Below are 69,216 nucleotides of genomic sequence, written 5' to 3' on the forward strand. Positions count from 1 at the left end.
AATCAGAAAAATAAATAAATAAATAAATAAGAGGGAGGAGGGAAGGAGGAGCCAAAGCTCCAACCCCTTCCTCTGGTCTAATTTTTTTTTTTTTTTTTGAATGGGGGGACTGCTGTGTAGAGAGAAAAGGGAGAGAGCGAAATGTTAATACTAGATATAATTATTAGTGTATAATCCTGCACTCCTTTTAAAAAGAAGTAAGATCAACCATTAAAAAAATCATTTATTTATGTAGATCTCAAATTTAACCACTTTTTTTTTTTTAAAAGAGTGCGAGACTTGTACTTTAAGACTGTATCTAAAATTACTTATTCATTATTTAATGAGAAATTATATTTTTAGTCGTGGATTGTGCAAGCAATGCACAATCTTTTTTTAAAAAAGTGAGTTAATATGAGACTCATATGAAAAAAAAATTAATTTTTTAATAGTGAACTCTATTTTTTTTTCAAAACGATTGCGCGACGTTTGTACACTATACATATAGCATTATTTAATATTTTTAGCATCTTATTGATTTCCAAATTAACCACATTTGATGGTTTTCACTAATTTTTGTTAAAATTGCCAAGGATACTAATCTATCATGATCATCTCACTATTTATTTGTTTTTTTATTTTTTATTTTCAAGGATAGTCGAAACATATATGTGAGTGATGAAAAACAAGCCCTTCTTCACCATCCACTTTTCTTATCTTCCTCCGTCTTCTTTCTTACTTCTCCGATCTCTTCACTACCACCATAAATTCTTTTTATATTCTTCTATTTCTTGTGGTGACAATTTATTTTCGTCTATTTTCTATCATCTTCTCGCTCTCTTCCTCATAACTATCGCATTCCTCCACCATAATTATCGTAATTATTTTTGCCATTGAGCTTTTACAAATGGCATAGATCGATATCTTATACAACCAAATTATTAGAAAATGGTTTGTCATCAACCAAATGAGAAAATATATTTACAACTGTAAATTATGCAACCGTCGCGTAATCGTTTTGAAAAAAAGTAAATAAAATATGAGACTTATATGAAAAAAAATTAATTTTATAATAGTAAATCTTACTCTTTTTCAAAACGATTACGCAACGTTTACGCAACGTTTACGCACTTCACGATTGTATGTAGAATTACTTCAACCAAATACTTAAAAAATATATATTTAAAATATATATTATATTAAAAATATCTTATTAATAATTTTAAGTGGAACCAAATAAAAGTCTTTAGCTAATAATTAAAGCAAATATTATCAAATCAAACCACTTTAATAAGAGGATAATGAGTAAGCCGGAGTCAAAAATGGTGTTGCACATGGCCATTATCACCTAATTAATTAACTCTGCCCTTAAATAAATAAATAAAAAAAAAAAACTAAGGTGAACTAGACTCACAAAAGCAAGGCCATGGCCCACTCGGCCCGACTGAGAGCGACCTCCTCCACAAATTAGATCCACCCATTGGGCCCACTTGAAATGAAACGCAAATGAACCGAATAAAATTTATTTTTTCCATTAAATTTCCGAAATGAAATTCAAATCCAGCTCCAGCGAATCACGTGCGAGCATAAGATCGTTCTCTCCTGGCCACAAGTACAGATACGCCCCGGACACGTGTAGCCCAACTCCACCAATCACAAACCCACGTGACATCACGTGCTCCCTAACTCCGGAAAACTCCGTTTCACTGTGTGGTATCTTGGCTTGCCGTCTGGACAACTACAGCAGGAGGAAGAAGAACAACAATAATAACACTACAAAAGACAACATCTTCGCTTGCTGTTTTTTGGTCTCGGAAGCTTTATGCTATCTCTGTTAGCATTTTTTCTGAGGATTTTGGCAAATGTGCGAGTCAATCTACTTGCGTGGCTATGATCTGCGTTTCTGCGTAGAGATTTGCTCTTGGCTTTTCAGAGATGTTTGATTGGAACGACGAAGAGGTTACTCAATTCCTCAATTCTTGCCAATTTTATTTAGTTTTGTGTTCTTTAATTTGTTTATTTATTCACATGTATGGCACGTCGCGGTTCCTCGTGTTTGATATGATTGAAGTTTGGTAGTTAATAGTTTGATGGTCTGAATGTGAAATGGTTGTATGTGTGCGAATTTGAGCTTATGATGTCAAGCTGCTTCTGGTTATGTTAGCTTGTCTTGTTCTGGCTGTGGATATGTTGCTTCTGGGTATGTTAGGTTGTCTTTCCTTAATTGTGAATTCGTGTGGATATGTTGAACAATCATAGATATGGTAATAGGATGCTGGACTATATTCGGATTTTTTTAGTGCAGAGAATTAAGAACAAGGCTATGAAGTATATATTGGTATTCAATCAGAAAGTTCACTGTTTTCTGAAAACAATTAGAAATTCAATAGAAAACATGTTCCCTATTTTTTTTTTAATACCTTCTTACTGCTACTGAAAACTTTGAATAGGAATGGTCAAGGGAGAACCCAACTAGCATTGCTCAAGTTTAAATGGTACTTTAGTGTGAAATTGAGACTTTCTTTCCGAGAGAGAGAACATTTCAATTTCAAGTCTGTCATGTGTTGGCAATATTTTCAAAATAATATATATTATATTTATTATTAATAATATTTTGGAGTTTATTTTTGGAAGTTTTATTTTCAAAAAGAAGAAATTAAGAAAAGTTCATAAGCTATTGCTTATGGTTCTAATATTTTGGGTCTGCATTATAAGTCAAATTAGATAATTGGCTTGGTGGTAAGAACCCTTGAATTGATCAAGTGGGTAGAGGTTCGAAACACAATGAGGCACCTTTTTTTAAGGTTTATTGTGGAAAATGGGCATGTGGCCCAGCGTGCAGCCCAGTCTGCACGGAATCTACCATGGTAGATTCTAGGCCTGTTATTGAACAATTCAATGAGATTATGCATATTCTTGATCAATTCTCTCAACATGAGATGAAAATGGATGAATCCATATCAATTTCATCCATGATTGATAAAATTCCTCAATCATGGAAAAACAATAAAAAAAGAATAAGTTTGAAACATAAAAGGGAGGAAATGTCTCTAGACGAATTAGGCCAACATCTTCGTATAGAAGAAGAGATAAGGCTTAGAGACAATAATGAAGAGCATGAATCTTTGACTTCCAACATGCATATGGTAGAGGAAGATAAGACCCACAAACCCGAACAACCCAGTGAATCTGAATATGAAAACTGAAAGAGAGAATAGTTTTGGAAGAAAATAAAGTCACTTCCAAAATGATAATCAAAAGAATATGTGAGTAAGTTGCTTCCATTGTAGCAAATAAGACCACTACAAAAGAGAATGTAGTTGTCTTAAAAAGAAAGACAGGACTCTGGTTCTAGAGAGAATTCTAAGACCATGATCTCCGAGACTAACACTCTTGAAGGAGATAACTCCTGGCGGATTGATTCAAGAGCAACAAGACATGTCTGTAAAGACAGGAGCCTATTCAAGAGGTACGAGCCAATGGAAGATGGTCATGTTCTTTATGTGGGGAACTCATCCACTGTTGTAGTTAAAGGCAAAGAGACAATAAAAATGGAGTTTAGTTCCGGAAAAATTCTTACTCTCAAAGATGTATATTATGTACTAGAAATGAGAAAGAATCTTGTATCTAGTAGTCTTCTGAATAAGTATGGGTTTAAATTGGTTTTTGAGTCAGATAAATTTGTACAGACCAAAAAGGATAATTTCGTGGCAAATGAATATTTGAGTGAAGTCATGTTCAAACTTGATATTAATAATTAAGTTAATGTTTTGCTTAATCTACGTTATTTAGAACATATTAATGCTAGAAGCCTAGAAATGATATGATTTAATTTATGAATATGCATGCAAACAAATAAAAAAATTGTGACTTCTATATATGATTTTTCTATATATTTCTATGTTTATATAACGCTTTCAAAGAATTAAGTTAAATGGATAGTTGTACAAAAAATTTTACGGTATTTGAGAAATATCATGGATTATGGTATTGAGTACAACAAATTTTCTTTGGTTATAGAATGAGGTTTCCTTCAGTTGTAAAAGGAATATAGATGCTAGTTGGGAGCTGAGCATGATGATCACAAATCAACCAGTGGTTGGATACTTACCCTTGGTGGAGGAGTAATCTCCTGGAATCAAAGAAGCAAGTATGCATAACTTACTCAACTATGATGACTGAGTTTATAGCATTGGTTTCTTGTAGCAAAGAGGTAGAGTGGCTAAGAAATTATTGATAGAGATCTCGGATTTGGCCAAAATCAATGCCACCAATATCTTTGCATTGTGACAATTAGGTTATATTGTCACAGACCTAACCCATATATATAAAGGCAAGTCAAGGCAAGTCAAGGCATATTAAGCCAATTACTCACAAATTGAGTAATTACAATTGATTTTATGAGATATTGTCAGAAATAACATATCCATTAACTAAAAAACTTGCAAGATAATTGATGTGGGACATCAAAGGAATGGGTTTAAAGCCAAAACAAAAATCACCAATAATGGAAACTCAACTCAACTCTTGAACATATCATGATTCTAGTTCAATGAGCAAAGTACATTATATGTCTGTGGTTTGTAAGCACTATGATATTAAAATTGGTCTTCAAGCTAATTTACCATCCCAAGGCTTAAGGTGCTTGGTACTGTAATGAAAATGAAAGGCTGAGTAATAAGCTTTTAATAGACTTATAACATGGTTATGTTAAAGCGTTTAGCTACAGGACACTTTCGATAAGTCTACCTATATGAGTGTCGAGGGTGGTGCCGCCTCCTATGCGAATTAGGTTTTGTCTCTAGAGCACTCATGAAACCAAGATATAGACACAAGGTCAATCCACGTGTCGGCTTTTATGAACTACACAAGGAGAAGAAAATTTATTACGTGAGATATATCCGGCTAATCGTATAGAATCGCTAGTTCAAAGCATGTTTACTATGCCATTCTGGTTAGTTTTGATGTATTTTCACTATGTGAAGGTTCAAGTCCAAAAGACACCTTCATTTATTTATAAGTTTTCCTATTCTAACTAGGATGTATTTTAAAAATGTTGAGGGATTGTTGGAAATATTTTCAAAATAATATATATTATATTTATTATTAATAATATTTTGGGGATTTCTTTTTAGAAGTTATGAATTATTTTGAAAAAGGATCAATTAAGAAAAGTTTATAAGCTATTACTTGTGGTTATAATATTTTGGGTCTGCATTACAAGTCAAATTAGATAATTGGCTTGGTGGTAAGAACAATTGAATTGATCAAGTGGGTAGAGGTTCAAAACACAATGAGGCACCTTTTTTAAGGTTTATTGTGGAAAATGGGCATGTGGCCCAGTGTGTAGCCTAGTCCGCACGGGCCTACAGGCGTGCGGCTCTCTCAGCCAGTGCAAGGCGCCTGGCGCACAAAGGCACAACTCTTGGCAAATAAAATTCCAAAAGTCCCACCTATTGGGTTTCAAACTCGTGCGAGAAGGATGGTGGGGAATCAGCATGACCGTTGGACCAAGTCCAACTTATGTGTTGGTTGGTAGCAGGTATAATACATATACCTATTCAAAACAAATTTCAACAAAATGAAAAGTTACAACTCTTTGTTCGCACCCTTTGATCATCTATAAATAGACCCATTGGCCTACAAATTGAATAGACTCAGAAGGAAATTTCGAAATTCTCTCTCCCAAAAGTTTTCATTTCTTCAAAACTTGTTATTGGGATCTGTTCATTCTGCAGAGAACATATTTCTAATCTCTTGGTTGAATAGTAGAATCTGAGGGCATTCGGGGTCTAATTTCATGTTTGCATAACGAAATTAGACAAACAGACTTGTTCTGAGCTTTATTATATCTTGGAGGCAAATTCGCTTGTAATTTGTGTGCATACCATTATTGATGGGGGAGAATATTGTCTTAAAGAAAACGGCATTGTAACGCGTCTTGAAGCAAACTTTTCTCTCACTATTTTTTGTTTTGCAGCCCCTTTTGCACCAACATCATGATTCTTAGTACCTTTGTGAAACATTTCCCATATTCAGTCTGCTTAACAATAAGTACCAATCCAGCTCAATATCACTCTAATGCAACAAATAGGAGCTGAAGATAGTTTGTGCGATGCAGAGAAGAGTTCTTTGGTGGAGTGAATGAAAGTGACATGAAGGAACAAGGATTGGGCTGGAATTTCTGAAAATTATATTCCAATAAAAAGGGAAAATTTTAATTTCCAATATGGAATATTGCTCAAGTGGAGACATATGCGAGATATTGAGTTTTGGTGTTCTATGATTTAACTGAAAATATTAGGTGTTTGTTAAACTTTAGACAGAAACATGGAAAGGATGAGACTGAAAGAAGAAGCTGGTAACACGTTAGTGAATCCTACAGCTTTTTAAAGTTGGGGCTTGGAATCAAGTCCCACCTTCATCAAAATGCAGGTTTCATGGGAGTGAAGCCCATTCTCCTGGAAAGAAAAAGATAAAATGAAGTGAACCCCGGTTATGGAGTCTTCATGAAAAAATGTGCCTTGTGGGTTAACTGGTCTCGTTTGGATTCAGAGATGAGTTGAGATAGTTTTAAATGAGTTGAATAAAATATTATTAGAATATTATTTTTTAATATTATTATTATTTTGGGATTTAAAAAAGTTAAATTGTTTATTTTATTTTGTGTGAGAATTTGCGAAAGTTGTAATGATGAGATGAGATGAGTTTCCAATCCAAACCGAGGCTTAATGCACTTTCAATTTCCATATTCCTTTGGTTAGCAATAAATGAGTAGTGATTGATTTATTACTTAAAGGGCGAGACTGGAGGTATATAGTCGACTTGTTTTAAAAGAATAATCAACGTAGGTGATTTCTAAACTGTCAAAGGATGGCATGAATACGGGGTTTTGCTTTGCTTTAGTTAGATTTTGGAAAATTTGAATCATCGCTGTTAAATCTATTGTCATTGTAATCGCAAGTCATGCTGGTGGATTTCTCAATTTGGAGTGAACTAATATTTGGTGAAGGTTGACTCTTTTGATAGACAGTGGTATTGGATAAGGTTTTGGCAGTGATAACAAAACCACCCACAAGAGATGTGTGATTTGCAGGAGGCAAGAAAAATTAGCTGATCACATATTTATTTTCACATGCTTTCATTCAGGTTTTTGGATTTATTAGGTTTTCCTGTCGTTTCTTAAGTCAGATTTCAATGACTGTTATCAAGAAAGGGATCGTCTAATAAAGAGATTTGGTGGAAACAATTCTACTGGCATTGTTATGATTGAATTGGAATATATAAACTTTTGTAGGAATGGAAGTGATTCTAGAAGAGTGGACTGTGCAACTGTTCTCCACCACTGCTTGTTGGTATCTCATAGATCTCGTACAACCATAGATCTTAGTTAAATACATTATTTTTTGATTGACTATCACTTGCATGGAATGAAATAAGGCCAGACACTTGAAACAATTGGAGAAAGAAGCCAAAATGTCTTTAAGTACTCAGAAAGGTCTTAGAAAAGCTTCGGATGTTCTGTAAACGAAATATATATAACATGAGCTTGAGGTCATCCTGTATGCTGGGAGTCTTTCCAGCCCTTTAATTTTTACAAGTGAAGTGGCATAGGTATGAGGATCAGTGATCTCTGCTCTGAACTTTCCTGCAAGGAACCCTTAGGTCACTGGACTCAATCAAGGGCTAGCTAGGAGAGAATTACTTTAGGAAAGATCAGATAATTTCATTTGCATGTATGTTTTATGGATGGAAAGATGTGGTCAAGACGCACCTGAGGCGTAACCGTATTTGCGGCTTCAGTTACCTATACCATCAATTTCACAATCAGTTTCGCTGTTTTGTTTTTAAACTTTTGAAAATTGTGCTAGATGTTTTCTTAAAATCTAAAGATATGTGTATTATACGCTTTTAGTGATCAGTTGAACTCTAATGATGGTAAACATTAAGAGCCTTTCCCTTCATACCTATCAAAGATGTTTTCCAGGGCTGCTTAAAATTTAATGAATTCTCCAACATTTATACTATCAATTCCTTAATGATGTTTTATCCGGTTAGATAACTTTGTTATTCTTATTTGTCGTAGTGATGCTTGAACCACTTAAAATTTCAGCTTGCAAACATAATATGGGGTGAGGGTGATGAGAGTGGTGACCACATTGTGCCTTATCCCGAGGCAAGTGAAGATTATCCCAACAAGAAGCAATGGAACCAAGAAACTGCTACCATCAAGTCTACTGAGCTGAGGACAGCTGGGGTGAAAACTGATTTGCATGGCAGAAAGCTGGAGAGCAGTTCCGACCTTGACACCGATGCAGATATTACTACTTCAGGATTTGGCGTGGATTTATGGACTGATTTGTCTTTATCCAATCCTGCCAAAACTGATCAGGATTCTATGGGTACTGGAGTATCTAACAGCTTAACTGAAATTAAACAATTTAAAGCATCAAGAGGTGGTAAAAATGTCAATTATTCAAATAAAGTGCATTTGTATAGGTGTATATTTCTTTTTGTGTGTGTGTGTGTGTGTGTGTGTGTGTAGCCCAAGCAATAGAAGGGGCAGTTATTTAATTTTCTCATTTATAATCTGATTATTTTTACGGCAGAGACAGCTCAACTTGATAAAGATGTTGAAAATTTTCAAAATACCCATGAAGATAAAGAACAAGATGATTTGGTTGATTATGAATGGGCAAATATTGGAAGCTTCGACGATCTTGATCGAATTTTCAGGTAATTTGAGCTAGCTGTATCTCACTCTCTATCTTTCTCTCTCTACCTTTAGCAGTAATTTAGCATCACTTTGACAACACTGATACATTTTCTTGGTAGGCATGTGGTGATATACTGATAAATAAAGATATTCTATTATGAAATTGAAAAATAAATGTGCTACATAAAACTTATGTTTAGCTTTATCTAAAAAATGAGTTCTTCAAATATCATTGCCCCGTTAATTTTGCCTTCAATTATCAAGTTCTCTAGCCTTGACAAGTAAAACAATAGAACTTGAAATCTGGAACTAATAGACAATTTTTCATGTTGGGCTTCTTTTTAACTTCAAAAGTATAACTAGTATTATAAGTTGATTCAATTTTGGTGAACTTTTCATTTCCCAATTTTACAAGTCTTGCATCATGTTTTAAGCTGGAAGTGCAACTGATTGATAAAAATATTTTAGATGAAAGATCAGGGCGAGCATGGTTAATTGTGAAAATATTCTCTCCGTCCCCTGTTTTACTTTTTTACTTCAATTATTTTCCTTTTTACTTTTTCCTTTCATTCTTTGCTCTTTTATATACTACAGTATCTATCTGACTCAATATCCTCACAAGTAATGATTTTGCAGCAATGATGACCCAGTCTTTGGCCATGCAAGTGTTGGTAATGCTGATGTGCAATGGTCTTCTTCCAAAGATGTTGCTAACAACCCAGTAAAAACCTTCCCAATATCTGTTAACTCACCAAGTTTGGCTTCTGGAGAACCACGGAAACAATCTAAACAATTTGAAATTAAAACAGAATATTTGCAACATGATGACCTGGCATTTACCTTCGGCCATGGGAAAACCAAAGATCCTGCACTGCATGATATGCAGAATGCACATGGGATCTCAGATAATGTGGAATATGTTGGAGATAAAAGGAAGCCTGTGGAAAAGGCGCAGGTATTAACTATTTTGCACTGCAAAATGCTTCTCACTTAAATAAGGGGACCACAGAAATCACATTAGTTTTGTTTGTCTCTTGCAGATAGATATGGACATGGTGGTGAAAACCTCTGCAGCAACCTCTCGCCCAGCTGCTGCAAATGTTGTGAACACTGAGGAGCTTGTTGATAAGGTGACTCTTTTAAAAAAGATCAATTCAACCTCATAATGGTATAATTCTTAATACCTAATCTTGTATTCAACCAGCATTCAAAGGGGGAACTCAGTGGAAATGTAATATCTTTCTTGCCGCAATTTTATATTTAATATCTCATCGAAGTGTTTGCTTAAAGTAATGGGAGATTGATTATAGATATTATAGTTATCAAACTATATTTAAAGGTTCATATAGTTGGAATCTCTGCATCTTCATGTAGCCTCAGCCAAATACGTGGTATAGAATGATGTTGGGCCTTCAGAAAGAAATGTTCCTGATGACTTTTCTACGAATACTTCATTATTGCTAAGTGCAGTGGCGGATTAACAACTGATTCTGAGTGTTAAAAATTTAGAGTTGGTAGCTTGTAATCTCTGGATCTTTCCATCTGTGGCAGTTGTATTCCTAACATATGAACATAGTTTTTGACACGTTTTTGTCCTTTTTTTTTTCTAATTGGTACATGCCTGAACATGCCATTGTATATCATGATGACTTTAAAGATCTGGACAGTAAAATCTTTTACCCCCAAGTGTCCTGCTTACTATTCTAGTTTGTTATTCATATGTATAGGCTTCTAGGCAAACAAAAAAGTTGAAATGTCAGAGAAAGTCATTGGAGAAGAATGAGGGGACAACATTACCTCATTTGCATTGTACCTGGTCTTCATCACGAAACCCATCCGGACAATTTGAGAGCCAATTGGCTCCCTCCATGCATCAGTCTCCTCCCTCTTCAATGCTCAGTCAACAGAGGCTGTTTCCAGGACCTGAGTCTTTACAATACCAGCATGTTGCCAATCTATATGTGGCTCCATCAGCATATGGGAATCTCACGAGTCCATATCCTGCCATGCCTGTGCTTGCTCACATTCAGTCTGCAGAGCATAAGCATCAGCCATTGCTTTCTGGTTGTGATGGTTCTCCATGCAGTCCAAATCCTCAAAGCAAGTCAGTGAACACCCCTGTGAAAACTCTGACCATGACACCTCAGGAAAAAATTGAAAAACTAAGGAGGCGGCAGCAAATGCAAGCACTGCTTGCCATTCAGAAACAACAGCAACAATTTAGTCAACAAGTCCCTTCTACCAATAATTTTATCACTCAAAGATGCCTCCAAGAAAGCCAAACTCAGCACTTTGAGGAAGCCGATCTTGAAGTTGGAGATATAAGCACTCTTCCTGCTCTGAAGCCAACCTCACTTATTGAGCAAGATGATTCCAATACAGTCTCTGTGGCAGTAAATAATTATTCAGTGGAGGGCATGGTACTTTACAGGCTTCAAGATATTATTTCAAAGGTATGCCAGACTTATGCAGGGTTACTTTCCTTATAGAGTAGATTGGACTAGCTTAAAATTTATGATAGCAAATGTTTTGATACAGTTGGACATGAAATTAAGACTTCGTATACGGGATAGCTTGTTCCGGTTGGCTCAAAGTGCAATGCAAAGGCATCATGCTAGTGATACAGGCAGTACCAACAAAAGTAGCAGGGATGAACATGAAGTCGTTGCAAAAGAAGAAATCAACAGTTGTAATAGGTTGGTACACTGAATACCGTCATCATTCTGTATCTTCAAATTGGAAGTGTGGACACCTCCATTTCTTTTACATACATGGAAACAGTTAAATTCGACCATCATGCACTTCTGATCTGTTGAAAGTTATTGTTGACACTAGATAAGTGATGGTTTACAGATTAAATATTATAAATCTCAGTTTTCTGTGCATTACTACCTAGGTTAAAAGGACAGGTATAGAACTCATGGAAAGTGGATAGTTACTTGACTTTGTTAAATCTTTTGATGCCAGTTGAATGAGATAAACTGTATAAACGTTTTTTCTCCCACTTTTGTTTGTCATTTGCATCTTCACTTGTGAGAAATATTATAATGATTACGTTATGTGATTATTTAAGTTCTTGAGAATGAGAAACTTTGATCATTTACAGCCATCGAGAACTCTTGATATCTTGCTTACGTCCCTACCCGTATCGTTTATTAAAAAGATTAGGAAAAGGGCTGAATTCACATTCATTCCATGTCTGATCCACATTTTAGGTGACTTTTGTGTGGCCAGTTTAGTAGTCTTTTTGCTTACCTTACAGGAAGGGAGAGAATTCATGTTTATTAGTTTTAGATATTTGAGCACAAACAAAGGTATTTATCTTTTATGTACATGTTGGATCTTCACCCTTGTTTGTGTACATGTTGGGTTTTCCCACCCATCATCTTAAGTTTTTTGGTTGAAATCTCCAAGAAATTCAGTTTGTTTGATCTTACACTCCATATGTTTGGGCTGTTTCCTTCATTTTTTGATATATTTCTTATGGTTCTATTTCTGTTCAGCCGGTTTGGCCCATTTATCTCTGTTGTATTTCTGCTAAATCTATTGCATTAGCACGTGGGCTAGAGTGTTAGAGGAAGTCATACACTGGCCAAGTTAGACCATGATGATAGGAGTTCATTTGCTAGTTGCACCTCTCCAACTTCAGCTTAATCATGGTGCAGCTACATCTTTTCCATGTTAGATGCTCAATTCATCATCACTTTCCTTAGTCGAACCATTATGGTATTGCAGGTATTCAACAATGCCTGACATGGAGACAGAGACTAATCCCATAGACCGAACAGTGGCCCATTTACTCTTTCATAGGCCTTCGGAGTTACCATCAAGACATCCTGATACACCTGAATCACCTATTTCTACAAAGCTTCCACGTGAACGCAAAGTCGCAGGCTCAGTGAACTTGTCAATGGGCTGCCTGCCAGAGGGTGCAAAAAGTAAACAGAACTCTCCGCACCAAGGATCTAAGAAGTATTGCCCGTTATCTGAAACCCACTATGTCAATCAGTTTAAAAGCGGCCCTTGCATAGACACTTCAGAGAACGCTTCAAACAATGAGACTGCAGATGGTGGAGCTGTGGAGGCTGATGCCTCTAAATGAATGGAGTTATCTTCTGGGATTCTGAGGGTAATTCCTTCCTTTATCTCTTCCATGCCTACTTATATGTTTTCCATATATAATTATATGGATTTACTGGTAACGCTATGGTTCTCTTCCATTGTCAGTCTAGTGGATCATTATCAAGAGTGGATCATGGAACCTCAAACCTCATTGTTATGGAAGACCCTAGAGAAATTGCATGAATGCATGTTTCAAGTAGTATGGTCAAAATGGTTTTGTACTTCTATCTGAGATTTTACTTTATCAAATTCATGGTGATGACTGTCGTGTGTGTGACTCAATATATGCCTAATGCGTGAAAGGGTGAACCTACTTTAATGTCTCAAGTCTCGGCAGATACATGCATGCCAATTGAGTTGGAAAGTTTGAATTATATACTTGAGGTACTTCATTATGAAATCGTTGGGCTATATCTGCTTATGTTAAAGATGGAATCTTCACTCTCATATAAGATTTTGATTTGTTTGAGGATTTTCAACACATGATTGCCCTTGTTTTGGAGATTATTTGAGTATTTGAATCTTAATGCTGCTGCTTATCTTCAGTTGTGGTTAGAACAAAAATGGCACTCACTGGCTGAGGTTGCACGTATGAAGAGTTACTTACGATCCAATCCACTCTATATATATAATTTTCAGTTTTCTAATAATCCCTTTTTACTTGTCCTCATATTTTCAATCATATCTTGTTTAATTTTCATTATGTCCAACAAATGTCACCCAAAAAAAAAAACCCTTTTTTCTTCAGCACTTTACTTTTTCTTTCTATGTAAATAAACAAGGACACCAAGAGTTTTATATTTGTACAAAAACGCTCAAAAAGTACTAAGAATATCCTCAAGGAGAAGGTGAATTTACCAAGGCATTTTTTATAGCAGGAAGCATACTATTTTGTCACAATATAAACTTCGAGTTTTCCTAAATATCTATATTTTTGTTATTTTATATTCTTAGTTCCGATGGAAATTTTAAAAAATGTTGATCCACTTTTTTTTTTTTTTTTTATCAGTAATACGTGATATTTCTTTCGCAAAAATGTCAATAACTTGTCAAGCAATGAAAACAATTTTGGAATGTTGACGGTATGAAGTAGGCTAGGGGTGTAAAATTTAATTGAAAAATTGAACCGGATTGGTCCGAACAGGCGGAACCGGTCTAGCTTTGGATCGATCCGGTCCGGGACCAGTTCCCTTAGTTTCAAAACCGGTTTGTACTAGTCCTGTATGGATCGGTACCGATTCTATACTATTTAGGACAGAATTGGTTCTCTATTTAATATATTTTAAATTAATGTTTTTAATATTATATATAATTATATAAATATTTATAATTATAATTATATATAAGATAATATTATTATAATTTATAATATAAAATTTAATCTTAAACATAAAAATTTATTTGATCATATGCTTTAAATATAATATATATATTAATAACATTTTATGGTCTAACAAATTTATATTTTATTAAAATCTTAAAATCGAACCTAACCTGATCAAAATCGGTAAAATTGAAAATACCGATTTAGAAGATTATATGATACGTAATCGATTTTTAAAAATATAAAATCAATTCATACCAATTTAATCTTAAATTTTTATCTAAAATTGGATCGGTTAAACCCAAGTATGAAGGAACTTGGTAAGTTGCGTCCATTGAAGTAACTTGTGGACACGTGTCATTATGCAGGGAAGCTGCTTCAAGAAAGTTGAACTGCGTTGGTAAGGGGAGTTTGGGCCAACTTGGGTTAGACTGGGCTTACTAGGCCCTGTCCGAATTACAAATATCCATTGGGTAGGAACCATAACATTACATGTCTGTTAACGGGCCCACGAGGAGAACTGCTTGTCGGTTACTCTTCGTCACAGTCGATACATCTTAACGAAATCTTCCAAAAAATCCAGAGAGAGGGTCGGGCAATGGACATGGAGGCGAAGACTAAAGAAGAAGGGGAAAATGGGAGAAAGTGGAAGCGAAGCCTAAGGAAAAAGAGCTTTAAATCAGCTTCGTTATGTTCAATAAACAATCTTGATGATGGCTGTCTCATGCACATCTTTAGTTTCCTTTCACCAATTCCAGGTACCCATTTTAGCTGCTCTCACACAATTTCTTTCTTGCTAGTCGATTCAATCCAAGGTTTATCTGTTTACCTTTTGGTGGGTATCAAGCTATTTTTGCTTTATATGGTAAAAACCAAACCTTAATTTCATCAAAGATCCTTTTTTTCTGGGTGATTTATTATCATTTGTTAGGTAAAGGCATTTTTTTGTCCAATCAAATTACCGCTAATTTTATGGTGTGAATGGATATCAGCCCGGTTTAGTTATAGTTTAGTTTAGCTGCACTCATAACTTCGTAAGTTACAAGCTTTAAAAGTCTGATTGGAGTCCATGTTGTTGATATCTCAGTGTAAATTGTGATGTTCATGAACCAAAAGAAATAGAAAACTATACTCGCATGCCATAATTGGCGGTCTCAATACTATATAATTAACCATCAAGGCTGCCGATTTATTTTAGTCATTACCGCAAGTCATGAAAATTTCGAAGAAAATATCTGAAATGGGTTTCTAAAAAATTATTGAGGAACGGCTATTTTTCTTATATACTAGGAAGAGGAACCTGGCTAGATTTTTGGTTCTTCTCAAGGACGATGAGGAACCAAGTCTATAACTCCAGGGAAGCCTGGGTGGAAGAAACTAGGTCAATCACCTCATATGTACAACTTCTGTTTATGTTTCTTTTTTCGTGGTTAGCATTCTTGAATAACATTGTTTTTCTCAAGTTCAGTGTGATTTTAATGATTTATGACGAGAAGATAGAAGTTTGAATGTTCTGATCATACAAATCGGCTTAGCCTAGTTGACTTCACCGCGATGCATGTGACGTAATTTTGTCCGGTCTCTGTCACAAAATTGCTATTGAGTTTGCAGATCGGTATAACACCGCCCTCGTTTGCCACAGATGGCAGTACTTGGCATGTCACCCTCGGTTGTGGCTGCGAGTAGACCGATCAGTCAAAGATTTATCTGATCCTGGAGTTTTTCCAAATATTGAGACAGCCGTTGCTGCAGCAAGGTTTGCAAAGTTACATCTGCCCATATGCCATTCATTGGCTAGGTAGAAAGCTTAAAACCTGATACCATTATTTTTTTTTTCCTTTTAGGCCTGGAGACACCATTTTAGTTGCAGCAGGAGGGAGTCATCTTGCCTCTAATATTCAAATAAAAAAACCACTTTGTTTGGTGTGTCCAAAGTTCTTTTTCTTACTAGAAAGGTTACTTAAGTATCACAGTGATTGTGTGTGCATTTTTAAATGAAGTTAGAAATTATATATGCATTTTAGTTTCTCCCTGAACTGGTATATATAAAGTTTACATCATTGGATTTCAATGCACTCAACATTCAATTGACTTTTGGAGAGAAGAAGATTTAAATTTTAATACTGATTCTTTTTTAGGCATGTTCTGGTTATTACCTTGAAACTAGATACAGTCATGGAATGTACAAGCGCCTCGAAATCATTTTGAAAAAGAGTGGGGTCCACTATTAAAAAATTAGTTTTTTTTCATGTGGGTCTCATATTTACTCATTTTTTCCAAAAGGATTGCGCGACACTTGTACAATCACGACTGCAAATATAATTTCTCTTTTTCTTTTTTTATTTTAGGGTCATCTTGTGTTATAGGAAACTTGTTCAACATTTTTTGGGTTGCAGCCTTATGTAGGTTGTATCTCTTTGTCTCACTTAATGAGCTAAACGTCTCACTAACTGGTAATAGCAATGCCTACTCATTGCTAACAATTCTCATGTAAATGTTTCGACTGCTGATTCTTAGAAAGTTGTGCATCAACATTTTAGATGTATTACAATTTACATCTGATTTTCAAACTCTAGCTTACACACTTAAAAGTGAATTTTATAGCTTCACTCATTGTAGGTTTACCGAAATTTTTTGGATGTATTCTAAAAATGTTGCTGTAAGCAATTCATTTCCATGAACTCCATCTTCATAGAACTCGGTTGCATTTGAACCAGCACTGAAGAAGCTAGGAAATTGTTTGCAGCTTTCTCATGGGAATGACAAATTCACTTGTTCTTTTTACACACTTATAATAAAAATGCCTATTTTGAGCAAAGGTTGTTCATTTCTTTTTACTGATTTTATTCCAGGAGAGAGAATATATACTTTTATTGTAGAATATCTTTCCATTTCTTGCTATTTCATGCTCATAAAAAAAACTGCTATTTTCAATTAAATCTTACTTTGTTCAGATTGGTGGAGGTGAGCTTCCCGATGAGACAACGCTACTTTGTTCTCGAGGTTCAGACAGGTTTGGAAATTTTACGTGTATTATCTTATGTTGTTATGTGTGGTTTTATACCAGTTTTCCCTCTGAAAATATTATGGGAAACCATCTCCATACTGCTGGATCTAATGGTCCAAATTAAAGAGAAATGTGTTTGAGCCTTTTGCCTTGAGCATAGATTCACGTGTAGTGCATGTCTGTCACAAGGGATGTGCTGCACTAGTATTACTGGTGTTGAAAGCTGCAGTTTTAATTTATCCAGCAGTTTGGAAAGTTGGAAATCACCACTCTGTAAACTCATCATGAGCAAGAAATTTTGGTATTTTCTGTTCATTTTGTTTGGGCAGCGCATTGGAGTTCCTGTCCACCTGCAAACTGGCAAACTTGACAGTGAAGGCAGAGCTTGGTTGCTGCTTACTTCATAGAAGGGGAAGGCTAACTATCGATGGATGTGTTCTTCAATGCGAGTCTAACCCCTTGGACTATTTGTCATGCCCGATTGTGAGTACAGCCAGTGTTACTCAGCAGCTCCCTTCCTCAATGAAGAGCCATAGCGATGGTGTCTTTGTATCTCAAACTCGCATTGAAGGTGGTGCCAGGGCCGTTTTGACAAGTGGGGACCTGGAATTGCAGCGAGTTCGAGTCATTTATGCCCGAACATCTCTCCTGTTCTGGTTTGATGTGGAGCATCAGTGATGATCATTATCATCCTCAATTGCCTGTGATATTGCTCAACTGACTGTTTATTCTTGTAAACTTTATTCATAACCTTCAATTGAACGTTATTTTGTGGTTTCCCAGGTTTCTTACCAACTCACACTTCACTAGGTAAATATTTTCACCAATAGGATGTTGAGATTATTTGACAAAACCCTCGTGGCCCTGGAAACCAACTGAAATCTATAGCCAAGACCATAATTAGTTCCAAGCAGCTGGAACTGGGTTTTTCTTTCTTTCTTTCCTCCCTCCTTTAGTCCCTAAGAGTAGTGGTCCCAGATTGTGCGTGCACTCTATTTTTGTCGAAATTAACGTCATCTCTGTAATCCGTTTGATCAATATACAAGGAAGCAGCTCTTGGTTTCTGAAGCCCAAAAAATGAAAAATTAACTGATATCTTATTCGCCGGAGTAACACCATAATCCGTTACTAGCAGCGAGTTTAATGGCATTTTGTATTAAATATATGTATGTATGTATATGTATATAAATCAATCGTTAAAATGTTGAGATGGGCATGAAACGTTGTCGCGGTGCAGATGCAAGTAGCAATCATGAATAACTGGAGATTAAGACGCGGGTGGTTTTGATGCGAAAGCAATCCTGAAAGGCTGGAAGCCTGAAACACACCTTAATAACAGTGATAATATTTTCACTAAGCTGTATACCACCCAAAAACTCTTTCCTTCCTCGGAGGAGGATGGAGTCAGAAAACTGTTCTTAATTAAGAAATACCAAAGCAACATGCCCATGGAGTAAAGGCGTAATAACCTGAATGCAAACTGCGACAAAAACTTTAGCCATGCGCAATACAACAATGGTGAAAGTCTAATTATGTGCCATAGCTTTGCTACAAAATACAGCACTGAGACTCTTGCCCTCTCACATTGACAATACGGCTATTCATAGTCAGGAAGTTGCTATTCTTATTGCGTATTCATTCTCATTTCACAACATCGCATGAGCAACTTTTCCTAGTCTCTTCCAGCATTAACATTTGCTCCCAAATTCATACAATGCAATCCAACTTTCATCTCACTGACGCGCTGCTTATCACACTAGTTTTCTGAATTACCTGAAAGTTGAACAGGGTATTAAACAACAACAAATCATGATAATTTTTTTTATTGGTAAATAAGAGTTTTATTGCAAATAGGTGAAGCCAAGTACACGGGACATATACAGGAGCTGCACCTAGGCATGCAAGAAAATCATGATAATAATGATAAAGAGAATAGTAGCTGCAAATGGTTAGTGAGGAACTCTTCAAAGCAAAAAAACCAAAACGTCTAGTTCATGTCTACTTTCCACAACGAATTATCCTCTCTAGACTGCAGGCTTGATAAATGAGCTAATCCAAAAGCTATAAGAAGCCACCCAAACTTCAACAGGCTGAAGCAGCATAGAATAAAAAACTTTATTTCATACCCCAATTTAATGCCACATCAGATTTGGACATGATCATCCCATACCAAGGCCAGGAATAAGTTGGATTTCAAGAGGTTACAAGTAATCCCAAGTGTTTCTAATGGATTGTTTCTATATTCAATTGGGATAAGAGCCTCTTTGGAAGAATCTTATAGTCGTTTTATACTAGTTTCTTGTTCATGTCATTGTATCTGATCCTGCCAAGGTCCGTATCTAATACCTAAATGAGATAGCCACCTTGTGCACATGGGGTATAATTTCCAGATTTTATCGTAATTATGCCTCCAGTAATTTCATTATTGAATGAAATAAGATCCTGTCATTATGAAGATAGTTGCTCTTTTAAAGTACGCCAGCCACTTGACAGAATTGCCATGTGTATAAGTTCCAAATGGAACATACATAGATATTAACATTTTCGTTGTGCTGGAATTTTAAATTTCAAAAGTTCAAGCTTTTGCTTCATCAACAAAATGTGTTGTACTAAAAATTTCACACTAGAGTCCAGGCACAGCCATTTGACTCATGTAACATAGAAAACTAAAATACTTTTTTTTTTTTTTTTTATAAATATAAAAAACTAAAATACTTACCCAACATATGACAAGAAAAGAGGGAGCTAAACTCATCTCCCTGTAGGTGGTCTTCGTTGCACCACCAAATCATCAGCAGAGTAATAATCAGCAATGAGGCGATACATGTATGATGGGTTGTGCCCTCCTCTGTAAAGTTGAGTAATTTACAAGTTATCACGCTAATAGGAATAGAGTGAACATGAAATATCAAGACTAGTACAACAGAGTTCAAAATTCACAAAAAACCAACTAAAAGCATACAGAAGTGAGCTAAAAGTAACATCCATGAATTAGAACGAGGACATAAAAGAAAAGATCGCACAATAGAGTGAAGGAGATGTCTTTCAAAGAACTCCAGAATATGCAAAATTTTGAAAGTCCAGTAAATCCTTTCTTTTATGAAATTTACAAGAGATTCAAATTTCTTACTTTGTCTTCTAAGCTACATAAACTCATAAAGCAGACATTAAAGGCTTTTTTCTCTCCCCTTCTTTTCTGGTTTTCACTGGGGGACAAGGAGGGGGATTAATATCTTTAATAAGTACTCGAGATTTTATTAAAGACCAGGAGGGGGATTACTATCATATAAAACATTGAGTATGATGCATAGCAAGCTCATTAGAGTAAAATTTTTTAAGCATTCTAGTCTGTTACTTACGTGTCAGTAATAAAAAGACTAACGAGTTTTGGTGGCACATAATCAAATGTTGGATTAATCACATGAAGAAGGGGGGAAGCAGTGCCACTCCCAAAATCCATGCAGTCGGAGAACTCTCCAAAATCCAGCAGCTCGGATGGGGATCTCAGCTCATTCAACAAGACCTCGGGATGGTGGGGATACAGAGGACACAACTGTCAAGTAGACAAAACAGCAATCCACAAGAGTACCATGAGTAATCACTAGATGATGACGATAACAACAATTTTAAGAAATGAGATTCAAAAGTAAGGCACTTCCATTTGCTAATAATTAGCATGTCAGAAACTTTAGACAAAACAAGCACTTGAGCATTCATTGACTCTATTGAGATACACATTGGCCAAAGCAATCACAAAATTTTCTCTGCTTCTTTTGCAATACATGTCAAATGTTTAGGCCATATAGATTTCAGTATTTACTAACTTTGTTTGCTCACGACCCACACAACCTAATCCCTGCTTTGATCCAAACATGCAAAACAAAGATGGACAGCTCATAGTATGCTCTATGGTCTATGGATATTGGCATAAACCTGATTAGATAAACAAATAAGCAACTAAAAATGAGTTTATTTTCGAAGAATATATGCTTTGTCTTGCAACTATTAGTATCCGTGTCGAAGGATCTTGATTATCTCGTAAATTCAATGCAGACAATTCTCTTTTGGAAGTGCACTAAATTCAACAGTTCTGAAGCATTTTTGTTTTTAGAAGTTTTTTTTATAAAGGTACATTTTTGTTTTCAACACAAAATCGAAATAAGCAGTAAAAATCTTAAATACTCAAGTTACATGACCAAAGGACATAAGCCTTGTTTTACACTTTAGAACTAGTATATTTCACAAAACACAATTCCATTATATCAAATCCAAAGGGCATGATCAGTAAACACGAGTGTTTTAACTTCAAGCATAATAAAAGAGCAAGAAATCTAAGAATCGTTCATAAGGAGATCTGATTCATCTTTCATTAAAACCTCTAGGGCAAGTGGAGCTGTCATTGTGCCAAATTACCTTGTGACTGCCAGCAAGTACAACAAACGGAACTGCATGCCTTTTGGCAGCAAGTGCAACCATATTCAATCCAACAGGTGCTATGACCCCACCATTGGCCATGACAGCATGTGCTCCAACTATAACCTTAAGGGATTCCCACATGAAGCCAAGAATCAGTCCAACAAATCCATTTCTAAAGGAGGAAGAAAACTTAGGAAAAAATAAAAGCTCAAGCTCGTCACTATACCATGTTCACCCGGGAAATCATGGCAAAGACTGCAGAATCAGTAATTAGCGTGGTTTGTAAACCTCTTGTGACCAATTCTTTTGCAAGAAGATGTCCTTGATACCTAATTGCAAAAAAAGCAAAGGACATTGAAAGAGAACATCGAAACTATCACCGCTAAACATGCTTCCAAAAGAAGTAGCCATTTGCACAAACCTTGGAGCACCCTCCGCAACAAACACCCGAAATGACCTCTGTTTTTCCTTCGCCGCACAAAGAAATTCCAAAACTGTTCTTGAACTTCCTAAAGTTAAAATTACCTCACTGGGAAAAAATTGCAATTAGAAATGTTATACAATGACAAGAACATCAAGAAGTTAAGACCATAGAAAAAGAATTTTCACACAAGCTGATGTTCGTATGATTGTAGTTTCAGACTAATGGGACAACACAAAAAGACGTAACTTTACTGACATGTGAGTGCTCTACAAGTATGCAAGGAATACAGAGTAGAAGAACATAGATTATGCTAACAATCAGACTGCAACATCAATCCATGAAAAGCTGCAGCAGTCATTGCATGTATTATTCACTCAAACATGAACTATGAATCAAACACACCAATTCACAATCCTCGTCAACATATCATACTCATCAAGATATCTATAAAAATCTCGCTACTGTAAGGGATCGCATTGTAATGATTTGAGAAAGGGTAAGCAGTTCTGAGTCATGCAATAAAGTCACAGCACTAAAGAGGAGCTCGTTCATTCTGAGAAATGAATGAGTCGATTAGTTCAGCATGCCAGATGCATCCAACTCAAACATAAGCCAAAATCAGTTCCCCAAAGTTGACCATTATTCTCGTGATTTTAGTCAACGCTAGAATCATGTCACTTAATTTTCAACATTAGAGCTTTTACTGCGGGTTTGGGTTTAAGGAAAAGTATGGATTCATGATCGACTCCACCGTTTTGAAGAGTCAAACTGCATATCAAAATGATTATGTGTAACGCCCCAATAGAAGGCTCAAGCCACATGGCCTATACTCCAAAAGGACTAGTCAATGATACAATTTTTTTAAGTAATAAGAGAAGTCAATGATACAATTGGAGCCCCATTGGAATATTATAAAGAGCAAGAACTACTCATTCCCAAGCAATGTAGGATCTCATATACCACCTACCCTGATCACTTATCAGAATGGGGTATCACATTCTGTTTCTGGCAATTTGCCACCATTATGTATCCACATCCATGCCAAATTCCATTATCCATTTAAGTATTTTCCCTTTAACCATATAAACACAAAAACAGCAGAAGGTTTTAGGCAAACAAATTAACCAGTTCATGCACAACTATTTCGTCTATAGCTCTTAAAAGAGGAAAACCAAAAACAAAAACAAAAGATACAGTTATTCTTGAAGAAATTTGATCATGAAAATCATATTTCTTTGTTAAAGTCCCATCTCCGGCTCCAAGTTTAAATTAAATCCCTCTCTAAATTTTCATGTCTTTCACCTCAGCTAAAAACCCATAAACTTCACCAATATGAACACTAATGAACAAACCACCACAGGAAAATGACAATAAAAATCAGTTGTTGATGAAATTTGAGGATGCATAAATCCCACAAGCATGAAAATTTATGCTTGCAGATATTTATTTCATTTGTATAAAAAATAATTTTTAAGTGCATTGTCAACTCAATTGTATAAACCATTTCAAACAAATTTAAGACCATCTTGTAATTTTGAGCTTATGTATGAACACATAATGCTAATACAGAAGAGTTCGAGAGCAAAAGGGGAATCCTTATATGGGTAAGCTACACAGTTACACCTCACCCTCCACCCAGCTCATAAGGGGGGAGTAGGTGCCATTTGAGCTACAGCTTGTTGGTGAAGAAAAAGGAAAAATTAAATCTAGAGGCAAAACAAATTCAATTTAATGAATGGTGATGATGTTGGATGAAATCCAAAACAAATCCAAAGAATGAACATTGGATGAAATTAGGGAATTTTTCTTGAAAACTCTATGTCTTTGGGCTAAGGCTAATGTAATGAATGGTGATGATGTGTTGGAGTTTTCTAGTTTTTTCTATTTTTTTAGTCGCTTTATGTAGGCATTTCCTATAGTATACTTCCTCTGTACTTGGGCTATGCCTATTTATGGTAATAAAACTCTTATTAATTATAATAAATAAATAAAAACAAATTCAATATTGCTAGTTTGAGGAAAAATTACTTTTGATGAATATGCTCTACTGCTTGCTCGGCAATCTGTTCATGGCAAGTGGCAATATCTTGAATAAGTTCATTAACAGCTTCAATGACATCATGCTTTAACCTCCGAGTTCTTGAACTTTTGTCAGCAGCTGCCAAGGAAAAGCATTTATGAACAACCAAAGCTCATCATTTTGAAATTTATTACGCAAATGGTTCTCCCACATTCAGCACTACCACTTCCATTGAAACAAAACACCACTGCAAGGAACAAATTTCTTTCACCCACCAATGTCCAACCACAATTAGCCACATTTATCTTCTGAGAATATAGACGCATAATTTTCAAATCATCATGCACATTGTAGATTGACTAAATAGAAATATAGATTGACTAAATAGAAATATAGAATGAACTGATAAAAGCTTTGATGAACAAGCATATTAATTATAAAAAACAGCAATAGTAAAAATAATTAATGAAATGAATAAAATTGCAGAGCTCACATTTGCTTTTTCCTTCAGAATCACCCCCAGATGAAGAAGTGTGAGGAACAGCTGCTGAGTCAGGCACATCCTCGAGAAGGGTCTGCAAGGAAGGTGGACGCAATGTACTTCTTGCAGCAGCAGCAACAGCAGCAGCTGATAGAACTGGATGATTATCCTGATCAGCATCGTCTTCATCATCACTAGCAGCTGATAAGCCCAGACCAGCCATAGCAGCTGTTGTGAGAGATAGATCCTCCTCCCTAATAATATGCAAAACACGCCTCACGATATTACCAACAGCAAGCTCTGCAATGATATACATATCATATTGTTATAGGCAAACAGCAAATAAGTCTTTATACTCCATATAAGTAAAACCTTAAAAATGGAAGCCATCCTCCACAATTTTCATTTTTCATGTGATTATACAATATTTTTTTGATAAGCCATCAGCAATGCGGAAAAATGAATCAAAGATATGCAGCCCGAGTGAATAAGCATTCTTAGACTGCAAAACCATATAAACAAATGTTATGAAAATGTGCACGCATAAAATTTAAGAATAAGGGTGCTGTACTTCATAAATATTAAAGTTGATTGGCTCTGAGTAAAGCAGAACATAACAAAACAACACTTAAATTCAAAGGAATAATGTTAATGACTTTTATGCCTTGACATAAAAGTTAACGTTCCCCGGATGGTTTTAGGGCCTTTTTCTATCACACATTGTTGCTTTGGGCTTCATCCATAGTATGGAATGGAGCGAGCTTTAATGACTTTTATGCTACTTTTCGTAGCAGGTAGTTTGTAATTAGGCTTTTTTCTTGTATACTTCCAATGTACTTGGGCATTGCCTATTTACGTGGATCAATAAAACTTCTTACTTATAAAAAAAAAATGCCTTGACATATTTTTTGTATGCTAAATCTATTGACAAGAAGTAGCCATAGCTTGAAAGCCTAAAATAGAAGTTCAAAATGACCATGGTTGATTCAAAGAAATACTTGGCCTCCTGCATGAGCAATGAGAAAAACCAGTGTTGTTTTGTACGTTACTACATTTCTGTTCTTGGGAACCATTGTGACATGTGGCTCATTGAAATTGCAAACATCCACGACTGTTTGTAACTAAGAGACATTTGGCACTGACAATTTTACCAGGCCTTTTTTATTAATGAGTTGATATAGTTAATGAGCAAAAATCCCGCCGGAGTATACAGTATATAAACCAAGTTAGAAAGAGTGAATGGAGCTTAAAAATCCTGAAAACTAAAACTGTAAAAACTGACTAGGCATTTTCTACACCTCCCTATGTGCAGATTTAAAGCATCCTTACAAAGAAAACCTGACTGTTGTGCTCACAATAAGAAATTACAAGAAAACAAAGCCCATATCAACAGCACTGCTAGAATGCTGTCTACCACAGCATTGGGAGTTCAATTTACCAATCTTCACTTCCTTAAAAAATTGCTTCATGAGAAAAAGAACAATAAAAAATAATAATAATAGGAAGAATAGTCTGAATATTGAAAAGAATATCAATACTAAAGAATTCTCATAAGGTAATAGTAAAAAGCCAATTTCAAGTTTACCGAATTAAAAACCTGTGGTTGATTCAAAATTTTAAAAGTGACTGCAACGATATAAAGATTTTTATCCTACATGGTGTGACCTTCATTAACAGATGAAGTTCTCTCAAGAACCTATACTACTGCATAATTTCTAGTCATGATTTGCGAAATTAATCCATACACATACCGACAGGATTTGCAGCAATCAGCTGCTCCCCAACAGCTCTTACAGCATCAATCAAAGCTCTAGCCTGGTTTCTGTAAGGTACACGCTGCTGTGAAATCACTGACCGAAGCAATTCAGCCGTCTGCCTTGCTGTGGCAAGCGAGCCCTCAATTTTACTGCAACCACAAAAAAAGAAAAAGAAAACACATGAATGAGCATATGGTCTTGGAGTTTGGACAGAGCCTCCAGATACAGCCAGTGCGGGGGGATAAAAAAAAACTGCTGAAGATTTTACCGTTTTTTAAGCTTGTTAAGGAAATCATTCACAAGGACCTGTACGTCAGGCATGATTATCACCAAAGTTCACTACTTCGCCTAGAAAAGTTGCATAATCTTAGTCAATTTTCGATTCTAGAAAAATGTAAGATAAAAGCGAAGGAAACTTAGATTTAAAATCTATGCGAAAGGAAACTTTTATGGCTTAGCTGATCCGAGCAGGACTTATCCAAGTAAGATCAGAAAGTTTTATTTTCTTTCTAATCAGCTGTGTCTGCTCAGCAACCAAACAAAATAAAAGAACCCAAAAAAATTTCCACTTCAATAAACTTCAAAATAAATGCTAGAATTGCCACTGCCAAATATTCAGCAAATTTATACCATTTTGCCACCACTCCTCTGTTTGGCTAAGCAGAAAATGTTACAAAAGTATAAAACCAACCTAAATGAAAATTGCCTAACACTTGAATACGTGGGAATACAAGTCCTCCTGATCAAACTTATTACAGCTCTATTTCCATGAAATCGAAAATTAAACGTATAAACAGCAGGACCCAATAACCTGCACCTTCTTTCCGTTTCCATCATTTCACAGCAACAAAAGAGAACAGATCATTACAAAAATAAATATAGACGATACGATCAACCAGATTAAAAATGTGAACAGTAGAACGACTAACATGGAGTAGCTAAGAAAGATAATCTATGTGATTCGCTTACTTCCGGGATCGAAGAAGCATGCGAGTGCGAGAGGGTTTCGCTGACGCAAGCGAGAGGTGGGAGAGAGAGAGAGAGAGAGAGAGAGAGAGAGTGGGTGCGTAGGTGTCTGGGGTTTCAGAGCTTCGATGCACACATTCACCTGCGAACGCGAGCTCTCACGAGTTTGGGTTTTGTTCGCCCGTGTTTTTACGTGCAGGCCACGGGTTTCCTTTCGGATTTTCCTAATTGGTTCCTCGGCCCGGACGCGGAATTCACCCGGTCTAAATTGGTCATTTACTTGTATTTTTTTCTTGAATTTATTTTGGCACACAATATTTTTTAGAAGGATAATGTCAAAAAAATATTTTTTAGAAGAATAATATTATTATCTATAATAAATATTATTATTTTCAGTAAAATTTATTTTAAATGACAAAATCATTAATAAAAAATATCTTTTCCTTACAAATAATTCTTTTTTTTTTAAATCTGATATAACAAAAACAATTTATTGTTCAAGTTGAAAATACGACCTGGGTAAGAAGGAAAGCGAATCAAATTTTGCTCGGAATTTTCATAATTGAAGAAAAAATTGTGCTAGGGACAACCGGCTTGCGGAATCGGGAGGTAATCGGCTAATTAAAAAAAATAAAAAAGTTGAAAAGTTAAAAGTAAAAGCAAAGCATCATGTCAGTTCCTCTTTTTCTCTTGCTCTCTTTCATCTTGCATAGTTCTCTCGTCTTTTTCCAGCAGCACATCTCTACTTCTAGCATGCCTGAATTTAGTTTCAGCTCTATCAATAGCCTTTTTCATGACAGCGGCAGCAGCAGAGTTCATCCTCGAATCACTTATTCGTTCTTCTTCTTCTTCTTAGTTTTTTTTTCCCAGCGGCTACATTCCGTACCGATTTATGCACAATAGTTCAAACTTGAGTAAAATACTTAAGTGCTTAGGACTGCTGCAATTTTTTTTTTTTTTTTTATCAGCTCAATGAACCATCCACACTACCACCAATTTTATTTAACTGTGAAAAGAGTGATGAAAACAAACATAATACAAAATGTACCAACTAACATGCATTTGCAAGTATTAAACCACAGTTCATAATGCAAAAGAATAACAGCTACTATCAACATCTATAATCCAATAAAATCTGACAGAACGAGAGAAATGTGATAGAGAAATGAGTGGTTCTGGAAAATATCCCCTCGTTGAGCCATGAATGTTTAAGTGGTGGTACTTCCTCTCAAAAAATCCATCAGGACCCCATGGAAACTCTTTGTTACGGATCTGCAAATATGGGTATATATGGAGGTGGCTTGTCGTATTGGGGATGGCCCTTCGATAGGTTATAAATTGGTAAAGCAGAGCATAAAACAATGCCTACATATGTTATCTTTTCTCATTTCCCCGCCTCTCAAGCGTCGTCGTGGTGAGCAGAGGATGCAAAGGTGCACTTGGAAGGGGCAGAGGGTCGGGAGGCACACGAATAGCATTTCGAAGAAGACTAGATCAGACCATAGCCATCGTCATTTCTTAACTTCCCTATCCCCTCGTTCTGCTGTAGCAAACTTGAAGTACTTGATTTTTTTTTCCATGCCGTCTCTCGATTTTCTATCACTTGAAACACAACATTTCATTAAGATGATGTGGCGGTTACCCACCGGTTGCATGGGCCGGTTGTATCCAGCATTTTTCACAGTTTTACTACAAACAACCGCCTCATGAAACCGTGGGGGAATTGGGAAACCACGTTAGCCGATATATTATTAAAAAAGATAAAAGATAAAAACAATACAGATAGAAACGAAAAGGAGGGAAAATTCAGAAGAAGAAGAGATCGCGTCTGGCTCTAGAAGAAAAGTATGCGACTTTGGGTCTGGAAGAAAGAAGAGATCGTCGTCTTCATCGTCTTTGGGTCTGGAAGAGCTCTGCGTGGTCATATTCTTGTGGGTGCCCCCGTGGGTGTCTCGTCCATCTCTTCTCCTCTTCGCGTGAACAAGTGTCGCGTGAATAAGTGGTAGATCTCGTCCATCTAGTGTTTGAAGCTCCGCTTGCAGTTCACTTGAGCACTTATGGTTATGGTTTCTTTTATAACTCCATAATCTGCAAGGTTTATAGTAGCTGTCGCCAAGAGTTGACCTTTGACCGCCTTCTCCTTTCAAGTATCATACACGTAAAACTCTAGTTCTTCTTCAAAAACCTTTCACGAGTTGTGCCTTTTCTAGATACTTCCCTACACAAAGTAACCAAAAGCCTAAAAGACTCGTCGATGCCCAATTCTTCCATCCCCAACACCACAAGTAAATGACCCAGAATTCTGATCACCATTTTCCCATTGAATCAACAGTGATCGAGAAGATTTCAAAGATTATGATGGTGGCCATGGCTTCACATCCTGAACGTGGATAAAGTAATCAACCTGAACTGAAACACGTTTCTGACTCTTTGATCTCAGCCCAAGCACCATTGTGATTGAAGATTGCCAGTGGGCACTTAGCGGGTACTATCAGTCACAATGCATCTATGTTTATTAAACCATAACACAATTAAACAAAATCAGAATCGCAAACTCTTCAAGAACCGTATAAAAAATAAAGATCTTCGATTATGAGAATAAGAAAGAGAACAAAACAAATCTAAAATATTCGAACAATCTTGCTTGTGTACGTATAACCCACTCCATTCATTCAACTATACTAAACATTATTTTATATGCCAGGAGAAGAGTCTCCAAATGATTAGTCAATGAAGAAGATAATAATAGAGTTTACCGAACCAAAACAAAATAATAGCAGAGTAAACAATCATTTGTCAATGCATACGCTTCATAGTCTCTTGGATAGAGCAAAATAGCAAAAACAATTTCAACTCCTGTAGAAGCAATTACATATATATGAAAATTGTAATAGTTGGGAAGATAAGAAAATGAAAATGAAAAATTATATTTAAAAAGTTCCAGTCGCAGTCAACATAATTACTTGAAAAAGAAGAGAAAAAGAGAAGATTAGCCTGACATTCAGAGCAATGAATCAATGACGAAAGAGGAAAAAGACGGAAACAGTAATGCATAGTAAGGTTGGAAAAAAGCAGCAGATATAGATAAAAGAATCAAACACTAGTGGAGAAGGTGGAAGATAAAGGACTGAAGATGGAAGGGAGCTCTAGAAATGGGGGAAAGGGGGTGTCAATTTCGAACCAAGGGAAGACGAAAGAGTGAAGATATAAGGGAATTCTGAAAAGGGGAAAACGGCACCGTTTATATTTTGCCACGTGAAATGCGATGTCACTACAATTTCCCTGGCCGATTGTCTATAGAATTTTTCATATGTAAAACTCTATACATCACATTATCATATCAGTTTCATCTCATTATATAAGATGTATACATGTATCATTATTAGATATTTTTTATTATATAATAATGATAAATATGTCACATATTATATAATAAAGTAAAAATAAAATAAGAATACGGTGTATAATATTACTATATATATACGACCATGAGATGAAAGAAGCGTCATATTTAGGTTAGGTTTGAGTGATGAGTTGAGATTAGATAAATTGAGATGAAAATTGAAAATTAAAAAAATATTATTATTATTTTAGAATTTGAAAAAGATGAATTATTTATTATATTTTATATAGAAATTTGTAAAAATTATAATAATAATATGAAATGAGAGTATAATACAAATTGAGTCTCATAAATAATAAAAATTTTATAAAAATATATTCATAAATTAATATAATATACCTTAATATAACTTAATACAATATATACTCTCTCTCAAAATGATATTTTTAAATTAAATTTATTTTCCCTCTCAAATTTGTCGAATCTGATTGGGCTAAGTACGAATTTAGAAACTGCGATTTCTGTGGACTGTGGAGCCCAGCCCTTTTCAACCTTTCCTTTTTGTATTTTCTCAAGAAATTTCTCTCTTCTAACACCCATTCTCCGCTCCTCTCTCTCGCTCTCTCACGGCTTTAATTTGAAATTCTTGGACGCCCACTTCGTGTATCGTTTGATTCCTTTTATTTTAGTAATTAAACTAAACCGTACAATCAATACTTCCAAGTCGGCCACCCACCAAATCCCTGTCTTTGTGCGTGTGCGCTATCTGCAATGGGTCTTGGTTTGATCTGAGCTTCTAGGTAATTTGTCTCTCTTTCTCGTTCTTGAACATTTCCTTTTGGCCTTTTCGGAAAATTGTTTGGTTCGATATCCTCTTACTTCCACTGCGTATCCCATTCTAGGATCCTCGTTTTAGAAATGTTTTAGATCTGTTATCGATTTGTTTTGACTTTGAATACGTGCGTGCGTGACTTTGAACCTTGAGTGTTCTCAATTTATTACTTGACATTGAGTAATACCTGGTCCCTATTTTATCGACCCCACGGATCAGTTTTCGTAGTCTATGTTTCTTTTATTCCAAGAATCATATAGTTTTGTAGTTTACGTTGAGAGAGTCGAAAAAATGGCCGATGGCGTTTGTGCTTCTTAGCTGACAGCATCTAATATTTTGATCGCCTTCGACTTTTGGTTTTAATGGCATCGACAATGATTTGTGTTCGACTTGGTGTTTATCTGTTTCTGTTATTGTGCGGTTGCTGGCAATTTGAATTATTGTGTAGACTGGGATTCTTAGCAATCCTAATAATTGCTACTCCGGTAATTATATAACATCCATTAATCGCGGCACGTTGAGAGCACATGGTTTGTAGTTTGAGTTGAATTGGAGTGGTTACTTTGAGAAATGCGTCTGAAAATAGAGCAATTATTATTGGATATGTGCTTTCTGTCTTTTTTTTTTTTTTTTTTTCCTTTCCTTCTGTTAAATGTATTTTTGAGTCATTTAAAGAAGGATGAATAGCATAGTTTATGAAACAACTCCCATATAGCACACAGCTGCAACATCATTTTCCATCATTTTTTAATAAATTGATGACGTTGTAAGAGTTATCACTTACATTCCATAGAAGAACAAGAGAGAGCGAGAGAGGGAATGAACAAAGAGAAGTTGTTAAGTAAAAAAGAATATGCAGAGGAGTTGGTAACGATGCCTAAGTTGAGGTGTATAACGTAACATATCAGTGGAACATCTAAATGGTTAATCTCATGGTCAATGGGATTCGACTGATTTGCTATAGGCTTCCTATCACGAAATGATTGAATCCGGGAGTTCCAATCTGTTCCGATGTTACTTGAAGTATTTTGACTGATCACTTCATTTATTATAATTTTTTAGCATCCTGTACCAGAACTCATTTCTTACACATTATGAATTTGATGTTATATATGTATTTGTCTACCCAGATTTATTCCTAGACTAAGCTGCCCTACTACTAGAATGGCATCTGGGAATCCATTTTTTGATGATATGCGGAGCAAACCTGAGGTTATCGATCCTCCTCAAAGCGAAGACATGATGGATGCCGGTGAGAATGTGAATGACCCTGCTTCAAATGCTCTAAAACCTAATGTGATTGTTTCTAGCAGTGTACGTGAGCTGTTGGAGTGCCCTGTGTGCTTAAATGCCATGTACCCTCCTATTCATCAAGTATGTTTATGTTCTTAACATAAATATGTTAAATTTCACTTATCAATCCATCCTAGAATAAGGTATCTGTCACAGAACCCTTTTAGTTGTTAACAGGTTTTGTTTTCAGTTTATTAATGTCCAGGTGTTAATTGAGGGAAATTAAAAATGCCAAGTTTTAATTTATTAGTTCTCTCCATTGTTGCAGTGTTCAAATGGTCATACATTGTGTTCTGGTTGCAAGCCCAGAGTGCACAACCGGTGCCCTACTTGTAGGCATGAACTTGGCAATATAAGATGTCTTGCATTGGAGAAGGTTGCTGCTTCTTTGGAACTTCCATGTAAATATCAGAGTTTTGGGTGCATGGGCATCTACCCATATTACAGCAAACTTAAACATGAATCTCAATGCACCTATAGACCCTACAATTGTCCCTATGCTGGATCAGAATGCACTGTCATTGGTGACATTTCTTCTTTGGTGGCCCACTTGAAAGATGATCACAAAGTTGACATGCACAGTGGCAGCACTTTCAACCATCGCTATGTCAAATCAAATCCACAAGAGGTTGAAAATGCCACATGGATGCTGACGGTATAGTGACGCTCTGTCCTTGTCTCATTGTCTTCTTTATTGTTCTTTGCTTGCTTACCCTTTGGTGGAGGATGTAATGTGTTCGTCCACCTTCGGTAGAAGAATTACATCAGATGCATCTACATTCACTAGTCAATGTAGACACAGAATTTGGTTTTCCCTTCAGTGAAGGGTTTTGTTTTGTTGTTTCAGCAAAAATTGGATGACATTTGTATCTCGGTTCTTTGAACATCTCCTATTTTTAAAAACAGGAAATCTTTTAAGTTATGAGCTTTGAGCCTGATGGATAAAATTGTACATATCCAAAAGACGGCCTTTTGGGGTTAATTTAAATGAATAACAATTTTCACTCCACCATAAAAATCAAATGTTTATGGTGGTGTGACTACACTTGCACTTTAGAACATATCATTTTATATTTACCTATAGCCTAGGATTACTACGAGACTCTTAATATGTTTACAACTGATCAATGGACTTCTTTGTTGATTTTCAGGTCTTCAGTTGCTATGGCCAGTACTTTTGTCTGCATTTTGAAGCTTTCCAGCTCGGGATGGCTCCAGTCTACATAGCATTCTTGCGATTTATGGGTGATGATAATGAGGCGAAGAACTACAGCTACAGCTTAGAGGTTGGTGGAAATGGAAGGAAGATGATTTGGCAGGGTGTACCTAGAAGCATTAGGGACAGCCATAGGAAGGTTCGCGACAGTTTTGATGGTCTCATAATCCAACGGAACATGGCTCTCTTCTTCTCTGGAGTTGACAGGAAGGAATTGAAGCTTAGGGTAACTGGTAGGATTTGGAAAGAGCAGTGATCATCTCCTTTCCCTTACATCATCTATCTTACCCCTTAGTAGTAAGTAGGTCAGTGCGTTACTCTAACGCCATGTGTCTCCTGGTCATGTATTTTTTTTCTCTCTGGAATTTAGGAGGCAAACTCTCTTTGCTTGTCCATTGCATTAAATACATGAGTGGGAAGGCACACCTATTATCTATAATCACGATACTTAATCTATTTGCAGATGAATAGTAGTCTGGTGATGCTAATCCTTTCTTCTGCGTTCGTGCATGGGTGAACATACATCACTATATGAACAGCTTTGGATGCCGGAGCAATTGAATTGAGGAAGGGGACAAAATCCAAGAGGAAAAAAATAAACCATGATAGAGACAATGAGATCAGTATCTTCTATTCACTAACTTTATCTTAACAATTCTAGATAGTCCTTGTGAGAGACCACGTCCACGAGGCACATAGTCCACTCCTCACCCCTTGTCGAAATGAAAGGCCACTTGTCCTTTTCGAAACAGAGTGACTGATCCAAACCCAATACCAAATACCTAGGACGCTTTGAGTTTGGTCTTTAACAGTCTCCTTTTCTATACTGTTACTCTCCATAATATGAACTATAATTGCCCCCCAAGAGAAAGGTGTAGGCGTGGTAGCCTTTCTTCTTTTTGGCTAAAGGTGGATGCCACTTTCACTAGGGCATTGTAATAAAATTCGGCGTTACTGCACAATCAATAGCTTTATGCTCTCTATCTATGATATATTCCCTCTCTCAATTGTTCCCCTCCTTTTGTCACATACACACTGTTTAAAACTACTAAAACATGATCCCCTATGATCATATAAAAATTTTGTTTTTGGTTTAACCCAATTAAAATTGTGTAAAAATTATAAATGGTTCATGGAATTTAGCCCTAAAAAACTATGGTCTCTAGATTTTTATAAAAAAATAGTAATTAATCCTTAAATCTTAGCTTCAGTCCATCTTAAAGAATAATTATTATATAAGATTTTGAGTGGTATTTACCGATAAAAAAAAAAAAGATATTGAGTGATAGCTGATAACAAAATTCTGATAATAAAAAAGGGAAAATAATTAAAAATCTAAAAAAATTAGAAAAAGTCACAAGTTAGATGAGACGAGATGTTTTATTAAAAATTAAATAAAATATTATTATAATATAATTTTTAATATAATTTTTATTTTAAAATTTTAAAAAATTAAATTATTTATTATATTTTGTATAAGAGTTTGAGAAAGTTAATGAATATATAAGATGTGATAGTTGGATTTTGTATAACTAAACCAATTCTTATTGTTTTTTAGTTTTTAATTTTAATTTTTTGTTTAGAGCAAAATTAAGGCTCTCAAATCATTTCATCGTATTGTTACAATTTTTCTAAACTTTTAAATAAAGAGTGGTGCTACGTCCACCGCTCCCAGCTACCATTGAGAGCCACCGTTAAGCATAATTCATTTTTTTTTGGTTATTTTTTTTTATATTTTTTAACACTTTTAAATATTTAAAAAAATAAAAAAATTATAATATTATTAAAAAATATTTTCTTAATTATTAAATCAAAAAAATAAAATAAAATAAATAATTTAATTTTTTTTAAATAAAATATAATAAATAATTTAATTTTTTAAATTTTAAAATAAAATTTATATTTTAATAAAATTTTATTAAAGGGAAATGATACTTGCAATCGTGAATGTAAGTACTATACAGTCGTTTTGAAAAAAATAAATAAATATAAAATTTACATAAAAAAAATTAATTTTTTAATAATAAATTTTACTCTTTTTCAAAACGATTATACGATATTTATATATTATAACTGTACGTAATATTACGATATTTATGTATTATAATTGTACGTAATATTACTCTTTATTAAATTATTAACTCGACCCAAATCAATTCAAAACACTGCAACCCCCCACACATGGTGACAGAGACTCAAAATCGAACGGTGCTTCAGTAGCGAGCAAATGTCATCGTCCCCGTACATGGAGTCCCTAGTACTTAAACTCCACGAGATCTCCGCTGTGAAGTTCGGCAACTTCAAGCTCAAGTCCGGCATTTCCTCCCCCGTCTACATCGACCTCCGCCTCATCGTCTCCTACCCAGTCCTCCTCTCCCAAATCTCCCAAACCCTCATCTCCTCCCTCCCTCCCTCCACCAGCTACGATGTCGTCTGCGGCGTCCCCTACACCGCCCTCCCCATCGCCACCTGCGTCTCAGTCTCCCGCCGTGTCCCCATGCTCATGCGCCGCAAGGAGGTCAAGGACTACGGCACTGCCAAGTCCATCGAGGGCGTCTTCGCCAAGGACCAGACCTGCCTCATCATCGAGGACCTTGTCACCAGCGGCACCTCCGTGCTCCAGACCGCCGAGCCCTTACGCGCTGCCGGGCTGAAAGTCCAGGACGCCGTCGTTTTGATCGATCGGGAGCAGGGTGGGAGGGAGAATCTGGAGGATAAGGGGATTAAGCTCCACGCAATGATTAAGCTGACGGAGATGGTGAGGATCCTGAGGGAGAAGGGGAAGGTGGGGGAGGAGATGGAGAGAGTGGTCGTGAAGTTCTTGGAGGAGAATAAGATGGTGGCGATGCAGAAGTCGGTTACCACTAGGGATTTGGGGTTTGGAGAGAGGGCCAAGCTAGCCAAGAATCCCACGGGGAAGAGGCTGTTTGAATTGATGGTGGTGAAGGAGAGCAATCTTTGTCTGGCTGCTGATGTTGGGACCGCCAAGGAGTTGCTGGACTTGGCCGAGAAGGTATGGAAAAAATGGAATTATGAAAGCCCTTGTATTAGTTTGTCTGCAAAATCTTAAACAATTTCTAAGAAAAAGAGAAAATCTCTAGTTTCAGCACAAACAAAAGTGGTTCAGTAGAAGGTAAAGATAATCCGAGGAATGGAATCTTTTTGTGGTACTGTAGAGATGATGTATATTCTTCTGCACATGTGGGTTGCTGGGCAGTCTCGGTTACAATCCTTAGGAAGGTGGGTTGGGCCTGAAATTGGCCCTATGTCATTATTGGTAGCCCGGGCAAGAGGCGAAGTCAAAATATTGTTAGGTATATGCAGTAGATGAGATATCCTTGTTCTGCACTGATCTTTCTTATTTATTTGTTTAATTATGTTGGCTTTTTAAAATGTGCTACTCTTTTGAATTTTGAATTTATTTCGATCTTTTAGACTGGGGTTAAGCCTCAAACTTGACTGCAGGGTTGCACATGACTCATGAGGTATTTGGAGTAAGCTCAGCTTTAAACTTAATGCAGGTTGGCCCAGAGATATGCATGTTGAAAACCCATGTGGATATTTTGCCGGACTTCACCCCTGAATTTGGTTCTAAACTTCGTTGGGTATGACTTGCCTATTTCTTTTTGTTTGCCACCACAACAAAATTCTTGTTTATTACAGACACACACACACACACACACACACACATCAGCTTTTACAATATGTACTTTCAAGATTGAGTTTAATTGGTTTGGACATTTAGAATTTGATTGAGTTTGCGAGTCCGAGAAAGGTTTGACTGGATTTAAGGAACGAATCTGCTCTTTCTCAGTTCTTTGCCTTGTATATATGTATATTCATTCCTGCATTTTCTGGTCGCATTGAAATCATTTGAGGATGTTACTCTCATTAGTCGTTTTTCTTTTCTTCTACTTGTTAATTGAACAAATTTAGCAAAATTTTTCGTTACAGATTGAGAAACTTAGCAATAGTTTTCATCATCAGTATCTAAAGCTTGGTAATAGATGGTGGCCAGGTTAACATTTTGAAGCTATTTTCCCTTTTCTGAATACAATGCGGCTCTTAGAGCACTGTCATTGGATTTATCCAAATGCCAGTGTTTGCAAATATTTGCATAATTTATCTTAAAAATATCTGCATTGAATTAGCTAAATGCATAATATTATGACTTTGAGCTACAGTAATCTCCTCCCACCGGTCATATTTGGATTAGCACTGTAGATATATCAAATGAATATTTTATTAAAAAAATAAGGTTCAGACTCCAACTCCCCTCTCTCCCCTTTACCTCGTATTCCCAAGCCTCCCTCTTTCTCTCCCTCTTCTCTCCGTTTCTCTCCAATTTCTGCACATCCATCTCTCAAAGAAGAAATCGCACATCTTGAACAGAGAATATGATAAAAATTCTTCCGATGTTTATAGTTTTTTCTTTGAGTCCCTCTTCGGACAGGATGTGGTGGCTACAAGAGAAGACTTCAGGCCTTTACCTAGATTTCCTCTCTGTCTTTCTCCGATGGCTTTCGCTTCGTTTCTTGGGAGAGTTCTCTTCGCCTCTGTTTTCATACTTTCTGCTTATCGAGAGTTAGTGCATGCAATCACTACTTTTGTTTAACCTCCTATATGCTTTCAGTATTCATGGTCTTTTTTTTTTTTTTTTTGTTCTGCTATCGTAATCTCATTAGTTCTTCAGCCTATTTTGTGGTTTTTAGGCAAATATGAATTCTGGGTTTTGAAGGAATTTCATTTCTGACATGAAAATTGCCGTTGGATCCGTTATGTTAGTTTGCAACTCGTTGTTTGACTATTTTTATATTGAAACTTGATGTAGATCTGCATTTTCTTTTTTAGTATATGGTTTTGGTTGAAAAAATAACTTAAGGGTTTTACTAATTGAAATTTACTTACCAGCCCATTTTAATTTACTTCATCAATCACTTTGAGTTTAGCTTGTTATGGGTTATTGGTTACATAAGGGTAACGTATTGATGGATTTTCTCTTTAAAACAAATATTCATTCATGCCAAGGGTTGGGCCAGATGTGTTGATGTCAGGTGTTTTGAAATTTCACATGTGAACATTAAGATGTAGTTGGTAGTTTTTGGGTATCATTTGGTGCAAATTATGGTTATAATCCTAGGAATGCAGCAAGTCTTCGCACAATGCGACATCAACAATGGGTGTCACTGTCTAATGGTTGGTTCTTGGATTTTGATTTCTGCATAAGTTGAAGTGATGAGATAAAAAAGTGGTGATTAGTGTTCCTAGTGATGAAAGGTTGGCTCACCAGTTTCCTTTAAAGTCAAGTAGCCATGAAGTCCTTACTATAGAGTTGACATATGGTGGTCACTGGTTTTACTAGTGGTGGATAGCCGTGCAGGGTGGAGCTTCACGGTGTGGGAGAGAAGGTTAGGGTGCTCTGTTTCGGATTCTTAAAACAGAGGTCGTATGTTTTGCTTGAATTGGTGCAATTAGATGAAATAATTTAATTATAATTTGATTATTAATTAACATATGAACTGTAGAATTGCAAAATATGATAAAAATAAATTAGGTAAAAAAAAATAAAAATATTAAATTAATAATATTTTATTATTATTTTGGCTAATAGATGGATAATCTAATGTGAGAATTAGTTTTGAGTGGAATAGCCAAATGCAAAATCATATCATATTATGCAAATTTTACATTTGCATTTGCATAATCCAATGCTAATACTCTTATGAGTCTTTGTTTAGTAGGATTCCCTTCCCCTTGATGGCTAATTCAACGCTTTATTTTGTTGAAGATTGCTGATAAATATAATTTCTTAATCTTTGAAGACCGTAAGTTTGCTGACATCGGTAACACGGTGACGATGCAGTATGAAGGGTGAATGAGCTAATTCCCTTTAGTTTTTCTGAAATGTATTTCTATTTTATCATTGGCCTTGGCCTTGGCCTGATCGCTTGTGTTTTTGTTGTTTGCAGTGGGATCTTTCATATATTGGATTGGGCTGATATAGTTAATGCTCACGTAATTTCTGGTCCTGGAATTGTTGATGGACTAAAGTTGAAGGTCTCAACTAATTTCTTCATGTTGACTTTAACCTGAAATGTGGCTTTATTATTACATAATTAGGAAGGTAGAGCACAGCAAGGCCTCACAAGAATCCTACTCTAATTTGAGCACTCTTTGGACTGTTTTCAGGGTTTGCCTCGTGGTAGGGGCCTGTTATTGCTCGCCGAAATGAGCTCAGCTGGTAATCTTGCCAAGGGAGACTATACAGCTGCAGCTTTAAAAATCGCACACGATCACTCTGATTTCGTGATTGGCTTGATCTCGGTTAATCCAGCATCATGGCCTGGGGAACCTATAAATCCAGCATTCATTCAGGCCACCCCCGGAGTTCAAATGGTCACTGGTGGTGATGCACTTGGCCAGCAATACAACACCCCATATTCCGTAAGTTACTATCAACGCTGACTTCTTTCTCCCCCCTTTGGTATACTTTTTCTTCTTTATTTATCTCTTCTTCTTTTTTCTCTTGTCAAAAGATGAGGGAAAGAGCAAATTAACAGGTGAACCCTAGTGTACAGAAAAACTTGATTTCTTATATAATTCTAGTTCAAAAGAGCTAAATTTTTGTTCGTGAATTATATATGATATTCCCTTGCTAATAGATCTATTAGACTTTCGAGTTGTGTTTCTTTCTCTCTTGTTATTACAAGTAGTCACAAGCTTTCATTAATGAGAGAAAATGATATTTCAGGTTATCTATGATAGAGGTAGTGACATAATAATCGTGGGCCGTGGAATTATAAAGGCGGCAAACCCCGCCGAGGCAGCTCGTGAATACCGTCTGCAAGGATGGGATGCATACTTGTTGAAATGCACCTAAGACTGTATGTAGGTCTGGTTCCCGGGTTTGCTTCCGCTTGTATGATTTTTGATTTAATGGATGAGTGAACACCTCGCGTGAATGGAAACCTTGGGTGCCATGTACTTTTAATGAGTACGTATTTTTGTCCACCCAAGCTTTAGTGTGATTGGATATTATATTAAATATAAGATAAAAAATAGTATTTCTCAAATTGAATATTTTTAAGGCCTTCAAATCAATGACCTTTGGTTTTGTACTGCATGACAAATTCCTCACATTCGGGTGAACAAATTTTTCTTCAAATTTTAGATAAAAATCATATTTTTCTATTTTTTTTTTTTAATTTTACTCATCTTTTCAAAGTCTCAATCACTCTCTTTCTTTTTTTATTTTATTAAAATAAATTTTCTTTATTCTTTCTTTATTATTTTTTATACTCATTTATTTATGCACCCTTAACTACTCATTTTTCTTTTCTTAGAAAAGTGCGGAATCTTTTAATTTTTTTTTTCACATTTTCATAATTATTTAATTATTTTTTGTACGCATATTTTCAATTTTTAACTTGCAACGAATTTTGTTTTTTAAATTACTTATCTCTCTAAATGATAATATTTTCAAAAATCAGGATCTTCGTAATAATAATATTTAAGTAAAAACATATGTTCACAAATGATCAATTTTTTTTTTTGTTTTTAAATTGAATCATCTCTATGGTGACATTTTTTCTCAAATTTCAGCTATAATAAATATGAACATGAGAGAAAGTATAGATGATTGGAAGAAGAATTTGTTTTTTAAATTAAATTAAAATATTTGTAAAAAATGATTTAGGGATGAACAATAATTCCCCATATTTAGAGAGCCAATGTTTAAATCCTAAACCCTTCTCCTAAAATAGGCAACCTGATGAAAATGGGTTTTTGTCAAAAAAGTTCTAATTTTCTACTAAAATTTAAAAAATTTGATGGTATAGGCATACAAATGTGAATGCTTAGCACTCATTTTCTTCTATTTTTCCTGAGTTCTGCTATACAACTTTCTCGTCTCCTGCAACCCTTACACACCGCTTACGTGGAATTTATTTTTATTATTATTTTTAATGAAACAAAAAGTTGCCCCCCCCCCCCCCCCCCAGCTTACCCCCACCATCGTCACCCCCCCAGCATTCTCTTCTGTAAGGCCTTGTCGCGCAGGCGTGTTGCTTCTCACGGCTCGTCTTTTGAACGGTGCCGTCTGGGACTGCTGACGTTGGTCTATTCCCACCGCAAGGGTTTGTGTTTTTCTCTCAATTTTATATTTTCCATCATCCCGTATATTGTATTGTTGTGTTTTTTGAATATACGGCTTTGTGTTTACTGGTTTACTTTTCTTTTTGTCTTTTAATAGTTGCTGATTTTGGGTGAGATTCATGCTTTCTTCAACAATGAGGAATGAAGAAAAAGAAGTTATTGAACAATTTGAACCGATGTTTATATTACAGTCATTCTACTTCGAGACGGTGCTTAAATTTTTAAGCTAGTAAGATTCAGGTATTCAAGTAAATAGTTGACCCAACAAAAAATATCAATGATTCACTTTTTGTACAGTGTAATCTCCCACATGCCTAGCTCATTTTCTCGTATATCTATCCATTTTGGTTCTCAAGTGTTTCATTACTTTAATTTTAGCCCATCACAGTATGTATGTAGGTGTGCCTCAACCATGTAAGCTAGAAACCCAAACCTACAAATTATCTTCAAAATTTGGTACTTGACGTGTTTGGCATGTATTATGCTTCTGTCTAGACTAGTGAAAGTTATATTATGCTTATGTATCATGGGTATCATGGGTGTACTTTTATATTTTGTGAAAGTGAGTAGATGAGAATGAATTTAAAAAAAAAAAAAATTTGTTAGATATGTTTGGTATTAGATTCTTGGAATGCTATTTTGGTTTTTTGTCACAAAATTACAGACCTACTTGCTCATATTTTTTTAAAGAACATGACCCACCATGACGTGTACCATAGAAAACTAATTAAACAAAAGTTCTAGTCCAGTATATTAATAATCCAACAACCATATATTCACAACAATTATTCAAATTAATAATCCAATAAAGTTGCCGACAATGTCGATATCATAAAGTTACTTTATCCTTGCTTTTTCTCTTTTGTTTCACACCGTAGAACGTGCGAGGAAGAGAGGCAATGGATTCCGTCCGTTGATCGAACGCAACCCACCTTCCCCGAAACAATTTCGGATTTATTGCAATAGCCAACAACCAATAAAGTCTTGTTGACTTGTGAGAGTGCTCTTATAGCTTTTCTCCAGACGGATCCAGTTACTTCTTTCCACTCTTTGGTTAATCTTTTGCATCGTTTCCTGATTCATTCCTTTCTCCAGAGAAACAATGGCGGTGGGGGAGCTCTTTCTTGCTGCGTTCCTTCAAGTGTTATTTGACCGATTGGCTTCACCCGAGTTGCTGGCCTTTGCACGCCGAGAGCGACTTGAAAAAAAGCTGGACAAGTGGCTCAAGACGTTGTCAACGATTCAAAAGGTGCTTGATGATGCAGAGGAGAAGGAATTACATGCTGAGGGTGCTGCAGTAAAAGAGTGGCTGGATGATCTCAAAGACTTGGCCTACGATGTGGAGGACATCCTTGATGAGTTTGCCACTGAAGTTTTGCGACGCAAATTGAAGGGTAAAAATAAGGCAAGTACTAGTAAGGTACGGAATCTCATCCCTGCTTTTAGTGGTTTGACTCCTAGTGCTATTATGTTAAGATCTAGGCTGGAGTCAAATATCAAGGACATCAGTACTCGATTTGAAGATCTAGCGGCACGAAAAGAGAAACTCAATTTGAGACAAAATGTTGACAGGAGGTCAAAAAAAAAAAGAGGGACAGTACTGGCCCCAACTTCTTTACCGAACGAAGTTGTTTACGGCAGGGACGGAGATAAAAAAGCTTTACTTGATTTATTGCTGAGTCAAGGATCAAGCGATAAAGTCTCTGTGATTCCTATAGTTGGTATGGTGGGTATTGGAAAGACAACCCTTGCCCAGTTTGTATACAATGATGAAGAAGTCAAAAGTTTGTTTCATCTTAGAGCTTGGACTTGCGTTTCTGAAGATTTCGATGCTATTAGGATCACGAAAGCAATCTTAAAATCTCTTAGCCACGGAAGCAATGATGATGATGATGATCTAAATTTTTTCCAATGCCAACTAAAGGAGGCGTTGAAAGGGAAGAAATTTCTAGTCATTCTGGATGATCTTTGGAATGTGGATTATCATGATTGGACAATCCTACTTGCTCCTTTCAAAGCAGGCGCTCCAGGAAGTGTAGTTATTATCACAACTCGCAATCGAGATGTTTCAAATAGTACAGGTACCACTGAAGCTTACCAGCTGGATTTGTTGTCAAATGACGCTTCTGTGTCCATATTTACCCAACATGCCTTGGGGGTGGAAGACTTTTCTTCGCATGCACACCTCAAAGACATTGGTCTGGAAATCGTTCGAAAATGTAAAGGCTTACCTTTAGCGGCAAAAATACATGGAGGCCTCTTGCGCTCAAAACAAGACCGTGATGACTGGGAGGAAGTATTGAATAGCGAGATATGGAATATTTTAGAGGAGAAAAGTGGAATTGTTCCAGCTCTTATGTTGAGTTACTACCATCTCCCATCGCATTTGAAGAGATGCTTTGCGTACTGTTCCATACTCCCTAAAGATTATGAATTTGAGGAGAAGCAGGTGGTTCTATTATGGATGGCACAAGGGTTGATTCAACCACGACACAAAGAAGAGGAAATGGAAGATTTGGGCGCAATTTATTTTCGCGATTTGTTATCAAGGTCATTTTTCCAACAATCCAGCAACAATAAATCTCGTTTTGTGATGCATGACCTCATCAACGATTTAGCTAAATCGGTTGCTGGAAAAACTTGCCTTAAAAAGACTCGCCATTTGTCTTACCCATGCAACCATTGGGATGGTTTTAAATTTCCTAGGGTGCATTATTTGCCCAGTAATGGTCCTCTTCATTTGTTGCTGAAATTAAGATGCTTAAGGGTGCTCTCTTTGAAGCGTTACTGCATAACTGAGATATCGAATTCAATTGGTGATCTGATACATCTACGGTATCTTGACCTTTCTCACACTTGGATCACCAGCTTGCCTGAGTCAACAACCAATCTTTACAATTTACAAACATTGTTGTTGGAAGGTTGCGCATATCTAGAGAAACTACCTTCATCATTTGGGAACCTGTTCAACTTACGCCACCTCAATATTTTACAAGCAAGATCACTAAAAGCAATGCCTTTGCATTTAGGCAAATTGACTTGTCTTCAAACGTTGTCTGATTTCATTGTGGGAAAAGATTGTTGCTCGGGGTTAAAAGAGCTAGGGTCTTTGTCGCATCTTCGAGGAACACTCTGCATTTCAAAATTGGAGAACGTGATTGAGCCAGAGGATGCAAGAGACATGAATTTAAGTGGTAAGCCCAAGCTTGATGGGTTGTCATTGGGATGGAGTAAAGATATTGATGACTCAGAAGACAGAACAAGTGAGAAAGAGTTTCTTAACATGCTACAGCCTCACAACGTTTTGAAAGAACTCACTATTAGGTGTTATGGGGGTACAGAATTTCCGACCTGGTTAAACCGTACTTCGCTTCCTAATCTGGTGTTCTTGACTATTGAAAATTGTAAAAAGTGCACTTCATTGCCACCATTGGGGAAACTTCCATCACTCAGAGTCCTTTCGATCAAGGGGATGCCTAGCGTGAAGAGTATTGGTCCTGAAATTTGTGGGGATGGTTCGTCACAACCTTTTAGATCCTTGGAGACTCTGAATTTCGAGAATATGGTGGAGTGGGAGAACTGGAGTCCTTGTGAAGCATTCTCAAACTTACGTGAGCTCTCTATTAAAAATTGTCCCAAGCTGTTTGGAAATTTACCAAACCACCTTCCTTCACTTGAAAATGTTGAGATTGATAGATGTTGGAATTTAGTGGTATCAGTTTCGAGCTTTCCAGATCGATGCAAAATAAAATTTGAGAGATCAGAAGGGGTGGTGTGCGGAAGAGAAATTGATTTTAGCTCGCTAAAATTTGAGGATATTTCAACAATTTCAGTATTTGAGTCTCGAATGAAAGCGTTAATTACAATGGGTGTGCTGGCAAATGTACAAGAATTAAAGGTTAATGGATGCACGGAACTGACGCATTTGTGGTCAACTGCGGTGGGATCATTTCCGCATCTCCCACGTCTTCGTGATCTGTGGGTTTCTGATTGTCCAAAACTAGTTTCGTTGGTAGCTAAAGGCCAGCTGCCTCCAAGTCTAAAGGAACTAAATATAGATGATTGCGAAAGTATTCAGATTTTGGTAGAGGAGGATGACACCAACAGTTATGGCAGTAGCGGTGACAATAGCGCATCTCTTCTTCAGGATTTGAACATTTCCCGGTGTCCCTCCCTCAAATCCCTAATATCAAGCGGTGAATTACCTGCAGCACTTCAATCATTACGGATTTCTTCATGTCCAGAGCTAGAGTCAATAGCTAAGGAATTACATCATAATTCATTGCTTAAATCCATTTGCATTTTTAGCTGTGGAAAACTCAAATCCTTACCCACTGGCATACACAGTCTCGGCCATCTTAGCAATATTATGATTGAAGATACTCCGAGTCTCGATTTCTTACCGGACGGTGAGTTGCTGCCTGCGAACCTAACAAGGCTTCAGCTTACCAATTGCGAGAAAATGCAAGCCGTGGTCAATCGCATACACACCTGCACCTCTCTTCAATATTTGAGAATGTTGAAATGTCCAAGCACATCCTTTCCAGTAGAAGGTTTTCCCACCAACCTAACTGGGCTTTCGATATATGATAGCAATATCGCTCAGGGCATGTTTGAGTGGGGGCTGGACAAGATTAGCTCTCTCAAAACTCTTCAAATTTGCGATGGATCTTCGCACCTGGTGTCCTTTCCAGAGATGAAGTTGCCTACTTCTCTAACCCACTTGGCCATCGATAACTTTCCGAATCTGGAATACTTGTCTCCCAAGGGCTTTCGAAACCTCACATCACTTGAATTCCTGTGTATCTTAAATTGCAAAAAACTCGCGTCCTTTCCAAAGAAGAGCCTACCTCCCTCACTCCGAGAACTTAACATTGTTAATTGTGAAAAGTTCACATCATTTTCAACGGACTGTCTGCCTCTCTCACTTCGGAATCTTAATATCTACGAATGTCCTCGGTTGGAAGAATGGTGCAAGAAAGATGGAGGACGGAAGGGGTCTACGATTGCCCACATCCCTCACATTTCATTTAGTGGTTTTACGTCGCTAGTATAACCATTTCATTTGTATTTCTAGCTACTTAATTAATACTTGATTGCTAATTAGAGTATCAGTTTCACATTTCTGCGTACATTTGAAAATTCCGGTGCGGATGGTGGATTAGTTATTACTGACAATTTTGTGTGAAGCGTTCGTTGAAATTCGTAAGGATTTTAGAAATGAAAAGTTCATTGATGGAAGAATATATATATTCACGTTAATTAGTCTTAATTGTAGGAAACATGGCCTTGTAAGAAAATTAATATTCAACCATATTGATCAGAAGATTAATTAAGGGTAATTTTTTAAGACTTAATAATCAGTCTAAAACAGCATGGGATTTTTATGCAATTTAAAAAATATACATCACAACCAAATTAGTCATAATATATCAGTAAAAAGTCGGATTTTATAAACTATATATCCTTCATATATACTTGACGACTTGTAAAACTAATTATATGACAAGTTTTTGATCCTCTAACCAGAAACAACATCCAGAACAATCATTTGCTTTTGCAAATCTTATTAGTTGTTTTTCATCACTTTTACATAGAATTAGGACCTTGTTTTTAAGAGAGACAAGTACAAAAACAAAAATACAAAACCAATCGAAACGTATATATAATTTATAAAACACTTTTTTTAACGTGAAAATTCATCCCTCAATCTTTGAATTTTCACAATATATATTCCTCTCGAGTTTTCAATATTTTTGTATATTATTCATTGCGTTTTCTCATAGTTATTTAATAAAAAATGATATTATTTAATTTTAACTTATATTTTATCGTGAAGGCTAGAGAAACAAATCACAGGTGTATTTAATTCATGACAGCACTACATTCACCGATAATTATCGAGGAAATCTTTCAAGAAGTGCAATCTTCTTCTTCTTCTTCCTTTTTTTTCATGTATTTTTTAATATTTTTTAAAATTTTTATGAAAAACAATTTACAATGTTATTAAAAAAACACTTCGTAAAATGAATCAAAACCAAATTTTTTAAATTTTTACACAAAATATAATAAATAATTCAATATTTTCTAATCTCAAAATAATAATAATATTAAAAAATAATATTATAACAATATGTTATTCAACTCATCTAAAATTATTTTATCTCATTTTATCTCACTATCTAAACGAGACCTAAATTAAATAATTAAGCATTATTTTTTAGCATTCTCTCTAAAACGAACACAGACGTATATGCATTCATACATACAAATTCTTAGCTTACTAGCTACGTCTGTTCAACAGCCTAGAAAAACAGCTCCTCACTAGGGATGTAAATTTTAAACAAAAAATAAGACTAGACAGGCCCAAACCGGTGGCACCGATCCAGTTTGGGACCGGTCTAGTTCAGAATCGATTTCTCTACTCTTTGGTGTACTCTTTCTTCTTTATTTTTGTCTGTCTTTTTTCCCTTCTCAAAAGATGAGCAAATCAAATGGTGAACCCGTGAAAAAAAAAAAACCTTGATTTCTTATTTAATTCTAGTTCAAGAAAACCAAATTTATATATCTATATATATATATATATTTGAATGCCATGTCATATTGGTATAAGCTCTTAGTGATATTGAAAACTCGTCAAGTAAAAGTCACAACTTCAACTTTATACACACGTTTCCTTCCCATAAAATTTTGGTGCCCATGGAGAAATACTGACAAACCATGAATGAAATTTCATTCATGGTTTTTGCAAACAAATGAAATTTGCCGTTACTCTTTTGGGGTTGCTCCGTCACAAAAGAAACCGAATGTTCCCGACTCTAATAGATGTGTGACTGTATATATGCCAGCATAAAAAGAGTTTACTCCTTCATTACAACAATGAGTTATGTCGCATATGCCGATCGCCTAGTTCTGCCTCTTTAAAATTGGGGCTCTTCTACGATCGTCTTTGATCGGATTAACCATGAAAATTCAATCTCTTTTTGGCAATGATATAATTCATTCACAGCAAGACAATAATTTGTTTTCATCTATAGTTTTTTTTAATTAGTTATTCATCTCCTTTGAAAGTTTACATGTTTTTATAAAACAAACAAGTCTTTCTCCAAAACTTTTATCACAAGGAAAATACCTGTTTTTTTTTTTTTTTCTAAATATGAGCTGAAATGTGAAAAATATGTATATAGATATATAGATTACACACGAAGATAAATAGATACATATATTTCAATTTTTCTTGATTGATCTTAGAATAATTGTAAAAAAAAAAAAAAAAAAAGCCACGGTAAAGACTCATTTCAAAGAACACCCACCATGATGTGTTCCAATGCAACAACCAACGACTATTCAACTTTAATAATCCAATAAATTAGTTGTCGGCAACGCCAGTATATTTATAATATTATCCGTGACTTTTCTCTTTTGTTTCATACCATAGAAAGTGCGAGACAATAACCAACAACCAATGAAGACTCCTCGTTGTTGACTTGTGCGAGCGCTCTATAGCTTTTTCCCAGACGGAACCAGTTACTTCTTTCGACTCTTTGGTTAGTCTTTCGCATCGTTTCCTGATTCATTCCTTGCTCCAGAGAAAACAATGCCGGTGGGAGAGCTCCTTCTTGATGCGTTCCTTCAAGTGTTGTTTTGACCGATTGGCTTCACCCGAGTTGCTGTCCTTAGCACGCCGAGAGGGACTTTGAAAAAAACTGGACAAGTGGCACAAGACGTTGTCATCGATTCAAAAGGTGCTTGATGATGCAGAGGAGAAGGAATTACATTTTGAGAGTACTGCAGTAAAAGAGTGGCTAGAGGATCTCAAAGACTTGGCCTACGATGTGGAGGACATACTCGATGAGTTTGCCACAGAAGCTTTGCGACGCAAATTAAAGGAAAAAAATCAGGCAAGTACTAGTAAGGTACGGAATCTCATCCCTGCTTATTTTAGTGGTTTGACTCCTAGTGCTATTATGTTAAGAACTAGGCTGGAGTCAAATATCAAGGACATCGGTACTCGATTTGAAGAGCTAGGGGCACGAAAAGAGAGACTCAATTTGAGACAAAATGTCGACAAGAGACCACATAGAATAAGAGGGACACTGGCCCCAACTTCTATAGTGAATGAAGTCGTTTACGGCAGGGACGGAGATAAAAAGGCTTTACTTGATTTATTGCTGAGTCAAGGATCAAGCGATAAAGTCTCTGTGATTCCTGTAGTTGGTATGGGTGGTATTGGAAAGACGACCCTTGCCCAGTTTGTATACAATGATGAAGAAGTCAAAAGTTCGTTTCATCTTAGAGCTTGGACTTGCGTTTCTGAAGATTTCGATGCTATTAGGGTCACGAAAACAATTTTAAAATCTCTTAGCCACGAAAGCAATGATGACAATGATCTAAATTTGTTATAAATCAAATTAAGCGAGGCCCTAAAAGAGAAGAAATTTCTAGTCATTCTGGATGATCTTTGGAATGAGAATTATCATGATTGGACAATCCTACTTGCTCCTTTCAAAGCAGGCGCTCTAGGAAGTGTAGTTATTATCACAACTCGCAATCGAGGAGTTTCAAGTATGACAGGTACCACTCAAGCTTACCAGCTGGATTTGTTGTCAAATGATGCTTCTGCGTCCATATTTACCCAACATGCCTTGGGGGTGGAAGATTTTTCCTCGCATGCACACCTCAAAGACATTGGTCTCGAAATCGTTCGAAAGTGTAAAGGCTTGCCTTTAGCAGCGAAAACCCTTGGAGGCCTCTTACGTTCAAAACAGGACCGTGATGAGTGGGAGGAAGTATTGAAAAGCGAGATATGGGATATTCCAGAGGAGAAAAGTGGAATCGTTCCAGCTCTTATGTTGAGCTACTACCATCTCCCATCGGATTTGAAGAGATGCTTTGCGTACTGTTCCATACTTCCCAAAGATTATGAATTTGATGAGAAGCAGATGGTTCTATTATGGATGGCAGAGGGTTTGATTCAATCACGAAGAAAGGAAAAAGAAATGGAAGATTTGGGTGCAAACTATTTTCGCAATTTGTTGTCAAGGTCATTTTTCCAACAATCCAATAACGATAAATCTCGATTTGCAATGCATGATCTCATCAACGATTTGGCTAAATCGGTTGCTGGAAATACATGCTTTAGAATGGAAGATAGAGTTGAGGGTAGTAAACAAGGGAGTATTTTTAAAAAGACTCGCCATTTGTCTTACCTAGGTGATCGATTTGATGGTTTTAAAAAATTTGAGGCCTTTTATGAACTCACATGTTTACGTACCTTCTTACCATTGCCAGTTCTTGGGTGGTGTTATTTGGCTAGAAATGTTCCTCTCCATTTGTTGCCGAAATTACAATGCTTACGGGTGCTCTCTTTGAACGGTTACTGCATAATCGAGATATCGAATTCAATTGGTGATCTGATACATCTACGATATCTTGACCTTTCTCACACTTGGATCACCAACTTGCCTGAGTCAACAACCAATCTTTACAATTTACAAACATTGTTGTTGGAACATTGCGAAGATCTAGAGAAACTACCTTCAACATTTGGGAACCTGGTCTACTTACGCCACCTCAATATTTTACAAGCAAGATCACTGAAAGCAATGCCTTTGCATATAGGCAAATTAACTTGTCTTCGAACCTTGTCTGATTTCATTGTGGGAAAAGATTGTTGCTCGGGGTTAAAGGAGCTAGGGTCTTTATCACATCTTCGAGGAACACTCTGCATTTCAAAATTGGAGAACGTGATTGAGCCAGAGGATGCAAGAGACATGAATTTAAGTGGAAAGCCCAAGCTTGATGGGTTGTCATTGGGATGGAGTAAAGACATTGATGACTCGGAAGATAGAACAAGTGAAAAAGAGTTTCTTAACATGCTACAACCTCACAACGCTTTGAAAGAACTCACTATTAGGTGTTATGGGGGTACAGAATTTCCGACCTGGTTAAACCGTACTTCGCTTCCTAATCTGGTGTTCTTGACTATTGAAAATTGTAAAAAGTGCACATCATTGCCACCATTGGGGAAACTTTCATCACTCAGAGTCCTTTCGATCGAGGGGATGGCTAGCGTGAAGAGTATTGGTCTTGAAATTTGTGAGGATGGTTCGTTACAACCGTTTAGATCCTTGGAGACTCTGAATTTCAAGAATATGGTGGAGTGGGAGAACTGGAGTCCTTGTGAAGCATTCTCAAACTTACGTGAGCTCTCTATTAAAAATTGTCCCAAGCTGTTGGGAAATTTACCGTACCACCTTCCTTCACTTGAAAAGGTTGAGATAGATAGGTGTTGGAATTTAATGGTCTCAGTTTCGAGCTTTCCGGATCGATGCAAAATAAATATTGAGGGATCGGAAGGCCGGGTGGTGTGCGGAAGAGAAGTTGATTTTAGATCTCTAAAATTTGAGCATATTTCAACAATTTCAGTATTTGAATCTCAAACGAAAGTGTTAATTATAATGGGTGGGCTGGCAAATGTACAAAAATTAGAGGTTAATGGATGCAAGGAACTGACGCATTTGTGGTCAATTGTAGTGGGATCATTTCCGCATCTCCCACTTCTTCGTTATCTGCGGGTTGCTGGTTGTCCAAAACTAGTTTCGTTGGTAGCTAAAGGCCAGCTGCCTCTAACTCTAAAGGAACTACATATACAGGATTGCGAAAATATTCAGATTTTGGTAGAAGAGGATAACACCAACAGTTATGGCAGTAGCGATGACAATAGCGCATCTCTTCTTCAGGATTTGAACATTTCCCGGTGTCCCTCCCTCAAATCCCTAATATCAAGCGGTGAATTACCTGCAGCACTTCAATCATTACGGATTTCTTCATGTCCAGAGCTAAAGTCAATAGCTAAGGAATTACATCATAATTCATTGCTTAAATCCATTGGCATTTTTAGCTGTGGAAAACTCAAATCCTTACCCACTGGCATACACAGTCTCGGCCATCTTAGCAATATTATGATTGAAGATACTCCGAGTCTCGATTTCTTACCGGACGGTGAGTTGCTGCCTGCGAACCTAACAAGGCTTCAGCTTACCAATTGCGAGAAAATGCAAGCCGTGGTCAATCGCATACACACCTGCACCTCTCTTCAAGATTTGAGAATGGGGAAATGTCCAAGTACCCTTGTATCCTTTCCAGAAGAAGGTTTTCCCACCAACCTAACACGACTTTCGATCCATGATAGCAGTATTGCGCAAGGCTTGTTTGAGTGGGGGCTGCACAGGATTACCTCTCTCAAAATTCTTCAAATTTGCGAAGGATCTTCGCACCTGGTGTCCTTTCCAGAGATGAAGCTGCCTACTTCTCTATTCGGCTTGGCCATCGACAACTTTCCGAATCTAGAATACTTGTCTCCCGAGGGCTTTCGAAAACTCACATCACTTGAAGAGTTGTGTATCTTCAATTGCAAAAAACTCGCATCCTTTCCGAAGAAGGGCCTACCTCCCTCACTCCGAATTCTTTCCATTGTTAATTGTAAAAAGTTCACGTCATTTTCAACGAACTGTCTGCCTCTCTCACTCCTGCAACTTTCTATCATTCGAAGTCCTCAGTTGGAAGAATGGTGCAAGAAAGAACGAAGACGAGAGGGGTCTACAATAGCCCACATCCCACACGTTTCATTTAATGGTTATATGACTTGATTGCTAATTAGAGTTACCAGTTTCACATTTATACGTACATTTGAAAACTCCGGTGCGGATGGTGGATTAATTAATACTGACAATTTTGTGTGAAGCGTTCGTTGAAATTCGTATGGGTTTTAGAAATGAAAAGTTCATTGATAGCAGAATAAATATATATATATATATATATATTCACGTTAATTAGTCCTAATTGTAGGAAACATGGCCTTCTAAGAAAATTAATATTCAACCATATCGATCAGAGGATTAATTAAGGGTAATTTTTTTAGACTTAATAATCAAATATCTATTTTCTCAAGCCTAAAACTGGGATTCATATATGCTAAAGTTTATGCAATTTAAAAAAATATACATCACAACTTAATTAGTCATAATCAGTAATTAAAAGTCGGATTCTATAAACCATATATCCTTCATATATACTATACTACTTGACTTGTTAAACCATATATCCTTCAAAACATACAACCTACTCTATACATGCAAATGACAATAATAATATTCCTTCCAAAAGAAATTTGGAAGACAAAAAAATATGTTTCAAACATCATCCAATTACTGAAACCAATTTGATATTTTTCATCAAAATTTGATAGACCGCAGCTCTGTCTCAAGAACAGGGCCAAAAAAATGCCAACTTGAATCATGGAAAGCACCAAAATAATCATCTGAAACTGTATTAATCCTGAATTCCCTTGTAAATGGACGAATAGACAAGATTCGCTTTGCCGAACCAACAATAGCCGAGTTCTTAAATTCTGAGATATGCTGCTCATATGTCTTGAAGCTATTTCCAAACAAGACTACACGATTCAACAACTCCACTCCCCAATTTGCATGCAATAAATTGTCATACAACTCTGCCTCACAATGTGGCATAAAAAACATTGTTGGCTTTATAGCACGTCGATGTCCTTGCTCATTTACTGAGAGAACAGAACAACCTAGAGCTTCCAATACCCGAGATTCAGTTGCAGAAAGAATAGGATCAAAAACCTCAATATCTCCAATCCAACTGAACTTCCTCTTCATCAAGACTGCAAGGCTAAGCTGCAATCGAGGGGGTTCATATGATTCGATGCTGCCTATACCATAAATCACCATTTGCATCTTTGACTCGGAGCCTAAGACCCTATGTAAACAATGCAAGATTTCTGGAGTTTGAATTTGATCCAGTAGAGTACGGTAGAATGAAGAGCTCTCAATTTTCTTCATGCAGATCTGCATCTTCTGTATTAATTTAGATGTTCTGATAGGATCAGTTTCAACATCAGTTGGAACCCACGGTTGTTGTTGTTCCTGAGATCTAATTGTTGGCAAATGTTTTTTGTGTCTGCCACGACGGGGTAAAACAACTGTCCAGTCTCCATTTAAACTACGGTTTGCAACAGTGAGGGTTTTTGCTGATGCTGCCATTGATGCCAAAGATCCTCTCTTCTCAACTTCTGTAATTATATACCATTTTCAGGAGTATGCTGGGACAAACTTACATGGAAAGGATGTGAGTGTTGGGGCAGATTCTGTCTTCATTTTCATGAGAGAAAAATAATGGGGGATGTTTCTTATCAAGGAAAATAGAAGACATCAGTATATCATGTGAGACATTTTAATTGTCCATAAACATTTCATATTATGAGAAACAATTTTCTAAAACTTTCTATGTACAGGTAAAATTAAATCCCTTTATTAGATGCGAAATAAATCTCTTCAAGGGTGTTCACTTACCATCACGGACTTAAAAACAGAAAAGCTCAACTTAGTATTGTGGATGCTATACAACTTTCGGTGAAAACAAAAACAGAAAAAAAAAAAAACAAAGACAAAGACAAAGCAACACGAAGAAGATCTAAATTAGTTAACCATCGCACCGTAGAAATTGGATAATATCTATGGTCATTGTGGTCTCCTAAAAACATTTCTAAATTCATCGAGTTGTTCCAAAGGATCAGAAATGACCAGTTAGTGAGATTCAAAGGATCACGAGCAATGAACGAGTATGCGCGTGCTTGTAAAATGCTCGTGACAAATGAACTGGGTTCTTGTTCTTGTTCTTAACTCGCTACAGAATGGAGGACATGTCAATAGTGAAGAGAAAACAACTGGGCTTTGCTAAACAAAAACTTAGCTTAGAAATACAGGAAATCAAGGCCAAATACAATTCTTAAATCCAATACAGCGAGCAAGTGGAAAAGAGTGCTTTTATAGAATGGTACCGAAAATCGATTCCCAAAAGTCTCAAATTTCATCCTTCTATTTCTCTTCCTTAAATTCGAAAAGTGCTTTTCCAGATCTTTGCGAATATGGGTTCTTCCAATCACCAAAAACGTTACAAAACAGTGCAGCAAAGAAATAGATTGTTGAATGAATAGTGAAAAAGGGTGGGTCTTATTGATGGTACCTTAATGGCGTAGTTGAGCCGCGGCGGTGGGCGAACGTAGGTGAGTTAGAGTGGGAGTGGATAGAGGAGTTAGATCAACCACACGGTTGGAGGTTTTTCCTCGATCCAGAGCCCTCTGAAACTGCGGCGTGTTTGGTTGCTGCTCTTTATAAAGTATTTGTCTTTGTCGATACCGAGGCGCCGGGCCTCCACAGCTTTCAGTGCCACCAGAAGTTCTAACGGAAGGGGAGCGTTGAAATCATAACCTTGATTTCCTTTTTAATTCGAGTGATGCTACGGGTCCCGAATTCGGGACCCAAAAGTTGTCCGAAAAGAGTTAACTATTTTTTTTTAATGTATTTTTTTAATTATCATAAACATTTAAATAAAAAATAAAAAATTCACAACATCATTTTTTAATCATTCGGTGTAAAAAAAAAAAAAAAAATCTCATTCGGGACATTTTTTGGGTTCCAAATTCGAGACCCAAAGCATTTCTCTTTTAATTCTCTATCCATAACTCATTATTGGTTAAAATTAGGGCCGTAAGTCAGCCGGTCCAGATCGAAAATAGACACTCTCGATTTTGGTCCTCACAAAATAGAATTTTTGATCTTCGGTCCGATCCCAAGTTAAGGGGTTTTCGAATTGGACAGGACTGGACCGATCGATTTTTTTTTTAATTTTATATATAAATTTTATATATAATAATTATATAATAAATTATGTAATTTTCATCTAACCTACCTCATGGTCCAATTAACCTATCATCAATTCACCACTAACTAATTACTAAACATCTACAACTACAAGACTACATCTATTTAGATTCTAAGTTATTAGATAACATTTTTTAATATATCTAAGTTGTAAGTAAATATAAAGCAATTAAAAGTAACTAATGTAAATTACAATAACTTCATGATTCATGTATGACATGAATATCAATTAACTCACCTATCACTAATTCATCATTAACTAATTTATAAGTTAAAACTATCATAAATTATAATACATTGACATACTTTAAATTAGTAATAAAGTAACAATTAACATAATCAATATAATTATAACTAAACTAAATTTATAACTAAATCAATGTAAGTCTATAAGTTATTATAGCTAGTAACTAGTAACTACAAGTCTATATATAGTATCAATACCACTAATACTATGACTAATGAGTATTACTAATGACTAATGAGTAATGAGTAATGACTATATCACTAATTCACTATGACTCTACCAGCATATATTACTAATTTACTATTAGTAATTTAGTGTCGTATGGTCCATAATTTAGTATCAATGTCTTATTATATAATATATATTCTATAATATATAACATATATAATTATATTATTAGTATCACTATTAGAATATAATATATAATATTATCATTAATTACTTTTTCAATGAGTTAAAAGAATAATCACCATTAAATAGTTTAATTAATTTTACTAATTTAAATAATTTTTTAATTAATTTATGTGCCAAAAAGATAAAAAAAATCACAAGTTTAAAACATACTAAGTCTGCCAAACATTAAACGGCTCCGTTAAGTACAAAATTGGACTTAAACGGCGACGTTTAAGTCCCAACCGGATGAAATGTATTCACTAGTTGCATGTAATGGTGTCGTTTCACCAACCTTTTTTTAAAAAAAAAAAAAAATGAAAGCTTACTTAAACGGCACCATTTTGTCACCCCCACTTCCCTAGTTACCCCTACCCCACGAGCCACAAACTGAAGTCCCGAGTTTCCCAATTCGAAAACCCTAGCAGCTGCGCGACAGCCCCCCCTCTCCAGCAGCCCAGCCCCTCCTTTGGGTCCCCTGAAAATTCGAGCCGGCAGTCCATCGTTTGAGTCGTCTCCGTTGGATCCCCTGAAAATTCCAGCTGACAGGCCCACTCAACCGGTCTGATGCTGCCTCAATGCCTCACTCTCGATATGTTTGTTTCATTTAATCTACTTGTAATTTTATGAGTATTGATTTATAAGAAGTACTTATATATGAGATTAAGTGATTGGCAATGGATAAATTTGGGTGCAATATTGGAAGAAAATATTTGATCGGTTCTGGTCCTCTGGAATCCTGGATGTACTGTTTTTATTTAAATAAAATGTCAACTTTATGGAGTAAAACCTGCATATGAAGTAAAACCTGCCATACCTGTATAAAACAAATTCCAGTTTTTAGTGATTACTTCATATGACTAACGCAAACTCTTACTATAAGATAATTTATTTTCATACATTTAAAAACTTAACTTTTAATTGACATCACATGTAAAGGAAAAAAATGTGAAACTTTTGGATTGCCACGAGTATGGAGTTGTACACAATGACCTTAAGTAATACCTAATTAACTAATGAGTGGGGTTTTGACATCATGATAGATCGAGAGAATAACTTCTTCCTTGCTTTAACAGATTTTTTTTTGTTCATGTTAGAATAATGGTTAAATGATTAAATTTATTACTTCTCATAAACTCGAGCTTTTGAGATTATTAGTAATACATCATATACCATCAAAGCATATTTTTTGAGTTTGGAGCATGCCTTCATTTTTTTTCCTTAGTCAAGTTAAAATAATTTCAATTCTTGACCCCAATTTATTTAAAGGACTTTCATCCTACATGGTTCTTAGTAATCCAATGAAGCATAGCTCACAGGAGCCAACATATTAATTATATTAATATGGGTGGCAGTCTCATTTGTCCAAATCATATTAATTAGGAGCCAACATGATGGATCAAAATTATTTATAAATCAGCATTATTGATTATATGTTATTTTCATTTAATCTCATTTCTTTCTTTTCTAGATGGAAATGATTCCAGAATTATTTCTGCAGGATTCTACTACAGATGATGTAGAGTCAACACAGGCTACATATGGGGAAGGCATTCCTCCACTCCTACCCAATGTAAGTGTTAATACTACACAGAGTGGTAGTGATAGACATAGGTCAATAGTTTGTGATCACTTTACAAAAATACCAAAATGTGATCCAAGTAAACCTAGAGTTGTATATAATTACTGTGGTGCTTCGTATGCATGTGATACGAATACCAACGGTACAAAGTCCATGAAATATCACATTGAAAAATAATGTAAGAAATGTCCATTGAGACATACGGATAAGTCTCAAACTACTTTCGGTTGGAAGGCAGGTGTAGGAAGTGATAGTGGGGGATTTGTGCCCATATCATATAATTTGAGGCTTGCAAACAAGTTTTAGCAGAAATGATTATTCTTGATGAGTTGCCCTTTAAGTTCGTTGAAGGGGAGGGTGTCTAGAAGTTTATGCCCGTTGTTTGCCCTAAGTGGGTTGGGATTCCATCTCGTGTTACGGTTGCGAGTAATTGCTTTAGTGTGTATATAAGGAAAAAAAGTAAGTTGAGAAATGCTCTTCAAGGGCAACGAGTTTCCCTCACCACGGATACATGGACATCCGTGCAAAACCTCAACTATATATGTCTCACTGTACACTTTATTGATAATAATTGGAAACTACACAAAAGAATTATTTCTTTTCGTTTGGTTGAGAATCATAAGGGTGATACACTTGGTATGACCATAGAGATGTGCTTGCATGATTGGGGGAGACCGAAAATACTTGCAATCACACTTAATAATGCAAGTTCTAATAACGGAACAATTTCTTATTTGAAGAAAAAACCAAGTAGAGGAAGGACACTGTTTTGGAACATGAATTCTTGCATGTTCGGTGTTGTGCCCACATCCTAAACTTAATTGTCCGTGAGGGGTTGAGGGAATTTGATGAGTCTATCGTGAATGTGAGATGTGTTATAAAATATGTTAAGTTCTCACCTCAAATGTGGACTACATTTAAGAAGTGTATTGGGTTAGAAGAAATTGCAAGCAAAAGTGGCATTTGTTTAGATGTACTGACTAGGCGGAACTTCACCTATCTTTTGTTGGAGGGGGCTTTAAAATTTTGAAAAACTTTTGAACGGTTGGAAGAAGAAGATTCGGGATTTCTTAGTAGTGTTGGAGACAATGATTTCGATGATGATCAAATTGGTGATGTGGTGAATAGTAGAACATTAAAGAAGTTAGGGCCTCCCAATAATAACGATTGGGAGAAAGTAAAGTTGTTAGTAAGGTTTATTGAACTATTTCATGATGCAGCTTTATCTTTTTCGGAAAATCAATATATAACTTGCAACTCCTTTTTTTTGGAGTTAGTTAAAATATCTAATGCAATTGAAGTGGAGTATGAAATAGGAAGCCCTGTGGTGGGATTAATGGCCACAAATATGAATAAAAAATTTAACAAATATTAGGTCGACTTAGATAATATGAATATGTTATTGTTTGTTGGGATTATTCTTGATCCTCAGAATAAGATGCGATATTTTGACTTTGCATTGGAATACATGTATGCCAATGATCCCACAAAAGCGGTTGATTTGAGTTGGAAGGTGAAAAATGCTTTAATCCGCATGTATGAGGCATACGCTGATAATGATGGTGGCAACAATTCTGATCTACAATAGCAGCGCACAAATCCCTCACGTGAAGAAGTAAATTCTACAGATGGTAGTGGTAGTGGTAGAGTTGATAGGACGACAGAAAGAATGGTCATATTCAAGCAACGGTTACAGTCGGAAAACACTTTGGGGAGCAAGAATGAAGTTGATAGATACCTAGCCGAAAGTAGTGAGGAGGCATTCCCAAGTTTTGACATTCTTATTTGGTGGAGGGTTAATTCAGTTAGATATCGTGTACTTTCAAAAGTTGCACGAGATGTATTCGCAATACCGATATCTACAGTGGCCTCTGAATCTACATTTAGCACGGCGGGTCGTGTCCTTAATCCTTTTCAAAATAGTTTATCTTTGATGATGGTTGATGCTCTCATTTGTACACATAATTGGCTTTGTTATTCTTTTACTCTAATCAACCTTAGGACTTTAATGAATGAGGTGGAGGATTTTGAGAGGCAGTTGGGTATGTTTCTTACTTCATTTTATAACTTTTTTTTATAAGTACATCATTTTATAACTTTTATGATCTATAATACTATATGTTATGTAAATTTATATAATTTATCTTGTTTCTTTATTGTATAGAACTTGTTCGAGAGACGGTGACAATTCTATGGAGGCTTCAAATACAATGTCTACAACCAATGCAAGTTAATGAGGTGAATCTATTTTAGCTTGTTAGTTTTCAATTTTTACTTTTACTATTTGCTAATAATTCATTTGTTTACATTTTACAGCGTACTGTAAAAACTGAAAAGTATGTCAAACCAAAAGATGTAGGAAGCTAGGACTTAGGAGCTGTCAGGAGAATAATTGTCTTTATTATAATTTGTATTTAGAACTTTTAATTTTTTAGTTATTTGGGAATTGTATAATTTTTAGTTTTCATTATCTATGCTTGAGAATGGTTTTTTTTTTCTTTTTTTTTTAGTAGCCAAATTTGCTTGGAAATGTTATTTCAATTTTCTTTCATTATCTAGTATAATTTTTAATTTTAACTTTGTTTAAATTGTTTGGATGGATTAGTAGTAAGAAAATCAAGTAACTATTCTGTTTTTGCAGTTTCTGATGGATATAGACAAAATTTATTTTTTGTAGTAAAACATTTTATTCAAATAGTATTCACTGTAATTTAGTTAGCATATTGCTTGCAACACAAGTATTATTAATTTATTATATTGATAAATTTTTTTTTATGATTATTTTTATTTTCCCTTCAAGTTCTTTTTTTGTATTTTTTGGCTTTAAATTGGATAAAAATATTAGTGGGTTTTCACCATTAGGCCGAAAAAACAGAGGAATAAGATTGGGCTTTAGGCCCATCAAGTTAGGATTGGATCGACCGGACCGGACCGATCCTTCTGCCTATTTGGTCCGGTCCAGGGTGAGAAAATCCTGGACCAAATTGGTCTGATCCAGTCCACAAAACCTCATTCAGACATACCGGACCGGACCGAATTCACCCCGAGTTAAAACTTAAAAGAAACATGTGATGTTTTTATTTAGTGAGAAACTTGTCTTATTCAAATATTTGAGAAAAATCCAGTAAAAACAAAAAATATTTGAGAAAAATATAAATAAATTAATTATTAAATAATTCCGAAATGCATGCTAATGTTATTATATTATTGTAATATAAATATATTCATTTATTTATGTGAAAATAAATAAAACTATCATTCCATCAATAAATAAATAAAACTATCATAAATCCTTCGTATTTATCGAGGCCATCATTCCATTTTTCTTTTTTGGTGCTGAATCGAGGCTATCGGGGAATCGACGGTGATTAATAACTTAACGGCGTGCGCCGTCGTCAATTAGAAACCATTTGGTTCCGGTTGGCTTTTTCTAAAGACACGTGCACTTACCAACGAGTACTGGATTTGGGGGTTTAGGGTTTTGTCCAGTCTGCTCAGCCCAAGGGCTACGGTTTCCTCATCTCTCTCTCTCTCTCTCTCTCTCTCAGTTTTACGGCTTTTATTCGTCGGAAAGATGATGTACGGTGGTGATCCTCACCAGCAGCAGCAACAACAGCAACAGCAGTATAATCAACAGCAGCATCAAGGTGGCGACTTTCACCGGGGCCCACCGCCTCCTCCGCCGCATATGATGAGGCAGCCCTCTGCATCTTCCAGTACTCTCACCCCAGATTATCACCACCCCTCCGCCCCTAACCCTCCCCCTCCTTACGACGGTAAGGTTTTTAGGCCTCGCATTTTGCATTTTAGTTTACTACTATTGATGATAGAATTATTGATATTAGATGTTGTTGCTTTGTTTTATACTTTGAAATCTGGAATAAACATGTGAATTCTACAGTTAACTATGACGGAGATTGGAGAAACTTTAATGGCAGGGGATATTGTAACTCACCCCATGGTTTCGGGGCATTTCTGCATTGTACACTTAATTATCATTTTACTGTGTTTATTAGTAATTGATAACCATGTGAATTTTAAGGTCAACTCTGAATGGTTCGGTAGATTAATCTCTTAAATTATATCTTTTGTAGATCAGATGAGATGAGTTGAGATAAAAGTTAAAAATTAAATAAAATATTGTTAGAATATATTTTTTTAATATTATTTTTATTTTGAGATTTGAAAAAGTTGAATTGTTTATTTTATTTTGTGTGGGAATTTGGGACTCAGCTCACTAGCCTTAATTGTCACTGACAAAAGCTTTTCGAGCAAAAGCTATAAGACCTCATAGAAATCGGTTAAAGCCTTTCCAGTTGTGCTGTTGGATGGATTACATAGCCAATGATATATAGTTGATGTTCTTGAGAGTATGATTATTTCTAATGTTTCCCTTTGTAATGAGTAATATTTGCTTGTTGCAGCTCATGGTGATAGTTTTGCTGCAAAGAGAATGAGGAAGCTTACCCAAAGGAGGGCAGTTGATTATACAAGCACTGTAGTGCGGTACATGCAGGTAAATTTTTTCATGGATAATCATCTGCTTGTTTTTGGGTGGTTTTTATTTTTATCTTTTATAAACTCCTTTTTTGTCACTCTTATCATTATTGGACTCTTGTCTTACATGGTTGGGCATCAGTTGTTATCAGGAAAGAAATTTGACTGAAATATATCATGATTTTTGCTGAGATCCTATGATACAAGTGGTCCTATTACATCCCTTATACGGATGTTTTTACCTGAATTGTATGATTTATATCTCACATTTTGGTACATTTTTATAACTTCATATAACAATTATTTCATTCTTTTGAGACGCTTTTGGGATTTCAGTCAAGGGGTGTTGGCATCAAGTATCTTGTTATTTTATGATTTCGTATTGGGTTTTGAGTAACTTTGTTTCCCTATCAACTACTCTGCAGATTCGAATGTGGCAGCGAGATTCAAGGGATAGGATATCATTGCAACCTACCCCAGCAGCAGCGATTGATGTCAGTCAGTTGTTGTTGTTTGTCAATATTATATTTTCTTGTAATGTGGAAAAACGTGGTTGACTGGAAGCCTGATGGTGCATAATTCTGAACTTGATTTATACCTTGTATTTATAATGTTTTGTTAATCCTTGGTGCAGATGTTGCCTACAATTGCCTATTCAGATAATCCATCTACAAGCTTTACTGGAAAATTTGTACATACATCTTTGAACAAAAACCGTTGTTCAATTAATCGGGTTTTGGTAAGCTAGACTGAAACCAATTTCCCCTGAAATTATATATTTTACTTGAGAATTTTTGTCTTTGCTAGTTACCAAAAGATCGTCTTAACTGTGTGTTTCTTGTTAATGTGGTTTTACCTTTATTCTCCTATCTTTGTTTATTGTCTGTTGGCAGACTTGAAGCCAGAAATCCATGTTATATGATTTCCAATGAAACCTCCTGTTGTGTACTGCTCCAATATATTGATTTATTGGTTTATGGAAAATGTGAGATTTTTTTTTACAAGGCAAATTTTATTTAAAGCGCAAATGGGCATAATAACCCAAGTATTCCGGAAGTATACAATTGGAGACACACAGCTGTAGGGATGAAGAAAAAGTCACAATTCCATAATTTCATCCTCAAATCTTTTCTAATTAGTGTGGAGTTATTATGAATGAGACCGACAATTATCCAATGCACGCTAATTCTTAGTTAATGCTGAGAATTAACCCCCTAGGGGTTGGCTCAAGTGGTAAAGGCTTTGGGCTTGGGGGTATGCTCCCCTCAGGTCTAAGGTTCAAATCCCCTTGGGTGCAAATGATCTCTAGGAGCCATCAGACTGGCGATTTTCCCCTTCAATTACTTATCAAAAAAAAAATTTTGCCGTTCAATTACCTTAGGTGCACTTGTGGGAAACTCCTTGCCAAGGGCCTGTCCACCCTTGGGATTAATCGAGACGTTGTTCCTTGACACCCAGTGCCAATAAAAAAAAAGTTGATGCTGACATGTTAGCTATTTCATTAGACATTTGAAGTATAGTTTTATTGATTATTCTTCTATACTTTTTTGTAGAAGTTACAAAACATTATGTTTGGTTTACCAAAGTAATTGACAGGAGCCTGCACTCCTAATGTATTTTGGGCTTACTGCTTTTTTTCTTGGTGAATGTTGGTCAAGTGGAGAGATGACTTTAAGAACTGCCATATGGCTTAGTGACCTGGATCTGGACTTTTTTTAAAAAAAAAAGAAAAAAAAAATCTGCCCAAGGCTTAAATAAGGACTTGAAAACAGCTACCTTTCCTTTTTCTTGTCCAATTGGATTGCTGCTGATGGAGTTATTATCATCTATCTAATCTGTGCTTTTTTTTCATCTTTCAAAGTGGACTCCTACAGGGAGACGATTAATCACGGGCTCTCAAAGTGGGGAATTCACTCTTTGGAATGGACAGTCCTTTAATTTCGAGATGATTCTTCAGGTACGTAAGAACATAATTTTATTTAGTTACATGTTCACTCTCTCTCAATAGAAGCCAGACTGATGGCTTTTGAGATATCCCTACTGTGTAGGCCCATGATCAAGCAATCAGATCTATGGTATGGAGTCACAATGACAACTGGATGGTTTCTGGTGATGATGGGGGCTCAATAAAGTAAATATGTTTCTTAATAGAATTTGCAGTGCTCTTCAGCCCCATAACTTATATTTAAATCTTCTGAGTTTTGTTGAATGGTAACAAAATCTCATGTTAATTACAAATCTATTTGCCACATTTTGGGGGAAACTTGTAGGTATTGGCAGAACAACATGAATAATGTCAAGGCCAATAAATCTGCTCATAAAGAATCAGTCAGGGACTTGAGGTATTTACTATATATCTAGATGAGTATTCTCCAAGAGGCATATAATTATTGACTATTTGAACAGCTTCTGTAGGACAGACCTGAAGTTTTGCTCCTGCTCAGATGATACTACCGTTAAAGTTTGGGACTTCGCACGATGCCAAGAAGAGCGCTCATTGTCTGGTAATGTGCTCCGAATACTTAGCAGAATGAGAATAAGATTGGTTCCCTTAGTTTGGCTGGATTTTTACTCCAAGAACAAATTAGTGATTCCAAGATGTGCTATTATGTTGGATGTCATCTCCTGCTGGAGGTCTGCAATGGCACGTCAACAAGAATGTTTTCCCTGCATTTAAACAAATACAGTGCATCAAAGGCTCTCCTATGTCCTTTTTGAAATTTCTTAATATGTAGTTCTTTGTGCAATTACATTCTATATTTCAAATTAGTAGAACTTGATTAGAATGTTTGTTCTACCTTCTATAGAACTTTTTTTTTTTTGGTGGGGGGTAATTGATTTTGGACCCTACATTGGAATTGCTGGTTGGTTGCTTTGGTTCCACCTTTTTTTAGCACCTTGGGAATTCTTACTTGATGCAAAGCAACTCAACTCACTTATATCATAGTTGTGAATATTTCTGGTAGTTACAAAATATATATATTGGAAGTTTTTTATTTTTTGGTAATTAATGTGATTTATTTGTCCTTGTTTGTTAATATTCTAAACACACATTTTTTCACACCCTTGAAATATCTCGTTTTTGAAAAGTTATTTTGTTGGACTCATGCATGTAATTACTAGTTTGCTTATTCTTCTAGCAAACTTGTCCTCTAATTCTTAGATTAACAATGTGATACATTACTCATGATTGCATGTAAAATTGCTTCTGCTCAGGACTTTACAGTCTGAAGGAAATCCCTTTCTATGCTTTCTGTGTCTGTTATATGTGTATGAATTAACCTAGGAGTTTTCTATGTGGGTTTGAACTCAGGCAGGCCATGGTTGGGATGTGAAGAGTGTTGACTGGCACCCTACAAAGTCTCTTTTAGTTTCAGGTGTATACTATAGTTCTTTTGTGTGTGTGTGTTTTAAATTTTCTTTCAATTTGTTGTTGCAATACTTATATCTGCTTTGATTGTTTGTTGTATAGGGGGGAAAGACAACCTTGTGAAACTTTGGGATGCCAAAACAGGAAGAGAGCTTTGTTCATTGTTAGTACAATACCCTCATAGTTAAACCTGAAGTCTAGCTTGTTAGTTGAATTCTTTTGGGACTCATAGGTCTTATTTGCAGCCATGGCCACAAAAACATGGTTCTCTGCGTTAAATGGAACCAAAATGGTAACTGGGTGCTTACTGCTTCAAAGGATCAAATCATCAAGGTGAGTAATATGTTCCTCCTTTAAAATTGTTAATTAAGTTGGTAGGGCCTATTTTTTCGGTGTAGCTATCTTTCTTTCCTTGTTACTTTTCCTTTCTGTATGCGTATCTCTCTGGATGATCATGATTTTGTTCCCTCTTGCATTTTCAGCTGTATGACATTAGGGCTATGAAGGAGCTTGAGTCTTTCCGTGGACATCGGAAAGATGTGACCAGTCAGTGACTGCCCTCTCCTAATGCTAACCATTCTGCTTTAAGCTTGAGTTTTTATTTGGGTGTTCTACTAAATTTAGGTTTATGATACTTTTGTATTAGCCGTAGTGCTAGTGATGCACCATGGTGGACTGTCACTAGCGCAACTAGCTAAAGCTATCTAGTGGGATTTGTAAGGGAATGAAACTTATGCTGCATTATTGTTTTCAATTGTTAGCTTTGGCTTGGCACCCGTTCCATGAGGAGTACTTTGTCAGTGGGAGTTTCGACGGGTCCATTTTCCATTGGCTTGTGGGGTAAATCCTTTTGATACAGAGCCTTTTTTTTTTCTGGTTGCACTAATTCACTATTCCTCTAAAAATTCTTCAAGTATGTACTGATAAAAAAAATATTCTTCCAAGTATGCAGTGTATTGAACATATTTTACAGATTAAAGAAATCCATTCATTAACCTAAATTAGAGAACTTTTATTCATAAGAGAAAAAGGCATAGCCCAAGTACACAGGAAGTATACATGATAATTACCTAACCTAACTAGGGTTTACAACCAAAAGTTGAAAATTATGGGCATTTAGTCCATTAAAATCAATGACCCCTGCCCATAAGAACAAAGTTTTAAAAAAGACTACTTTAAGCTCATCCGTTGTCCTCTCGCGATCCTCGAAGCTTCTATATTAACCTATATTAGTTTATCCCTTATCTTAATTTTTCCTTCTGAGGCGTTCATATTGTTCCTTGCCTTGACAAAATAAAAAAAAAATATTAACCCAAATTAGATTTAAGTTGTAGTCTTATAATTAGAGGTGGATATAGATGAATTTAGTGAGGAGTTTGCACCCCTCTCTGCTTAATCGAGTCTTTTTCTTTGTAACTTGATTGAAAGAGGTGTGTGGAAATGTGAGGTCTTATAAGATTCAAATGATTCTATCTATCCAATGAAAGAGAATTAAATGAGGTATATTTGACAGTTGTCCACAATGGGCATATGTAATAGTTAACACACAAGTTTGAAAATATTACTATGTTTTGAAACCTATTAATTACTTGGTGTTATCTTGATGCTAGAATAGAAGAACTTGTAAAATCTAGTTCAATTAAGATTACTCTAGTAATCATATCTGATACAAAGAGTACTCTGGTAAAGTTAATTGTTGTTGAAGTTCCATGTAGAAAGGATGTTGGCCTTGGCTCTCTTATTTTGACACCTTTCTGTGGGAACGAGTGGTTGCACCCAATAATTTTCTATATTTATGTCCATTTCTGATGCGCAGGCATGAAACTCCCCAGGTAGAAATTTCCAATGCACATGATAATGCTGTATGGGACCTTGCATGGCATCCTATTGGATATCTTCTTTGCAGGTGAACTCAGTCCTTGTTTATCGTCATCTTGTTTTAGGCAGTGAATTATCTTGAATATTTTTTGTTTCCTATTTTTCCAGACTTTTGACTGTATATAAAATGTATGAGGTTAAGCTTAATTTAGAACAGAATTCGATGATACATGTGAATATATAGTACACCATCTAATTATCTTATTCAGTCTATGGAGGAGAAATAAAATTAGAGAACCTGTCAATATTTCCAAAATCAAAATTATGGTTAACCAAGGAAAATAGTTTGTAGTAAAACACCTTGACCATAACAGTCCCTGCTCGAGAACGTATATGATGTGCACATAGCTTTTCTATTTCCTTAAAACCATCCCACTAGGCTTTATGCATACCTCAATAAACCATGAGCTGCAATGTTGCATCTATAAATACAATTTTATGTACTGGAGTGG

The 69,216-nt window shown here is 36.0% G+C and overlaps 8 protein-coding genes and 1 pseudogene across 18 annotated transcripts in view; 7 read left to right on the forward strand and 2 right to left on the reverse strand.

The window, feature by feature from the left end:
* The first annotated feature begins 1,703 nt into the window (after positions 1-1,703).
* Positions 1,704-13,298, forward strand: LOC108990760 (protein LNK2-like). 4 transcript variants are annotated; one of them, XM_018964831.2, is made up of 9 exons: positions 1,704-1,938; positions 8,093-8,438; positions 8,589-8,715; positions 9,332-9,650; positions 9,736-9,825; positions 10,423-11,148; positions 11,234-11,391; positions 12,431-12,824; positions 12,923-13,298. In XM_018964831.2, the coding sequence occupies exons 1-8, from the start codon at positions 1,915-1,917 to the stop codon at positions 12,795-12,797; spliced, it is 2,157 nt and encodes a 718-aa protein (XP_018820376.2). In that variant the 5' UTR covers positions 1,704-1,914; the 3' UTR covers positions 12,798-12,824; positions 12,923-13,298. The 4 variants fall into 4 exon arrangements, with proteins under 4 accessions (XP_018820376.2, XP_018820378.2, XP_018820379.2 ...); XM_018964833.2 differs by having other exon boundaries at positions 8,595-8,715; XM_018964834.2 differs by having other exon boundaries at positions 8,093-8,435; positions 8,595-8,715.
* Positions 13,299-14,636: 1,338 nt separating this feature from the next.
* Positions 14,637-17,925, forward strand: LOC108990758 (F-box protein SKIP5). Its single transcript, XM_018964830.2, has 5 exons — positions 14,637-14,899; positions 15,753-15,897; positions 15,986-16,064; positions 17,096-17,154; positions 17,478-17,925. The coding sequence occupies exons 1-5, from the start codon at positions 14,740-14,742 to the stop codon at positions 17,824-17,826; spliced, it is 792 nt and encodes a 263-aa protein (XP_018820375.1). The 5' UTR covers positions 14,637-14,739; the 3' UTR covers positions 17,827-17,925.
* A 557-nt stretch (positions 17,926-18,482) lies between these two features.
* Positions 18,483-27,395, reverse strand: LOC108990757 (translation initiation factor eIF-2B subunit beta-like). 3 transcript variants are annotated; one of them, XM_018964827.2, is made up of 11 exons: positions 27,216-27,395; positions 26,515-26,594; positions 26,241-26,395; positions 24,502-24,789; positions 24,017-24,146; positions 21,986-22,093; positions 21,791-21,893; positions 21,562-21,687; positions 20,508-20,701; positions 19,868-19,996; positions 18,483-18,921 (listed from the first exon to the last, which is right to left on the reverse strand). In XM_018964827.2, the coding sequence occupies exons 2-10, from the start codon at positions 26,565-26,567 to the stop codon at positions 19,900-19,902; spliced, it is 1,254 nt and encodes a 417-aa protein (XP_018820372.1). In that variant the 5' UTR covers positions 26,568-26,594; positions 27,216-27,395; the 3' UTR covers positions 18,483-18,921; positions 19,868-19,899. The 3 variants fall into 3 exon arrangements, with proteins under 3 accessions (XP_018820372.1, XP_018820373.1, XP_018820374.1); XM_018964828.2 differs by having other exon boundaries at positions 27,176-27,395; XM_018964829.2 differs by lacking the exon at positions 26,515-26,594.
* A 3,709-nt stretch (positions 27,396-31,104) lies between these two features.
* On the forward strand, positions 31,105-34,847 carry LOC109007605 (E3 ubiquitin-protein ligase DIS1-like). Its single transcript, XM_035684950.1, has 4 exons — positions 31,105-31,355; positions 32,518-32,761; positions 32,949-33,335; positions 33,832-34,847. The coding sequence occupies exons 2-4, from the start codon at positions 32,552-32,554 to the stop codon at positions 34,150-34,152; spliced, it is 918 nt and encodes a 305-aa protein (XP_035540843.1). The 5' UTR covers positions 31,105-31,355; positions 32,518-32,551; the 3' UTR covers positions 34,153-34,847.
* A 1,194-nt stretch (positions 34,848-36,041) lies between these two features.
* Positions 36,042-40,969, forward strand: LOC108990755 (uridine 5'-monophosphate synthase-like). Its single transcript, XM_035685415.1, has 6 exons — positions 36,042-36,909; positions 37,418-37,501; positions 39,685-39,767; positions 39,866-39,953; positions 40,086-40,340; positions 40,648-40,969. The coding sequence occupies exons 1-6, from the start codon at positions 36,124-36,126 to the stop codon at positions 40,774-40,776; spliced, it is 1,425 nt and encodes a 474-aa protein (XP_035541308.1). The 5' UTR covers positions 36,042-36,123; the 3' UTR covers positions 40,777-40,969.
* Positions 40,970-42,152: 1,183 nt separating this feature from the next.
* On the forward strand, positions 42,153-47,254 carry LOC108990761 (putative disease resistance RPP13-like protein 1). Its single transcript, XM_018964835.2, has 2 exons — positions 42,153-42,290; positions 43,146-47,254. Exon 2 carries the CDS (start codon positions 43,153-43,155, stop codon positions 47,104-47,106), a length of 3,954 nt encoding a protein of 1,317 aa, XP_018820380.1. The 5' UTR covers positions 42,153-42,290; positions 43,146-43,152; the 3' UTR covers positions 47,107-47,254.
* A 2,502-nt stretch (positions 47,255-49,756) lies between these two features.
* On the forward strand, positions 49,757-53,810 carry LOC109012329 (annotated as a pseudogene).
* Positions 53,811-54,082: 272 nt separating this feature from the next.
* On the reverse strand, positions 54,083-56,406 carry LOC109012327 (protein SENSITIVITY TO RED LIGHT REDUCED 1-like). Of its 6 annotated transcripts, none has more exons than XM_018993903.2 (2): positions 56,103-56,406; positions 54,083-55,149 (listed from the first exon to the last, which is right to left on the reverse strand). In XM_018993903.2, the coding sequence occupies exon 2, from the start codon at positions 55,118-55,120 to the stop codon at positions 54,287-54,289; it is 834 nt and encodes a 277-aa protein (XP_018849448.1). In that variant the 5' UTR covers positions 55,121-55,149; positions 56,103-56,406; the 3' UTR covers positions 54,083-54,286. The 6 variants fall into 6 exon arrangements, with proteins under 6 accessions (XP_018849448.1, XP_018849447.1, XP_018849446.1 ...); XM_018993902.2 differs by having other exon boundaries at positions 54,083-55,179; positions 56,103-56,339; XM_018993901.2 differs by having other exon boundaries at positions 54,083-55,189; positions 56,103-56,336.
* A 5,936-nt stretch (positions 56,407-62,342) lies between these two features.
* LOC109012326 (flowering time control protein FY-like) overlaps positions 62,343-69,216 on the forward strand; it is a 10,819-nt gene continuing 3,945 nt past the window's right edge. Inside the window, exons 1-14 of the mRNA XM_035685372.1 lie at positions 62,343-62,795; positions 63,444-63,535; positions 63,942-64,010; positions 64,151-64,255; positions 65,378-65,473; positions 65,565-65,647; positions 65,787-65,858; positions 65,923-66,020; positions 66,834-66,893; positions 66,989-67,049; positions 67,132-67,219; positions 67,369-67,432; positions 67,648-67,726; positions 68,703-68,792. Of these exons, the coding sequence (XP_035541265.1) occupies positions 62,594-62,795; positions 63,444-63,535; positions 63,942-64,010; positions 64,151-64,255; positions 65,378-65,473; positions 65,565-65,647; positions 65,787-65,858; positions 65,923-66,020; positions 66,834-66,893; positions 66,989-67,049; positions 67,132-67,219; positions 67,369-67,432; positions 67,648-67,726; positions 68,703-68,792 (1,259 nt within the window). The 5' untranslated portion in view covers positions 62,343-62,593. The remainder of the gene's footprint in view (positions 62,796-63,443; positions 63,536-63,941; positions 64,011-64,150; positions 64,256-65,377; positions 65,474-65,564; positions 65,648-65,786; positions 65,859-65,922; positions 66,021-66,833; positions 66,894-66,988; positions 67,050-67,131; positions 67,220-67,368; positions 67,433-67,647; positions 67,727-68,702; positions 68,793-69,216) is intronic.

The sequence above is a fragment of the Juglans regia genome, chromosome 14, assembly GCF_001411555.2.
Source record: "Juglans regia cultivar Chandler chromosome 14, Walnut 2.0, whole genome shotgun sequence".
Lineage (NCBI taxonomy): Eukaryota > Viridiplantae > Streptophyta > Magnoliopsida > Fagales > Juglandaceae > Juglans > Juglans regia.

Bases quoted from the DNA above. Each gene is read 5' to 3' on its own strand.
- LOC108990760 (XM_018964831.2), top strand. From the start codon at position 1,915: ATGTTTGATTGGAACGACGAAGAG. The intron at 8,716-9,331 runs GTAATTTGAGCT...ATGATTTTGCAG, and splicing joins GATCTTGATCGAATTTTCAG to CAATGATGACCCAGTCTTTG. The intron at 9,651-9,735 runs GTATTAACTATT...TGTCTCTTGCAG, and splicing joins AGCCTGTGGAAAAGGCGCAG to ATAGATATGGACATGGTGGT.
- LOC108990758 (XM_018964830.2), top strand. From the start codon at position 14,740: ATGGACATGGAGGCGAAGACTAAAGAAGAAGGGGAAAATGGGAGAAAG. The intron at 15,898-15,985 runs GTTTGCAAAGTT...TTTTCCTTTTAG, and splicing joins ACAGCCGTTGCTGCAGCAAG to GCCTGGAGACACCATTTTAG. The intron at 16,065-17,095 runs GTGTGTCCAAAG...TACTTTGTTCAG, and splicing joins TAAAAAAACCACTTTGTTTG to ATTGGTGGAGGTGAGCTTCC.
- LOC108990757 (XM_018964827.2), bottom strand. From the start codon at position 26,567: ATGCCTGACGTACAGGTCCTTGTGAATGATTTCCTTAACAAGCTTAAA. The intron at 21,688-21,790 runs GTATAGTGACGA...GAATCCCTTAAG, and splicing joins TGATTTCCCGGGTGAACATG to GTTATAGTTGGAGCACATGC. The intron at 19,997-20,507 runs GTAAGTAACAGA...TCAACTTTACAG, and splicing joins AGTCTTTTTATTACTGACAC to AGGAGGGCACAACCCATCAT.
- LOC109007605 (XM_035684950.1), top strand. From the start codon at position 32,552: ATGGCATCTGGGAATCCATTTTTTGATGATATGCGGAGCAAACCTGAG. The intron at 32,762-32,948 runs GTATGTTTATGT...CCATTGTTGCAG, and splicing joins TGTACCCTCCTATTCATCAA to TGTTCAAATGGTCATACATT. The intron at 33,336-33,831 runs GTATAGTGACGC...GTTGATTTTCAG, and splicing joins ATGCCACATGGATGCTGACG to GTCTTCAGTTGCTATGGCCA.
- LOC108990755 (XM_035685415.1), top strand. From the start codon at position 36,124: ATGTCATCGTCCCCGTACATGGAGTCCCTAGTACTTAAACTCCACGAG. The intron at 37,502-39,684 runs GTATGACTTGCC...ATTTTGTTGAAG, and splicing joins TTGGTTCTAAACTTCGTTGG to ATTGCTGATAAATATAATTT. The intron at 39,954-40,085 runs GTCTCAACTAAT...GACTGTTTTCAG, and splicing joins TTGATGGACTAAAGTTGAAG to GGTTTGCCTCGTGGTAGGGG.
- LOC108990761 (XM_018964835.2), top strand. From the start codon at position 43,153: ATGGCGGTGGGGGAGCTCTTTCTTGCTGCGTTCCTTCAAGTGTTATTT.
- LOC109012327 (XM_018993903.2), bottom strand. From the start codon at position 55,120: ATGGCAGCATCAGCAAAAACCCTCACTGTTGCAAACCGTAGTTTAAAT.